This window comes from Ceratotherium simum, chromosome 28 (genome assembly GCF_057802395.1).
Source record: "Ceratotherium simum simum isolate JZ-2026a chromosome 28, ASM5780239v1, whole genome shotgun sequence".
NCBI classification, from domain to species: Eukaryota; Metazoa; Chordata; class Mammalia; order Perissodactyla; family Rhinocerotidae; genus Ceratotherium; species Ceratotherium simum.
The window spans coordinates 26,338,620-26,410,708 of record NC_141927.1 but is presented as its reverse complement, the minus strand read 5'-3'; the positions used below and the strand labels follow the sequence as shown (position 1 = coordinate 26,410,708).

Below are 72,089 nucleotides of genomic sequence, written 5' to 3'. Positions count from 1 at the left end.
GAATATTTTATGATCTTCAGGAAATTTGCCACTAAACACATAGTTCTTATCTCTTATATGATGAACATAATATTCTGCCCAAAATTTAGAGCCAGAGAAGTATTTGTCTCTCTGGGCAAACATGGGTGCTTATTTTTATCAGACAACAAGAACTATATAGCACGTTTCTCCTTTTGCATTGGCCCCTGTGAACCATAAGTTAAATTTAGTGCTAAATTGTTCCAATATCACCCTAGGTTCTTGGATGCCTGCTAACGAGTTCTGATTTCCCTTTTTGTCTTGAACCATCTTGGTGGTGTTTTCTTTTACTTTTTAACTTGGAAGTAGAGTATCCAAAGGAGTGTACAAGACAAAAATGTACAGCACAACAATTATCTCAAGATAAATACCGATCTAACCACTACCCAGGTCAATAAACAGGAATTGCCAGCACCTCGAAAGCCCTCCTCCCAAACCCCATGCGTCCCCTTTCTCCACTACCCCTCTTTTCTTATTCTGACTGCTTTGCTTCTCTTTATAGTCCTACTACCTAAGAGTATATCCCTCAACACTATGGGTCAGTGTTGCATTTTTTCTTTTATCTTTACCCAAATGGAATCACGCACTATGTAGACTTTTGTGACTGGCTAACTTCAGTCAATATTCCACTTAAGTATATACACAATCCATATTAATGTTTATATTTGCAGTTCAGTCATTTTCATGTCTGTATAATATGCCATTATATGTATGACTAGATCACAATTTACTTATCTACACTGTTGATAGACATTGTGCTTTTTTATTTCATTTTCCTTGATTGCTAATGTGGCTGAACATGCTTTCACATGTTTATGGGTTATTTGGAAATCCTCTTTTTGAACCAAGGAAACCAAGCATTCTCCTGTAGAGCCTCCAGAAGGAGCACAGCCCTGCTGACACCCTGAGTTTAGCCCAGCAACACCCAATTTGGACTTCTGACATCCAGAACCATGAGATGATAAATTTACGTTGTTTTAAGCCACTAAGTGTGTGGTAATTTGTTACAGCAGCAATGGGTAATTAATACACAAGGAAAGAGAAGATGTCTGCTTAGATCATTAAAATAGCTTATATTTTAAAAAAGTAAATAATGTAATGATATTTTTGCATTATTAGGGTATTACAGCATTGACCATTTTCCGTATTTAATATCCTATCACTTAAAGTAGAAAAATGATGTTTAAAATTGAAGTATAATTTACATATAATATCACTGTATGCACAGATCTTAAGTGTATAGTTCAATGAGGTTTGACAAACACCTATATCTGTGTAACCAACACGAAAATCAAGTTATAGAACATTTCAACTACTCCAGAAATTCCTCATGTCCCTTCCTAGTCAGCGTCCAGCACCTCCCTGCCCCTGCCACCTGGGCAACCACTGGTCTGACATCTATTCCCACAGGTTAGTTTTGACTATTCTAGAACTTCAGATTAAAAAATCGCAATGTCTACTCTTCTGTGTCTGGTAAGAATGCTGAGTTTGAAGCTAAAACTCCAGTACAAATCCTGTTTCTTCCACTCACCAACTCTGTGAGCTTAGCTAAGCACCAGCCTTTCAGAGGCTAAGTTTCCATTTAGAATATAGACTGCCTACCTCAGAGCTGTTGCAAAGATCACAGGAGATCATATGATAAAACATTTTGCCATTTGTTAAATAGTATACACTTGTAAACACCTATTTCCAACTCAAAACAGAAATTGGATGCTAACAACCTTGGGTAATGGGATAATAAGTGATTTCATATATATATATGAGTTGATAAACACACACACACATATATATCTCAAGTTTGTACATTAACACATATTCCTTTTAAAATAAAAAAAGTCATTTTAAATTAAATTAGCACAGGAGTGTTTATCAACTGCTATTTTATATCACAACTTCATTAGATTTTTATATTTATTTATTTATTTATTTATTTATTTTTATTATTTGTGTGTGTGTGTGTGAGGAAGATCAGCCCTGAGTTAACATGCACGCCAATTCTCCTCTTTTTGCTGAGGAAGACCGGCCCTGAGCTAACATCTATTGCCAATCCTCCTCCTTTTTTTTTTTTCCCTTTTCCCCTCCAAAGCCCCAGTAGATAGTTGTATGTTATAGTTGCACATCCTTCTAGTTGCTGTGTGGGACGCCGCCTCAGCGTGGCCAGACAAGCGGTGCGTCAGTGCGCACCCGGATCAGAACCAGCGGTGCCAGTAGCAGAGCACATGCACTTAACTGGTAAGCCACGGGGCTGGCCCCTAGATTTTTATTTTAATATTCTATTTCACTAAATGATTACAATCTTCAAATATGTATTTGTGCAAATCATGGATAGAGTTTTATTCACCACTACATGAGAAATAGCAGAAAATAAGATAATAAGGATCCTTGATTATTATTTTCTAATTTTATAAATCTGAGAAATGCCTAACAGCATGAAATCCATTGCTGTGATGCTATACTTAAGAACAAGCCACATCATTGAGTACAGCATGTCTGTTCAGATGCAAAATCCAGAGACAAGATCTATTTCCATTTGTATCGCCAAGAGCCTCCACCAGTAGCTAGCACATAGCATAAATGTTTCTGGATAGACCTTTTTTCCATATCAATTATGATGTCACACTTCTAACTTGACCATCCTGTCATCAGGTAGCCCAAAATGTGCATGTTCTGATATACCAGAACTTTACCCAACCTCTATTTCTCTACTTATCAAATACAACTTAGAATTGTTTTCATTGTTGTTGTTTTTTTTGTTTTTGTTTTTGTGAGGAAGATCGGCCCTGAGCTAACATCTGCCAATCCTCCTCTTTTTGCTGAGGAAGACCAGCCCTGGGCTAACACCCATGCCCATCTTCCTCCACTTTATATGGGATGCCGCCACAGCATGGCTTGACAAGCGGTGCCTCGGTGCGCGCCTGGGATCCAAACCAGCAAACCCCGGGCCACTGTGGTGGAGCGCGCTCACTTAACCACTTGCGCCACCGGGCCGGCCCCTAGAATTGTTTTTAGATATGAGTACTAATTATTTTATTTTTATAAAAATCATTTAGTTTCAATAAGTAGCACAAATAACTGAACATTAATGATACCAATCAAATATCAACTATTTTAATAGAACTTTATTCTTCATAATTTACAAAGTTATTTGTAAACCATCCATAATGGACATAGGACTGCTGAATGATAGAAATGACAATGGCTCAACCAGGGGGTGGATTGGGAGGGACGAGGACAGATGTTTAATATTATGAACCAAGAGAGAAAAACTTCCTGGAATTAGTCTGTCTGTATAATCCTTCCCGTTGCCACTGTGAAGAGAGGAAGAAAGCAAAGAAAAAGAGAGACAAAAGCATTGCGAGGAAGTGTAATAGGGAGCAGTAGTTGAAATTCACAGAAATTGCTTCAAAGAACAAGCTTCAACTTTCAGAAGAGCACAGATGAGTGCTAACACGAATGGGGGTCAATACCATAATGGTTAACATTTGTTGAGTGGTTACTATTCTCTAGGCACTATGTTAAGCACTTTTCAACATTAATTCTTTTATTTCTCACTACAACCCTATGAGATCAGGGGTATCATGCCCCTACTTAACAGAAGAAGGCCACTTATTTAGTGTCATCACAGCCCACGCTCTCCATCATTACACTACACTCACTCTCTAACCATGGCTGGAAAATGACTCTGCATTTAAAGTTTGAATTATAAACAATTACAGTCAAAAAGACCAAAAATTCTCATGAATTAGTGCATGAACTTTGAGAAAAAGAAGGGATCCTTCGAACACATACTCGAGGAGAATGTGTAACTACATGGGACACTTAAGAAGATCAAATATATAAACTCAGGACAACAAAGAAGTTGTTGTAGGCAGGATGAAGAGGAAGACATTGCCCCTCATCCTGCTTCTTAAAAGTACCCCCAATTCCCTATGGGAAAGTAATACAGTTAACACCTAATGTCTGTTCTCTCTACTTAAAGTAAGAATTTAGCAAGTAATATGTAGTTCATTCCATAGTCCAAGTTTTGTTACTCTCAATTAATCCTTTCTGCTATCATTTTAAAGTTCTAAGTAGGGGCTGGCCTGTTGGCATAGTGGTTAAGTTCATGTGCTCCACTTCCACGGTCCGGGGTTCGTGGGTTCGGATCCCAGGCATGGACCTATGCACTGCTTATCAAGTCATGCTGTGGCAGGCATCCCACATAAAATAGAGAAAGATGGGCACAGATATTAGCTCAGGGCCAATCTTCCTCACAAAAAAACAAACAGTTCTGAGTAAAGAATCTACTACAAGAATTATTGAAGTTCAGTGTGAGAATCAGATGAACCAGCTTCTTAAAGAATTACACCTTAACAATGTGTATTTCCATCTGAGTGTGCAACGGAGTCACTTTTGTACCATTATCTCTTTGATCTGCACAACAAGAGGACAACAGGAAAGATACTATTACTATCCTCATTTTATAAAGAAGAAATAAAGAGGCCCAGAGATGTGAAGAGATATACCTAAGTTCATGGCTAACAAGTCCTAACCTGAGACTAGAATCCAGGCTTCTCCTTCCTTCTCTAATCCTGACCCATGTTACTGACAATTTCTCAGATTTATTAATAAGCAACACAACTGACTGATTTGGTCTACCCTCTGGTGAGTTATCAGTGAGCAGTGAAATGTTCCAAAAGTGGACTAAGAAGGTAGAGCTTCTAGAACAGACTTAGAAAATGGAATAGTCACATAATAATAAACGCTTTTAGCACTTAGAATATACCAGGCAGTGTGCAAAGTGCTTTAAATATATTGCCTTGTCCAGCCGTAAAACATCCCGTGAGGGATTATATTGTTAGCTCTATTTTACAGATAAAGGAGCTGAAGATTAAACAGGTTAATTTAAACCAAGGTAACAGAATCCTATATGACGGGGAGTTGTGTGTTCAGGTCCAGAACTCATCCCAGCCCAGGGAATCAACAGAGATAGGAACGCCCAGGCTGCCCTCCGCGACAGGGGCAGATGGCCCTGCCCCCAGCTTCCCCTCTCTGTGCTTAGTTTTCCACTCGCCCTCTCATCATACCTGCTGGCTCACAATCACGCGGTGATTTCTCCTCTGAAGCCTTCACTTTGATGCAGGAAATCCCATCAGGCCTCTGGGAGGCTAGTGCTCTTCTGATGTTTTTGTGATCTTCCCCTCCCTCAACTCAGAAGCATCTGAACAAGCCAAAAAGAAATTGTTTACTCCCCTGGTGGGAATGTTTACTGGGACTCATGGTGGGGCACAAAATTTAAGAAAAATAATGCTTAAATGCAATAGTTTTAAGAATAAAAATTAATGCAAAAAAATTCCATTTTAAATAAAGATGGGAGAGCCAACCCTACCCTTGCACCACTCACCTCCCTCCCCTCACCCAGTCCCGGCCCTGTCGGATCCTGTCTGTATTTAAATTCTTGTTCACTATGGACGTTTTTTGCATTAATTTTTATTTTTAAAACATGGCACTAAAACGTTATTTGCCTTGATGACAGTTTTTTTTTTTTTGAGTCCCCTTAACTTTTGCGCCTGAGGCCTCAGTTACCTCACCCCACCCCACTCCTGGACTGGGTACAGAGAAGACGCATCACAGATGGTGGGCGCTGGTTTCCAGTTTACACTTTTCCCGTGTCCTTCCCTCCCTCCTCTGCACACTAGCTGTTCTCCGCATCAGCCCCACTGAATAAGTGACAACCACGTGCACTCAAGTTCAAAGCTGAGCCTTGGGGGAGAAGGAGGGAAGAAAGTCTTCATCACGCCGCACCAGAGCTATAGCAAGAGTTTTGCTGTTTCTTTCTCTTCCTTAAAGGACACTTTTTATACTGTCAGTTGAGTAATTTGCCATGACAGAAATTCATATCTCTGATACCCTCAAAACAGAGTTGACATGTAATTTTAATTACTGAATTCCTATCACTGTTTCTCTAATGCAGTGGTTCTCAACCTTTAAAAAAACTAATCCTATGGGGCTGGCCAGGTGGCAGTGGTTAAGTTCACCTGCTCGGCTTTGGCAGCCCCGGGTTCCCGGGTCCGGATCCCCAGCGCGGACCTACGCACCGCTCATCAAGCCATGTGTGGTGGCGTTCCATATACAAAGTAGAGGAAGATGGGCACTGATGTTAGCTCAGGGCTAATCTTCCTCACCAAAACAACAACAAAAAAACAAAAAAACTAATCCTATGCACAGGCTGCTCCCCAGATCCATTAAATCAGTATCTCCGGAGGCGAGAGCCTGGCATCTGTAATCTTTGAAGCTTCCTAGGTGATTCCAGGGTGAGAATGATTGCTTTAGTGAAAGGCTAGCTTTTTATTTTCCTCCCTCAGATGGTTTTCCCTGTGGTCCTTCCCAGAGGACAATGTCAGTCAGGGCTGCAGAGCCAGAAGGAGCTGGATTCAATTCCTGGCTTTCCCACATGCCGGCTTATTACCTTGGACAAGATACTTGACTTTTGTCTCCTCAACTGTACTATGCACATAATCACAGAGTCTCCCTCTTGGACTTGTTTGGAGGAACCAAGCTGAGGCACTTGAAACACCCGCACAGTGTCCGGGGTGCGTGTGCCTGCATGCACCCATGCTCCCACACACTCAGCACGCGGTACTAGTATCACTAGTTATGAATCCATTCTGCAAACAAAATGACAAAAAGCCCAGTGAGTAAACAGATGAAGGCGGAACCGCCCTGCTGGAAGCCGGGGTGGGGAGAGACTCAGATCCACTCTCCTTTTCCAGGGTGCTCTGCAGAACAATTAGGGGTTCTGGGAAGTACTTCGAAGACCACCAGTATGGGACGTAATGACATTACAGGCCCAATTTTACTCTGTTTGGGGTGGCCTTTTCTGCCTCAGAACTGCTGTGCTCCTTTTCCAGTCTCTTCTAGTGGCAGGTGTCGGGTTGCCTGGGTTCAGGGGCCACTCTGTGGCCACAGGACACAGCAGAGCAGAGCTGCTTGGCCCAAGTGGCCTCTGTGGCCTCAGGCTTATTAGTGGAGTAAACAGCCACTAACTGTGTTCATCGACCCACTGAAGACACTGCTCCAAACTCCCAGTCCCTGGTGGGATGGATGTGTTTGTTTTTTAGGTGTGCGGTGGTGGCGAGGAGGCTCCAAAGTGTTTCCTGTTGCAGAGTAGAAGGGTATTTAAGCGTGCTGTGCAGGAAGACCCCGAGGGCATCCTGGCTTGGCAAGGATTGCTCCCTTTGGGAAAGACTAATTGCCTGTTTTCCCATCTGAGAACAGCTGTGCTCTATTTGTGTCACGGGCAGTGTTGATTGTTTCAACAAAACCGGTCAAAAATCTCAGCCCAGTTCAGAGACCTCTGCCAGCTCCAGGCCAGTTCAGAGAGGGTGAGGCAGAAGGCACAGATTGGGTCAGCGTGACTGAGGTTGGCTCTGCTGTGACACAAAATTGGCCAGAGTTCCTTTTCCCTCAGGGAGGCCCGTCTGAGCCCTGCTTGTTTGTGTGTGGCTTCCATTGCTTCCATTCATTTCTTCCAATCAATACAGTGTCTCTTTCTTTTTTCATAAAGGAGTACTCCTTGTACCAAGTTAATAGCTGAATCAATGACTCCATAGTGAGAGTGTTGTGTTTTTTCCTCCCCTGAGCCCATTTCCAGACTTGTTTGGGAAGAAGGTTGATAGTTCATACCATAGTGTGTTTAAAGTGTCTGCCTGGATTGTTCTTTAGAGAAGCTTTTAGTTAGACTCATAGTAGTTGGGCTCTTTAATCGCAAGTAACAGAAACCAGTTTGTGCTGGCTTTAGCCAGAGAGGGGAATTTATTATAAGAATAAAGGAACATCTCATGGTAGCAAAGCCAGGAGTGTGGTCGGGCTTCAGGAAGGAACTGGGAGCTGGAAGGCTGCCAGGACACCTCTGCCATGCCTCATCTCTGCAGCTTGGCTGTGTGCTGCTTTTCTCTCTCTGCCAATCGGTTTTTACGGGCTCTGTCTACAGGGAGATATGTTGCTGTCACTCAGAAGGCAGCACTCATCACTTCCACTCAAGAGATGTGCTCAAAATGACTAGTGTCTTTCAGCATCGATTCTCAGAGAAAAGAATCTGGTTGGTGAGATTCCATCAGCGATGGTCAATGGACAGAGAGCCCAGTGGCTGTCTTCTCAACCAAGGGTCCCAGGTCTGGCTGATGATTAGGCACTTGTGGGAGATTGTTTTTAAAATACCGACACAGACTCCACCTTAGAATCTCTAGGAGTAGGGCCTGAGACTCTGTATTAAAAATGCCTCAAGCGATTCTGATGATTAATTAGATTTGAGAGCCACTGAAACATAAGTCTTTGGTATCCATTAATCTTTCTACTAAGGTCTAACGAGAGACTGCCTTTTAAGCTTACTACTGTTTGTGGAGGCTATTACTGTAGGGCCAGAGTGAGCAATTCATTTCAGTGCAAATATACGTGAGTGGGCTGGGGAACTCCCTACCCTGCAGAGCACTTGCTGCAGAACCAGTCTAGCAGAAATCTGAGAAGCCAGCTCAGAGCTGGATCTAATAGCATTATTCTTAAAGGGTTCATGGTCAGGACTTTCTAGACAAGATTTCAACAAGCACTCTTACCAGGTGAAATCTGGCTCAGCGTTAGCCAAGCAGATGATGCAGGGCCTGTGGGTCAGTGTGAGAGTCAAGAAGAGGTTTAGAATCTAGGTCTTCATACTGAGGACAAATAGAACTCCATTGGGAAAATACCATTTTAGAGAATCAAGCTGTGTCTTACGTTCCCATGCTTTTATTTCTTGCACATGCTGTTTCTGCTGCTTCTAGAGGTAATAGGTAAACTATTACCTCTTCTCTTTCCAGCATCTATTGGTTTGTTCTTTAGGACTTAACTTGTGTTTCCACTTAGAGGAAGCCTTCTCTGACTCCCTAGTCCATTAATCTTTGCTTCTGCTCCTATAATATCCTCTGTATACCTTGATCACACCATAGATTGTAATCATTTGACGTCTCCATGACCTCCATTTGATAATGGGTGGTTAGCACTGTGGTAACTAAATCAACTTGTATGGGGGTTGGTGTGACCTGTCCTTCTACTGAACTGTTGTAGTGAGTGTCTGCTAATCTGGCCCCTGGCTTCCCTTCTGTCCTTCACATCCCCCTTCTTCCCACAGCCAAAGCCATTTTACTTTTGCCAACAATCTCAATACCATTCCAGGTTCTGGGATCACTCATCTCTTAATCATGGAAAACTTAAGGAGCCCTAGACCCGTAGCCCTGCATCCAGTATGCCTGCTAATCAGGACACCCTTTAGCACCATGACGAATTTTGAAGATGTTTTATTTGTGTTTTACTCTATGATATTCTAGCTAAATCAGCCATAATTCACTAGGCATGATTCAGATATTACTTCACTTAACTCCTACAACAAGCCTACAAAGAAAGCTTTAGAGGGAAATCTGGGAGTCAGAAAGGTTAAGTAACCTGCCTAGGCCACACCAGAGTGTCAAGACCAAGATCGAAACCCAGATCTGACTCCAAACCTTTATGCTTTCAAGCACTAGGCTGCCCTTTAGGCCCCTTTTGAAACTTACCTTACATTGTTAGCTCTCTCTCCCTGGTTATGCCTTATTTTCTCAGTTAGAATGAAATATTCAATAAGTATTTGTTGGTTGAATATAAACAACATACTTATGGATGGTATGAACTAATAAAAAGTGCCTAACCTCCTCTTATCGGTTATCAAGTACAGAATGATTTTCTAGACGTATTTGTTTAAAAGTTTCCAACAGAGGAAGATGGGCACGGATGTTAGCCCAGGGCCAGTCTTCCTCAGCAAAAAAACAAGAGGATTGGCCAATGTTAGCACAGGGCTGATCTCCTCACAAAAAATAAAATAAAATAAAATAAATACATAAATAAAAGTTTCCAAGAGAATGTAAGCCTAGGCCTATTTGCATCTTACCTACTTACCATGACTGAGGAAAAGATTTCTCCACTGTTGTCCTCATTTTCCATAAGACATTCCTGGACTCCAAGGAACCCTACTTCCACTGTGCTTTGTTTTAGGTGTGGTCCCTACATGGTAGGGTCTGAGAATGTGCAAGACACTGTATCAAGACAGGGTGATGGGGCCAGCCTCAGCTCTCAGAGCATTCATAACTGAGTCACAAAAGAGTCACACAAACCAGGCCTGAAGCAGGGCAGTTAGGGGAGGGCACTGCATACACAGGTTCTCAGATACACCATCTCCATATCTGACAGCCCCCGTAAGGAAATATCCATCACTTGTCTTATTTATTTATTTATTTGTGAGGAAGATCAGCCCTGAGCTAACATCCATGCTAATCCTCCTCTTTTTTTTTGCTGAGGAAGACCGGCTCTGAGCTAATATCTATTGCCAATCCTCTTCCTTTTTTTTCCCCCCAAAGCCCCGGTAGATAGTTGTACATCATAGTTGCACATCCTTCTAGTTGCTGTATGTGGGATGCGGCCTCAGCATGGCTGGAGAAGCAGTGCGTCGTTGCGCGCCAGGGATCCAAACCTGGGCCGCCAGCAGCGGAGCACGCGCACTTAACCACTAAGCCACGGTGCCCGCCCCATCACTTGTCTTGAAGGAGGGACCTTTAAGAAGACACAAGAGTTCTAAGGGATATCAGAAATGGTTTGCACCCAGGGGCCAGCCCCATGGCTTAGCGGTTAAGTGCACGCACTCCGCTACTGGCAGCCCGGGTTCGGATCCCAGGCGCGCACCAATGCACCGCTTCTCCGGCCATGCTGAGGCCGCATCTCACATACAGCAACTAGAAGGATGTGCAACTATGACGTACAACTATCTACTGGGGCCTTGGGGCGGGGGGGGAGAAATAAAGGAGGAGGATTGGCAATAGATGTTAGCTCAGAGCCGGTCTTCCTCAAAAAAAAAAAAAAAGAAAGAAATGGTTTGCATCCATTATAAGTGGGAAAGTAGAAAGAAAATTTAAAAACTAAATCAGAATTATGCACCTCCTCCACGCTCAAGCATGGTTCTAAACCTAAAGACATGCACTTAGACATCAGAGTAGAGTCAAACACCACCTATTCCAACAGAAGCAATGAAATGTAGACTGCAAGGAGAGCGTAGCCAAGCCTTTTCTCTCCAGGGGCTACAACAAACTAGTCCAGAACCTTCCAGAGATGACAGATGCACCAGGCAGATATACGACCCTACATTTGGGAGCAAGAGAGGGAAGGGCTGATTCAAGCAGACTCAGGTTTCACCTCCTGAAAGCGTAACACTTTCCTCCAGCTTTGTTAGCAAACTTTTCATTCTAGATGCAAAGGGTAATCACATCTAGGCTTCCTCCCAGGGCAGACAGCCACAGCATGCCTGCAGTGTGACAAATGAAGCATCCCCATAAGCATAAAGAATGGGGAACCAGCAGCTTTGCCACAGATTTTGAATGTGAGTGATGAGCTGGTGACAGAAGTATAGTCTGGGCCGGGGGAGGGGGATGACCACGTGTTTGTTTCTTAACGTATTCACACTAAGATGCTGGTGACACTCATGAAATATCCAGAAAGCTGGTTGAGAAGAACTTCTGGAACTCAAAATAGAGGTCAGGGCAATAGATTTTTGGGACCTTTTGCAGGGAGGTGATGAAACCTTGTGTATCACAGGGAGAAGATAAGGCAAGGTGAAGACCAAGGACGCGAGCCTCGGGAAACATACAGTGGACGAGGTATTCTCGTTATACAGTACCTACGTCCTTCCTCAGCCTTGAGAAATTCCTAATGCTTATCTTGTTCTATTCGCTTCTATCATGAACAGAAGTAGTAAATTTTCTCCCCAAACCTGACAGTTCAATAGAGCCTTGGAATAAATGACTTGACTTAGCAAGGCCATAAAAAATGTTGTAGTAGAGTGTGGACTTTGAATGGATTAATAACTTTTCTCAAGAAAAAGAACTGTGGTACCTAAGACAGCATAAGATTCTTCTTGAGCACCATTAATCCATATATTTGACCCCCAAATCACTTATAAGAATGTTTTAAATTGTTAAGTTGGAACTTGGCCACATCTAATTTTTAAAAGCTCCCCTTCCTTCTCTCCTCCCCAAAAACTAATTGGTAGAACACAAGGAAGTTGCCCGTATAAGGAATGGAAAATTTAATGTAAGCTTTATGACTTCACGTTTATTTACTATATTTTACCTGTCTTTCCAGAATTTCCTGAATCAACATTAAGTTATTGTTTGGAGTTCCCACATTTCTCTAACTGTACACACAGAATGAACAAAAGTCATGGTCATTGTTCCCCGCGTGCTCTTTATACATTTTAAGCAAGCTAGCAGGAGTGCAGGGCAATCGCCGAAACACTCAGCAGAGTAAGTGACTGGGTTTCAGCTGTCTGCACTGAAAACTGTTCCATAACGTTACACCTGGTATGTATGTACTTTCTGCGTGGTTCAGGACTGAATAAGCACTAGACTGAGGGAGGTGGAAGGAATGCTAACCCAGGTGTTCTTGACATTATCAGATAAAGGCAACTGAAAAGGCTCGGTGTTGGCTGGTTGATGGATAAGCTTTATGACATTAATGAGGCAGGGGCAGGTTAGTTTGTTTTACACTTCCCTGACAAAAGATTAACCCAGTTTTCTCAGTGCCCACTACGGAAGTCCTAAATAAGAATTTTTATCAAATGGAACTCAAAAAAAGCACAATATCACTGATGAAAACATTTTAGGAACATACAGGAATAAGGACAGCAATGTTCAACACTGGACCTGAGGTCTTCATATGGGGCATGTCTACTCTATGAGGAGTACCTCAAAACCTTTCAAGGGGTAATTTTAAAGGAATCTTCCTCCACATTCTCACCTTTCATACACACCCTTCCCTCAAACTGAGCGATCTGAAAAACACCAAAACACCACATCCACGATATTTCTCCCATTCTACAAACTAAAGGCGCACCACTCACCTTCCCAACTCACGCTGGGCGGTACTGCCCTCAGGCATTACAGTTTCCTGGGTAAACAAGTAGTCCTTGGGGCTTCCTGACTTTCCTTGTTCCATATTTCTGTTAAGGGAGATTTAGAGACGGGGTATTTGGGAAACTGTTAGGATGTTCAACATTTGGATATGTGGTAAAGTGGGGTACAGTGGAAGTAATGATGATTTTTACTGAACAAATTGGCCACTTCCATCTCCAAATTCCTGCCAAGGAAGAAATGTATCACTCTTGATGGAAGCCCCACCAGCAAAGCAGCAAGTACCTGTAAGAAATATTGAATGCTACAAACAACTTTTCTCATAAGTAATTTTTTCCACTATTTAAAATACCCATCCTTAGAACAATCACTGACTGGAAAGAAAAGTATCTTTGAACAGTCAAAACAAGAGTAGTTTAGGGCCGGCCCTGTGGCTTAGTGGTTAAGTGCTCGTGCTCCGCTGCTGGCGGCCTGGGTTCGGATCCCGGACGCGCACCGCTTCTCCGGCCATGCTGAGGCCGTGTCCCGCATACAGCAACTAGAAGGATGTGCAGCTATGACATACAACTATCTACTGGGGCTTTGGGGGGAAAAGATAAATAAATAAAATCTAAAGACTTTACCCACACTCAACTCCATCCAATTATTAAAAAAAAAAAAAAAAAAAGAGTAGTTTAGCGATGCTGATTATTTTCATTGTAACTTGGAATACTCTCAGGACTACTAGAATTTTCACGATGCACGGAATAAAACCTACAGACAAAACTTTCCAAGGTCAGATCATGAAATACTTATTCCAAATACAGTCAAATCTCTATTTAATCTTATGAAATGATTGCTATTTCCTACTATCTATGAACAGAAAATAAATTAGATTCTACTTGCCACACCAGTTAGTTTTTAGCAGCCTATAATATTCTATAGGAAAAGTCTGATCCTATCTAATAAAATTAATGTTACTTTTTATTTGCTTCCTAATTCTACCAAAAGCCAAACTCTATTTCAATATGTGCACACACCCTTATTGAAAGAATATCTTGCCTTATCAACCTACTTGCTTCCTAAATAACTTATAATGATGACTGTGACTTGTTACAAGTTAAATAATGAGAAATAGTCTATTGATTTATCTTGGTTTTTAAAAAATTATGTTAAATCTATGTGATTTTAAACCTTGACTGTTCTTAGTAATCTCTTACAAGAGGTGTTCTGTGATGTTCTTAATGATTTTTATGATATTCTTCAAAATTCATTACCAGAACATTTGAATTTTCAAGTCAGACATTTTCTGACAGAAAGGAAGTTTGATTTGGTTATTTGATTTAATGATAAGATGGTCGGGCCGGCCCCGTGGCTTAGCGGGTAAGTGCGCGTGCTCCGCTGCTGGCGGCCCGGGTTCGGATCCCAGGCGCGCACTGACGCATCGCTTCTCCGGCCATGCTGAGGCCGTGTCCCACATACAGCAACTAGAAGGATGTGCAGCTATGACATACAACTATCTACTGGGGCTTTGGGGGAAAAAATAAATAAATAAAATTTAAAAAAAAATGATAAGATGGTGGATATTTGATTTGATTTCATTATATAGTGGATATGTACCATAAACTGAATGATTAAATCTGCAGGTCCAAGATTTTGATGAACTATACATTTAATGAAATATATATTATGATGAAAATATATTGAAAGGACTAGTCGTATCAAAAAATATATCTGAAAAGGTGTTTTGAAAATTATTTTCCAGCTGGATTAAACATACTGGATTAAATAATGTTTTTCTAAGTGAAAGAGTAACAGTACAATTGATAATCATTTGATAGTCTTGGTAAAGCCCTTTGGGTTTATATCCCCAAATTGGAGAATGAATAATTCTAAATAACAAACTCTTCTAAAAAGTCAAGTAGCTACTAATTCAGTTTTCAACAAAAAATGAACAATACACTAATCATGATGTCAGATTAAGGATGATTAAAAACATAATGTGATTTTTGGCAGGGAATTTAAAGAATTGAGTAAAATTGTTTTATTAAAGCTACTTCCATTCACATCTTTTTATTTAGGGGCTGTTTTTCAGCATTTACATAGATAGAAATGAAAGATAGAAATAGAGTTGATGCTGAACCCTCTTTCATTCTAGCAATGCCATATTTATCCAAGGATACATAAACTCATCAGAAAAATTAATCTCATTAAAAGAAGACTTCCAAAAATTTTACATTTCATTTAGTAAGTACAGTCATGTGCCACATAATGACGTTTCATTAACGACAGACTGCATATATGATGGTGGTCCCACAAGATTAGTACCGTATAGCCTAGGTGTATAGTAGGCTATAGGTTTGTGTAAGGACACTACGATGTTCACACAAGGAGGAAATCACCTAACGACGCATTTCTCAGAATGTATCCCCTTCATTAAGCAGCACAATGACTGTACCAAATTTTTAAATATATTTATATTTTGATCAATTACGTAAAATAATTTTAACACAACAGAGAAGAAATTTAGCACAGCCTTAAGTTCACAAGAAATTAAAAATTTTAAATGCATAAACTTATTTTTGTTGCAAAGATGTATTATAGCGTGACCAATAAGACTTCTGGGGGTGAAAATAGAGAGTAAAATCCTATAACAACCAACTCCAAGAATATGAAAATCTGATCTAATGGAATTGGCCCCATCCTCCAGCCCAGCTCCCTATTTCCAAACATTCCAAGCTTCTCTGGGGAAGGCATGTGGTGGGGGTTGGCAGTTAGAAAGTGATTGCCTTGTGATCAATGGGGACTTTCTCAGTTTAGTGGTCAGTTTGTACAAGTTTCACTACCTTTACTGTTGTCCTCTGTATGCTAGTACAGACTAAAACATACTTTTTTTCATTATTATCACAATAATATGACCCTTTATGTATTTTCTATATGGTTGATGGTATTAAATTTCTGTGGTATTTGGACTCCACTGGATATATCTGAAACAGTGATGAACATCTCGTTTTAAAATGTCAACATTTACACTATGCTGGAAATTATATCCTTTGTCAATAAACTGGGAACAACTTGAAACGTGCAAAGGAACAAAGTTTCCTTGTAAAACTGTTTTTAAAAAACTACTAGGAGTACTCGTGCACAAAAGTCTGAAAATCCCTGCTCTAGACAGAGGAAAGGTAAGCAATGACCTTCTCAAGGCTAAAGACAGTTGGAGCATATTTTTCAGCAGCAGTGCATAGACTGAACAACTAGGAAGGAGAGCTTAACATTTGTTTGCTCTTCCTGGCACCTAAGAGGGAAAGCCAAGCACAGACAGGGAGTGAACATTTCTGCTGTTGAGTCAGTCTGTAAAAATTAATTTATGGTGCATAGTAACAGGGAAGGGAACAGCTCATATTTATAACTCTGCCCAAGCAGCAACTCCTTTATTAGACAGTAGTCAAGACTGAAGCTCTCTACCTTTTGCAATTTCAGGAAAAGGTACTGATCTCATGGAATATATTTTCCCATCACTATTTTTAACTGAGCCTCCCTTATATGTTAGGTTCTGGGGATACAATATGGAAGAACCTGCACTTGAAGAATTTACAATCTCGTTGGAGAAACAGAAAAAAAACTGAGATAAATATGAATCTTTGTAGCACAAATTAAGGGTATAACAAAAGTGTAAGGAACAGAGGGAGTTACTGCCAAAGGTCAGGGTAGTTTGGGAAGAAGTCTGCCAGCAAAGCAGGTCTTAAAAAACCAGAATCAAGAGAACAAGGCTGATGGCTAATTTGCTGGGGACGGAAGTAGCACGGTGTAGGTGTGATGCAGGTACGCCGGTGAGAGGCGCAGTGATTAGCCCAGAGCAGACGGCTGCTATAGAGGATGGAAGGTAGAAACCAGACTGTGGAGGGTCTTACCTGCCAATGGCGAGCTGTGTTTTATCCTATGAGAAATGCAAAGGTTTCTGAGATCAGTGTGCAACATTTTAGGAACCTTTTTTTATGACAGTAGTATATAGAAGAGACAGCAAGAAAGAAGAGTCAGTTAAATCTTAGCAATAGTCTGGGTAGCTAGGATGGAAGCCAAGTGAGGCAAGGATACCACGACTGGAAAACAATCAAAGGACATTGTGCCAAATGGGGAGGGGGGACCACAAGTAATTCCAAGGTTTCAAGCTTATGTGACTGTGCTAATCATGGTCCCACTGACAACAAGACATCAAAGGGAAAGCAGGTTTTTATGTTCCAAGGAGCAGGGTCAGCAAGCAAGAATGGACATGTGAAGGGGAAGGTTAAGTCTCCGACTCATCTGCCACCACCAACCATACAGAAAATCACATGCTTTCTCTTATTTTGTTCTCTTGCTCAATAGAGGGAAAAAAGGATTCGTATTTATAATCATACTATATGACTCCACAGTGATTTATCAGTATTCACCCTAAAGAGATTTTCCTTGAGAACTAGAGGTACAAATGCAGATCTGGCTTAAAGCCTCAGAATCATCAGCCTCTTAGTCAAGTCTTAATGCAGGATCCATTAAAATAATTACCTCCACCCCTCAGCCCCTCATCAGCCAAGCTTAAGCCCTTTGACCTCTAGGCCTCATTACAGACTCATTACAGTCCTCGGGCCTCGAGAACACGGGGGACAGTTTTAAACATAAATCCTTTTCCTTCCCCACTGACTCCTATCCCCAGTAAGCCTTGTGAGTCTGTTACCTTTGAAGTTAACAGTATGTTGTATGTTTGTTCCATTCAAAAAAGGAACATCAAATTATTTCCTGATACATAACATTTCATACAAGCAGACACTGAAAACATCTAGTTTAAACTGCAGCAGGAAGATGTTCACACTGGGTAGGACAACCAATCTGTTCTTAGAACAGCAAATGAGCTGACGTCTATAAGGCGAGGTGACACAGCAAAGCGGTAATGTGCAGAGGCTCAAGTCACACTGCCTGTTTGAAACTCCTGCTACTTAATATTTTTTTTTTGTGAGGAGATCAGCCCTGTGCTAACATCTGCCAATCCTCCTCTTTTTTTGCTGAGGAAGACTGGCCCTGGGCTAACATCCATGCCCATCTTCCTCCACTTTATATGGGACGCCGCCACAGCATGGCTTGCCAAGCAGTGCGTTGGTGCGCCCCCGGGGTTCCGAACCGGCGAACCCCGGGCCTCCGCAGCGGAGCGCACGCACTTAACCACTTGCGCCACCGGGCCAGCCCCCGCTACTTAAACTTTAGCACGTCAACCTCTTACCTCAATTTGTCCATCTGTAAAATGGAGATGATAATGCCTACTCTGCAGGATTCTTGTTAAACAGTGGATTAAAGTGCTTTCACTGAGTTTAACGTTAGGTGCAATTCTTGTACCTTAATATTCAGCTCTAGGCTATCATGTTACCACAGTTGATTTCTTATTTATTGATGGACCTTTTATATTGCTCCAGATCAAGGAGGTGGGGATAGGCAAAATTTTTCTGCAAAGGGCAAGACAGTAATACTTTCAGCCTTGCTAGCCACATGGTCTCTATTGCAACTACTCAACTCTGCTATTGTAGCAACAAAACAGAGACAACATGCAAACAAATGAGCATGGCAGCTGTGTTCCCATAAAACTTTTATTTATAGAAACAAATTGAATAATCATATAATCTTCACATTAAAAAATATTCTTTTGATTTTTTTCAACCATTTAAAATTGTAAAAACTATACTTAGTTTGTAGGCTATACAAAAATAGGCGGTAGGCAAGATTTGGCCCATGGGTGGTTGTGTGATGACCCCTGCTGTAAATTAACAAGTTCAAGGGCTTTGTAAGCTTTGTGGGGGCAGGAAGATCTGAAATACAGGCATACCTCAGAGATGCTGCGGGTTCGGTTCCAGATCACTGCAATAAAGCGAGTATCACAATAAAGCAAGTCATATGAAATTTTTGGTTTCCCAGTGCTTATAAAAGTTATGTTGGCACTATACTGTAGTCGATTAAGTGTACAATAGCATTATGTCTAAAAAACAATGTATATAACTTAATTAAAAAATACTTTATTGTTAAAAAAGGCTAAGCATCACCTGAGCCTTCAGCAAGTCGTAATCTTTTGGCTGGTGGAGGGTCTTGCCTGGATGTTGATGGCTGCTGACTGATCAGGGTAGTAGTTTCTAAGGTTGGGGTGGCTGTGACAATTTAAAAAATAAGACAACAATGAAGTTTGCCGCACAGAATGACTCTTCCTTTCATGAACGATTTCTCTGCAGCATATGATGCTGTTTGATAGCATTTTACCCACAGTAGAATATCTTTCAAAATTGGAATTAATCCTCTGAAACCCTGCGGCTCCTTTATCAACTCAGTTTACATAATATTCTAAACCCTTTGTTGTCATGTCAACAATCTTCACAGCATCTTCACCAGGAGTAGATGCCATCTCAAGAAACTGCTTTCTTTGTTCATCCATAAGAAGCACCTCCTCATCCGTGAAAGTTTCATCATGAGATTGCAGCAGTTCAGTCACGTCGTCAGGCTCCCCGTCTAACTCTAGTTCTCTTGCTATTTCTACCACATCTGCAGCTACTTCCCCCACTGAAGTCTTGAATCCCTTGAAGTCATCCAGGAGGGTTGGAATCAACTTCTTCCAAACTCCTGTTAAGGTTGATATTTTGACCTCTTCCCATGAATCATGAATGTTCTTAAGGGCATCTAGAATGGTGAATCCTCTCCAGAAGGTTTTCAATTTACTTCACCCAGATCCATCAGAGGATTGCTATCTAAGGCAGCTATGACCTTACGAAATGTATTTCTTAAATCAGAAGGCTTGAAAGTCGAAATTACTCCTTGATCCATGGGCTGCAGAACGGATGTTGTGTTAGCAGGCTTGAGAACAACATTCATGTCATTGTACATCTCCATCATAGCTCCTGGGTGACCAGGTGCATTGTCAATAAGCCGTAATATTTTGAATCTCTGTTTCTGAGCAGTAGGTCTCAACATTGGGCTTAAAATAGTCAGTAAACCATGTTGTAAACAAATGTGCTGTCATCCAGGCTTTGTTGTTCCATTTACAGAGCACAGGCTGAGTAGATTTAGCATAATTCTTATGGGCCCTGGGATTTTCAGAACAGTAAATGAGCTTTGAAGTCACCAGCTGCATGAGCTCCTAACAAGAAAGTCAGCCTGTCCTTTGAAGCCAGGCGTTGACTTCTCTCTAGCTATGAAAGTCCTAGATGGCATCTTCTTCCAATATAAGGCTGTTTTGTCTACCATGAAAACCTGTTGTTTAGTGTGGCCACCTTCATTAATTATCTTAGCTAGGTCTTCTGGATAACTTGCAGCTTCTGCGTTAGCACTTGCTGCCCCACCTTGAACTTTTATGTTCTGGAAGTGGCTTCTTTCCTTAAACCTCATAAACCAACCTCTGCTAGCTTCCAACTTTTCTTCTACAGCTGCCTCACCTCCCTCAGCCTTCACAGAATTGAAGAGAGTTAGTGCCTTGCTCTGGGTTAGGCTTTGGCTTAAGGGAATGTTGTGGCTGGTGTGATCTTCTATTCAGACCACTAAAACTTTCTCCATATCAGCAATAAGGCTGTTTCACTTTCTTAACATTCTTGTGTTCACTGAAGTAGCACTTTTAATTTCCTTCAAGAACCTTTCCTTTGCATTCACAACCTAGCTAACTTCTTGGTGCAAGAGGCCTAGCTTTCAGCCTATCTCGGCTTTCCACATGCTTTCCTCATTCAGCTTAATCATTTCTAGCTTTCGATTTAAAGTGACAGACATGCAACTCTTTCTTTCACTTGAACATTTAAAGGCCATTGTACGGTTATTATTCAGCCTCATTTCAATATTGTTGTCTCTCAGGGAATAGGGAGGTCCGAGGAGAGGGAGAGAAACTGGGGAACAGCCAGTCACTGGAGCAGTCAGAAAACACACAATATTTATTAAGTTTGCCGTCTTATGGGCGTGGTTCGTGGCACCCCAAAACAACTACAATAGTAACATCAAACATCACCGATCACTATAACAAATATAACAATAACGAAAAAGTTTGAAATATTGAGAGAATTACCAAAATGTGACATAGAGACACGGAATGAGCAAATGTTATTGGAAAAATGGTGCTGAAAGATTTGCTTGATGCAGGATTGCCACAAACCTTCGCTTTGTAAAAAACTCACTATCTGTAAAGCGCAATAAAGCGAAGTGCAATAATACAAGTTATGCCTGTACAGGCTCGTGGTACAGAAGAAGGAGAAAACTTCTAAGCATAACAGAAAAAAGATATTTAATGCTGTCGTTCATTTATTAACACTGGACTCAACTACGTGCAGAACATTTTTGGAATGAAAGCTGTAGAAGTCACAGTCCCCACTCTCAAGGAGCTTATAGCTTATACTTCTCCACAGTAGCTCAGAAACTGCAAGTCTTCCTTCAAAATACAACAGTATCCTATCAGGCTTCTATGCGCACACAGGCATCCTCACACGAGACGCAGGTAGTTTCATACAAGACCCCACCTATAGCCTACGCCAGTGCACTACTATCTCGACCATCCTGCTTCCTCCACTTCTCAGTAATTTTACTACCTGCTCTTTCCCTCTCCTCCAAACTATTGTTTTTGCGTGATCATTCTGGGGGTAATATTCATGATGATGTACTAAAGAGAGCAAGTCCACTGGTCCTATCCTTAAAAAATGACCATTTAAACTAGTCTTCAAAGATACCATCTCCCTTTTAACAGGTAACATGTTAGTGACTCCTATAGTTTTTCATTCCAATCCAGGTAGAAACTTGTCCTTGGGAGGTAGGTTAAACTGGTCTATCTTTAGGCAAAAAAGACACATCAGAAAAAGATTTTTTCACAGCAAATGTTTTGAAGTATTTTATCCAAAAGAACAGAAAACAAATAAAACACAGACAAAATACAGTGCTTTGGTATATACCTCAGTTGGTTGTAAATATTGCGGATTTGAAATAATACAGCAGAAACCCAGTATGTCAATGTGTCATAACAACTGAAAAGTAGAAAGCAAAGAAATCAACACAGCTAATGATTAAGAAAAAGCAAAGAGTTCTTTGTAAGTAATAAATAATTATCAATAAATATTAGTGTCATTGTAGTATATAATACATACCACAATATTAATAAAAAATAAAGACGGACAAGTCTAAAATATTACTCATATTGTTAATTTTCTGGAATACTAAATGGCATTCATCTCTTAAGCATTTTCCTTACAAGAATTAGCAGTACTGAATACCTTAAAGACCAGAGAACACAACAAAAATCGAAAAGTAAAAAGAAGTACTCCTGATGTTTAAGATCTTATCAGAACAGGCACAATTAGTCTCACCAAAATCTAAAAAAAGTCCAACTGATACAAGGAATACCAACTGGAGGGGAGGACGGAGACTCAACAGAGCAATTAAAAATGAGTGAGGAGGACGGTGGTATCAGCAAGAAGGAGAGCCAGGAGGTGCCAACCACGTCTCCCCCACAACAAAATCAATAAACAAACAACTCCAAACTGACAAAACTAGGGGAAAAGGTACACTTCCCTAAAACAGGGAAAGCGCTGGACCACAACAAAGCAGCAGCAAAAATCCTGCAGTGTGTGAAGACCAGGGACGGCCGCAGAGAAACGTGTGGGAAGCATTTTACCTATGTCACCCCACTCCCCAGTCCAGAGCAGCTCGGCACCAGGAGGGACGCCTCGGAGGAATCTCACCCCAAGGGGAAGAGAGGAGCAGGAGAACGCCAGCAGGCCTCACTGCTGTGAACGTTTGCAGCCTTTGCTCCTGAGGACCCCACAGTCTTCACCAGCACTGATCCCAGCTGACACTGCTGTCCGGAGTGCCCGCTGCTGTGTCTCCTCGCCAGGGCTGGAACTATCACTGTGGTGAGACCGACCCCAGGGGACCTAGTTGCTGCTGTGCCCCACACTCTGAGATTGGGTTGCCATAGTGCCTTGGCATACACAGGACCAGAGCTGCCACTGCTCTGTGCCTCGCCCCCAGTCCCAGGTCACAACTTTGTCCCACCATTACTGGGTCGTCTGTCACTGCTCTGAGCCTCGCCCCTCCAGGTCCCAGGTTGCGGCTCTGACCCATCATTGTAGGGGCCGAGCTGCCACTGCTCTGCACTTTACCCCTTGGTCCCGACATATGGCTTTAATAGCCTCCACCAGGGATGCGCTGCTGCTATTCTGAGACTGCCCTTTGGGGCCAGAGCTGGAACTCTGACCCACCATCCCCAGGATGTGCTGCTACTGCACTCTGCTGCCCCCTGGGCCCAAGCCACCACTGCATCCTGTCATCTCCCGCCCTCCACCCCGACTGAGTCACTGCACTGAGCCCCAGAGACCCAGACCCTGGTTCCACGGGAGACACACACAGGCCCACAGCTTGGACACCACTGCCACTGACGCTGCAAGTACACCTGTGCCGGAGGACCCAGGCACCGTGGTAGTTCCACACGTGCCTGAGCCTAGGACCCCACTCCACTACCACTCGGGAGTGTCAGCATGCCAGACCACGTGCCAAAAGGGATCCCCTTGGCTAGAATTTCCCCTCGTGGGCAAAAAAGGAGAACAGGAGGACCCTCGCAGCCTTCACCTCTGAGGATTCCAATAGCTCTAGCCACCACTGTCACCTGCAGGACCTCTACAGTCTTGGCCACAGAAGACCCTCTCAGCCTATGCCAACGCTGACCTCAGCTAACAGAGCTGCATGGAGACTACGCCACTGTGCTCTCCCAGGAACCAAAGACGCCGCACCCCACCCAGCCAGTGCCCTCACAGGCACCTTCAGGTGAAAGTCTTTCTCCACCAAAGCCAGGCTGAAAAGGCTGGAAGAGGTGATCGCTCCCTCAAATGAGAAGACATCAATCCAAACCAGCAGAAAGATGAAAAAGCAAAGAAACAGGACACCACCAAAGGAACACCATATTTTTCCAGTAACTGACCCCAAAGAAATAATATCTGTGAGTTACCTGAAAAAGAATTCAAAATAATCATTTCAAGGAAGCTCGGTGAAATGCAAGAGGACAGACAACTCAATGAATTCAGGAAAACAATGCATGAACAAAATGAGAAGTTCAACAAAGAGACAGAAATGAAAAAGAACCAAACAAATTCTGAAGCTGAAGAACACAACGAATGAAATGAAAAATGCAATAGAGAGCTTCAACAATAGGCTCAATTAGATAGAAGAAAGAATCTACAAACTTAAAGATAAATCTCTTAATATTATCCAGTCAGGATAAAAAAAGAAATTAGAATGAAAAAGAGTAAAGAAAGCTTACGTGAATTACAGTAGTCTCCCTTCTCCACAGGGGATACATTCCAAGACTCCCAGTGGATACCTGAAACTATGGATAGTACCAAACCCTATATATACTATGTTTTTTCCTATACATACATATCTATGATAAAGTTTAATTTATAAATTAGGCATAGTAAGACAATAAAAGCAATAATTAATAATAAAATTAAAAAATTATACTAATATACTGTAATAAAAGTTATGTGAATGTGGTCTCTCGGAGTATCTTATTGTACTTACCATCCTTCTTCTTCTTATAATGATGTGAGATGATAAAAGGCCTATGTGATGAGGTGAAAAGAGATGAATGACATAGGCACTGTGATGTAGCATTAGGCTACTACTGACCTTCTGACTATATCAAAGGGAGGATCATCTGCTCCCAGATTGCAGTTGACCGTGAGTAACTGAAACTGCAGAAAGCAAAACTGCAGATAAGGGGTACTACTGTACAGGGCACCGTCAAATAAAATAATATTTGCATTATGGGAGCCCCAGAAGAAGAGAGAAAGAGAAAGAAAACTTATTTAAAGAAATAATGGCTGAAAACTTCCCAAATCTGGGAAGAGATATGGCCATCCAAGTACATGAGGCTCTAAGATCCCCAAACAGACTTGACCCAAAGAGATCTTCACTGAGACACATTATAGTCAAGATCTCAAAAGTCAAAGAAAAGGAGAAAATTCTGAAAGCAGCAAGATAAAAAAAGACTCATCACATACAAGGAAATCCTGATAAGGCTATCAGCAGATTCCTCAACAGAAACCTTGCAGGCCAGGAGACAGTACGATGATATATTCGAAGTGTTCAAACAAAAAACTGTCAACCAAGAATACTTTATCCAGCAAAGTTGTCCTTCAGAAATGAAGGAGAGATATAGACTTCCCAAACAAAAACAGGGAATTTATCACCACTAGACCTGTCTTACAATAAATGCTAAAGGGAGTTCTTCAAGCTGAATTGAAAGGATGCTAATTAGTAACATAAAAACACACTAAAAGTATAAAATTCACTGGTAAAGGTAAATATATACTCCCATTCAAAATACTCTTTTAATACTGCAATGGGGTTGTGTAAATCACTTTGAACTCTAGCATATAGGTTAAAAGACAAAAGTGTTAAAAATAACGACAGCTACAATTATTTTATTAATGGATACACAATATATATAGATGTAAATTGGGACATCAACAACATAACATGTTGGGGGAGGGTAGGTAAATGTGCAGAACTTTTTTATGTAATTAAAGTTAAGTTGTTATGAGCTTGCTTAAAATAGAACATTATAACTCTAAGGTGTACTATGAAAGCCTCACGGTAATCACAAAGCAAAAATCTATAATAGATACACAAACAATAAAGGGAAAGGAATCAAGGATACCACCACAAAAAAATCATCAACTCATGAAAAGTGACAGAAAGAGAGGAGGAAAGGAACAAAGAACTACAAAACAACCAGAAAGCAATTAACAAAACGGAGATAGTAAGTCCTTACCTATCATAATTAGTCTAAATGTAAATGGTTTAAATTCTCCAATTAAAAGACACAGAGTGGCTGAATGGATATAAAAACAAGATCAATAAATGCTGCCTACAAGAGATTTACATTTAAGAACACTCATAAGATGAAAGGGAAGGGATGGAAAAAGATATTCCATGCAAAGGGAAAACGAAAGCACAGGCAGCTGTATTTATATCAGACAAAATAGACTTTAACTCAAAAGCTGTAACGAGACAAAGAAGGTCATTATATGACGATAAAGAGGTCAGTTCATCAAGAGGATATAACAATTGTAAATATATACATACCCAATATTGGAGCACCTAAATATATTACAAAATTATTAACCAATATGAAGGCAAAAATACACAGCAATGCGGTAATAGTAGGGGACTTCAATACCCCATTTTCAACAATGGATTGATCATCCAGACAGAAAATCAGTAAGGAAATAACGGACTTGAATGACACTTTAGACCAGATGGACATAACAGACACACACAGAACATTCCATCCAACATCAGCAGAACACATATTCTTCTCAAGCACACACCGAACATTCTCCAAGACAGGTCATACGCTGGGTCACAAAGTAAGTCTTGACAAATTTAAGAAGATTGAAATCATATCAAGCATCTTTTCCAACCACAACGGTATGAAACTAGAAATCAATAAAAGGAAGAAAGCTGGACAGTGCACAAAGATGTGGAATGAAACAGCATACTCTGAGCAACCAATAGGTCAAAAGAGAAATCAAAAACAATCTTGAAACAACAAAAGTGGTGTATATACATACAATTCAGTATTATTCAGCCATACAAAAGAAGGAAATCCTATCATTTGCAACAATGTGGATGAACCTGGGAGGGCTAAGTGAAATGAGCCAAACGGAGAAAGACAAAATATCGTATGGTACTACTTATATGAGGAATCTTAAAACATAACAAAACAAAACAAAAAAAACCCCAGCTAATTTCATAGAAACAGAGAATAGAATGGTGGTTGTCAAGAGTTGGCCATGGGGGAAATGGGTGATACAGGTCCAAGGGTCCAAATTTGCAGTTATAAGAAGAATAAGTTCTGAGGATCTAATGTATAGCATGGTAACTATAGTTAATAATACGGTATTATACATTTGAACGTTGCTGAGAGTAGACCTTAAGCATTCTCATCATAAAAAAAACATTAACTATAATGAGGTGACTGACGTGTTCAGATCTTGATCATCATTCCACAACGAATTTCAAATCACCACATTTACACTTTAAATATATACAATTATATTTGTCAATTATTCCTCAATAAGGTAAAAAAAAGAAATCAGTTAGGACAGTAAAGCATCACCAGATAAAATATTTGGTTGACCCAAAAGGGTACTGAGAGCTTATAATGTTGAATGTCTTAAAAAGAAATACAAAATAAGCTTGTTGGTACTTGGCTACTTAGCCAAAAAAAAAAAAAATAGGCAAGGAAATTCGCAGATTGACTTAAACAAACAAAACAAAACAGGAGGACAATGTAATATTCCTTTGCCATTCTCAGATTTCCAACTGAAGTTTCAGTTATCGATCAGCAACTCTGGAAGCTAGTGAGAGAGAAGTACAGTTTTGCTATGGCATGAATTGGAATTCTACAGTTAGGTGGCCACATGGAAAAATCACCTAAGGAGTGCGCCTAGTGGACCTCCTGGCATCCACACTTCAAAAGAGATTTGCTATTCTCTACTCCTCTGCCCTGGTCAGTAATTCAGTAAGGATTTGAAGGAAATTCTTTAATTCTTTCAGCAATACCTTATGGTATATTATACGGTACTATATGGGGATCAATTCTTTAATTCTTTCAGCAATACTTTATGGTATATTATACGGTGCTATATGGGGATCATAAAAATCTCAGCATACATTGGTTTCACCCCGAGAGTTTACTGTATAAACCTAAAACATCTAGATTTCCTTGTTTTACTATAATCTGCACGTCTACCCTTGTGTCTTCTGTTATCCACTTGTTCTTCTTTATTATGCTGATTCTACAGCTATGCTCAAAGGCAGAAATTCATTCTTTCAAGTAAGAAACCTACAGCACCGTGCAGAGAATTCTCACACCAAGAAAAACGTCAGGGGCTGGCCCAGTTGCGTAGTGGTTAAGTTCAGGCGCTCCACTTCAGCAGCCTGGGGTTCACAGGTTCAGATCCTGGGTGCGGACCTACACACCACTTATCAAGCCATGCTATGGCAGGCGTCCCACATATAAAGTAGAGGAAGATGGGCATGGATGTTAGCCCAGGGCCAATTTTCCTCAGCAAAAAGAGGAGGATTGGCAACAGATATTAGCTCAGGGCTGATCTTCCTCACCAAAAAAAAAAAAAAAAAAAAGCCTACTTTTCTCCTGTGCATCAGTTGGAAAACCTCTATAAAATTCATTCAATTATAATAGATAAATCATCAAAATAAAGTAGCATCACAATTATTAGAAAGCAAAAGAAAAGAAGCAAACAATGTCAATGAAATTGTTCCATGAAAGCTATAGGGAAAAATTCAATTCTGAAAATATTTTTCAGAATTCTGAAAGTATTTTTAGCTTCTAAATAAGAATTTTACTTTCTCCACTCCATGAATACATTTTTGTTTTTAGAATTAGTTAAAAATTAACTATTCAATATTTAGTTGTCACTCCCTATGTAAAATCAGTTTTTAATAATAAAAACATAAGATATGGTGGAAAGCATTATTTGACTTTATTAACCTCACTCATAATGTTGAATACAAATGCAAAGTTAAGTGGTAATCCTCAATTTTAAGTCTATGTCGAAGCATGGTCTCTTAGATTTAAGTATTAGGGCAGATATGTGTCACAAGAAGGAGGCAAACCAAAAAACCAAGCTCAAAAAACCCCACTGATTTATCTATGTATTATAAAGTGTGAGCTACAGCCCTTATATTCCTTTAAATGGTATTTTCTTCCGACTTTCCAATAATCTCATCAACTGAATTTTTAACCAGACCCTATAATCTATCACAAGTTTCCCAATTATGAATTGAAAAGAAATCTAAGTAGATATGTGTACCAAGTACTTCATGAAATTTACCACACACAGCTGAACTTCACATTTTAACTTCAAAAATTAAAAAGACTATGATATTCTTAAAACCCAAAGGCTAGATTAGGCCCACCTTCCAATCTTTTCTGCATTTTAAGAAATGATTTGATCTAATGATGCTAACATAGAAATACATTATATATCTTAACATCAATAAGATATGACATTCAAGGGGAGAGCCAATAAACCTTTGCATTTTAAAACCAAAAGGAACACATCTTGGACACCTTAAATTACAAAATTCAGTTCTAAGCAGGAACTGTTACTGTGTAACAAATACTGCTCATATCAAAAGTGCTGGTGACAAAGAATTCGATATGCCCTTCCCATAAATCTGTTGATATACATATTAGAGCTATAACTGTAATAAGATTTTAAATGTTTAAGGTGCTTAAATCTTGCACTGCAGGACTAATGCAATAAGTACTCATCTGCTACCTCTCTGTAGCAACTCCAGTTAGAGAGAACAATCCACCGGCAAAAGGACAAAAACGCTGTTATTTCCTAGAATGTGGCATTTGTGGGGCTGGAGTGCCCTCTATTGGTAAGGAAGAAGACACACTCATTAGCTGTCCTGCATGCATCTTCTCATTAATTCGGAGTTCACATCCATCCTGAAGCATTCGAACTGCTATTCGGGCAATGTTCTTAGAATCGTCCAAACCACTGTGAGGCCGCCCATCATAATCCATTCCTAGTTTTTCAAGCATTATTGTCAGTTTGGTTTGGCTTCTAGGAACCTAAAAAATAAACATACAGCTTAGTAAATAATTCCTTAGTATTCTGTAAGTCACTGTAAAGTGGAAAAAATAAGAAACTGAAAATTAACAGTAATAGCTAAATAAAGTTAGGCAAAGGGCAAATACTCCTGGTCAAATAAAGCAAACAACTCGAACCTTTAGAGCTTTAAAAAAAGATCTTAGAGTTTGAGAAGAAAATACATATAAACAGATGGAATCCTTAAGACATCTGAAAAGTTTACAGGTTTGTAGTTTATACATCATTTATGAAAGGCAATGTATTGTTCTGGACATCTAAGTTGAAGCTCTACCTTTTTAACCCAAACAAATTTGCATGGTATTTTTCTGTAATGTATTATTTTACTTGACTGACTGCTTAGAAAGATACACCAAAAAATATTTAGCCTTTCTAGATGACTAAAAATAATGAAGATCAAGAATGAAAGACAATGTCATGGGGTATTTTTCAACCTATTTAAATACCCGCTCCATTTTGATAAATATAAAAATCTCACACAGTCCTCAAATTCCAATATACTCCCCTGCTTTTGAGAACCACTATTCTATCTCCTGTATATCCCTAACAGGAATGAGATCTGTTAAGTTTTACATGCTGTAGTTTGTATAGCTATGGCGCCTATGCATCTTGGAGCCTCAGCTTCTTCATCTGTAAACTGAGAATAATAGCTGTACTGTTTACTCACTGGGTTATTGGGAGAATCACAAAGCAAATGATATAAAACCATCATGAGAAACATCAATAGCTATCCTAAGCTGTAATACTGCAATACATTCTGGGCCTTCCACTCAAAATCACCTAGAAAATGTGCTTCTAAAAATAACTTTTCCAAAACATTGAATAACTTACGTGAAATGAACTATTCCTAGAAATACACAACCTACCAAAACTGAATTGTGAAGAAAACAAAAAACCTGAACAGATATATAAAAGTAAGATAGACTGAGTCAGGAATCAAAAACAACAAAAACCTTCCAACAAAGAAAAGCCCAGGACCAAAATGCTTCACTGGTGAATTCTACCAAACACTTAAAGAATTAGCACCAATCCTTCTCAAATCTTTGCAACAAACTGAAGAGGAGGGAACATTTTCTAACTCACTCAATGAGGCCAGCATTACCATGATATCAGAGCTAGACAAAGACACCACAAGACAAGAAAACTATGGCCAATACCCTTTATGAATACCGATGCAGAAATGCTCAACAATACTAGCAAACTGAATTCAGTAGCACATTCAATGGATTATATACCATGACCAAGTGTGATTTATTCCTAGAAAGAAAGGATGGTTCAACAAACAAAGATCAATGAAGGGAAAAAACACATGATCATCTCAATTGATGCAGAGAGAGCATTTGACAAAACAGAACACTCATTCATGATAAAAACACTCAACAAACTAGGAAAACTAGGAAACTACCTCAAAATAAAAGGGCATACGAAAAACCCACAGCAAATAACATATTCAATGGTAAAAGACTGAAAGCTTTTCCTCTAAGATGCAGAACAAGAAAAGGATGTCCACTTTAACCACTTCCATTCAACATAGTATGGGAAGTTCTAACCAGAACAAGTAAGCAAGAAAAAGAAAGAAAAGGCATCCAAATTAGAAAGGAAGAAGTAAAGTTACCTCTGCTTGCAGATGGCATGATCTTACATGTAGAAACCCTAAAGATGCCACCAAAAAACCTGTTTGAACTAATAATCAAACAGCAAAGTCACAGGATACAAAACCAACACGCAAAAGTCAGTTGCATTTCTATATATAACAATGAACAATCCAAAAAAGAAATTAAGAAAACAATTCCATTTCAATAGCATCAGAAAGAAAAATTACTTAGGAATAAACTTAATCAAGGAGCTGAAAGACTTGTACACTGAAAATTATAAAATACTGCTGAAAGAAATTAAAGACATAACTAAATGGAAAGACATCTGTGTCCATGGACTAAAGGACAATAGTTTTAAGTTATCAATGATAACACCCAAAGCACTCTAAAGACTTAATGCAATCACTAATAAAATCACAATAACGTTTTCTGCAGAAATAGAAAATCCCATCCTAAAATTCACATGGAATATCAAGAGACCCCAAATGGCCAAAATAATCTTGAAAAATAAGTTGGCGGTCTCATACTTCCTGATTTCAAAACTTTCTAACAAAGCTACAGTAAGCAAAATAGTGTGGCACCGGCATAAAGATAGCCATATTGACCAATGGAATATAACAGAAGGCCCAAAAATAAACCCTTGCATATATAGTTAAGTGATTTTTGACAAAGGTGCTGAGACCATTCAATGGGGAAAAGACAGTCTTTTCAATAAATGGTGTTGGGAAAACTGGATCTCCACATGCAAAAGAATGAAGTTGGACCTTACCTTATACCTTATATAAACATTAACTCAAAACGGATGAAAGACCTAAACCTAAGAGCTAAAACTATAAAACTTTTAGAAGAAAATACAGGGGAAAAGTTACATGACACGGGATTTGGCAATAATTTATTGGCTATGACACCAAAAACACAGGAAACAAAAGAAAAAATAGATAAATTGGACTCCATTAAAATTTAAAACTTTTACATATCAAAGGATACTATTAACAGAGTGAAAAGGCAGCCCACAGAATGGGAGAAAATACTTGCAAATCATATATCTGAAAAAGGATTAATATCCAGAATATATAAAGAATTCCTGAAACTCAACAATAAAAAAACATACAACCTGATTAAAAAACGGACAAAGGATTTGACATTTCTCCAAAGAAGATAGACAAATGGCCAATAAGTACATGAAAAGATGCTCAACATCACTAATCATTCCGGAAATACAAATCAAAACCACAATGAGATACCACCTTGTACCGTTAGATGGCCATTATTAAAAAAAAAAAAAGGAAACAGAAAATAACAAGTGTTGGCAAGGATGTGAAGAAATTGGAACCCTTGTGCACTGCTGATGAGAATGTAAAATGGTGCAGCCACCGTGGAAAACAGTATGGGAGTTCCTAAAAAAATTAAACACAGAATTATCATACGATCCAGCAATTCCACTTCTGGGTACACCTAGAGTGAAAGAATTGAAAGCAGGGACACAAACACATATTTGCACATCCGTGTGCATTGTAGCATTATTCACGAGGGCCAAAGGGTAGAAGCAATCCAAGTGTCCATCAACAGTTGAAAGAATAAACAAAATACGGTATACATACATACAATGGAATATTACTTGGCCTTAAAAAGGTAGGAAATTCTGGGGCCGGTCCGGTGGCATAGTGGATAAGTTCACTCGCTGCACTTCAGCAGCCCAGGGTTAGCAGATTCAGATCCCCAGCATGGACCTAGCACTGCTTATCAAGCCACGCTGTGGCAGGCATCCCACGTATAAAGCAGAGGAAGATGAGCACAGATGCTAGTCCAAGGCCAATCTTCCTCAGCAAAAAAGAGGAGGACTGGTAACAGATGTTAGCTCAGGGCTAATCTTCCTCGCAAAAGAAAAAAAAAAGTCAGAAATCCTCAAACAATGGAATATATTTAGCCTTACAAAGGAAAGAAATTCTGACATATGCTACAACATGTATGAACCTTGAAGACATTAGGGTAAGTGAAATAAGTCAGTCACAAAAGGACAAATATCGTATGATTCCACTTTCATGAGATACCTAGAGTAGTCAAATTCATAGATACAGAAAGTAGGGTGGTAGTTGCCAGGGGTTAAAGGAAGGGGGAATAGGGAGTTATTGTTTAAAAGGTAGAGAGCTTCAGTTTTGGAAGATGAAAAAGTTCTGTAGATGGATGGTGGTGATCACTACATGACAATATGAATGGTCTTGATGACAATGAACTGTACACTTAAAAATGGTTAAAATAATAACATGTCTACTCAGCAAGGGAAACAAAAGAAAAAATAAACAAATGGGACTGCATAAGACTAAAAATCTTCTGCAAAGCAAAGGCAACCATAAACAAAGCAAAAAGACAACCCGCCAACTGGGAGAAAATACTTGCAAATCATATATTCGACAATGGGTTAATGTCCAAAATACATAAAGAACTCACACAATCCAACAAAAAAACAAACAATCTGATCAAAAAATGGGCAGAGGATATGAACATTTTTCCAAAGAAGATACACAGATGGCCAACAGGCACATGAAAACACCTTCAACATCACTAATTATTAGGGAAATGCAAATCCAAACTACAAGATATCACCTTACACCTGTCAGAATGGCTATAATAACAAGACAAAAAATAACAAACGCTGGAAAGGATGTGGAGAAAAAGGAACCCTCATACACTGCTGGCGGGAATGCAAACTGGTGCAGCCCCTATGGAAAATAGTATGGAGATTTCCCAAAAAATTAAAAATAGAAATGCCATACAATCCACCTATCCACTACTGAATATTTATCCAGAGAACATGAAATCAACAATTCAAAGAGATTTATGCACCCCTATGTTCATCGCAGCATTATTCACAATAGCCAACACGTGGAAGCAACCCAAGTGCCCATCAATTGATGAATGGATAAAGAAGATGGAGTATATATATACAATGGAATACTACTCAGCCATAAAAAAAGACAAAATTATGCCATTTGCAACAACATGGATGGACCTTGAGGGTATTACATTAAGCTAAATGAGCCAGACAAAGACAAACACTGTATGATTTCACTCATTTGTGGAAGATAAACACAGGGATAAGGAGAACACATTAGTGGTTACCAGAGGGGAAGGGGGTGTGGTAGGAAGGGGGAAACAGGTAAACGGTCACATATGTATGGTGACAAAAACTAGACTACTGGGGGTGAACACAATGCAGTCTACACAGAAACTGATATATATTAATGCACACCTGAAATTACACAATGTTATAAACCAACATGATCTCAATAAAATAACGTTTTTTATTTATTTTTTGGTGAGGAAGATTTGTTCTGAGCTAACATCTGTGCCAATCTTCCCCTATTTTGTATGTGGGTTGCCGCCACAGTGTGGCTTGACAAGTGGTATAGGTCTACACCAGGGATCTGAACCTGTGAACTCAGGCCCCTGAAGTGAAGCATGCCGGACTTAACCACTACACCATGGAGCCGGCCCCTAAAATAATTTTTTTTTAAATGATTAAAATGGTAAATTTTATGTTATGTACATTTTACCACAATAAAAAAAAAATCTCAGAGATAAAATGAAAAGTCCTGGATAGCACCAGAAAAATGGTTAACTCTATTAAACAAAGGCTACTTCATTCAATCATGTTTAAAATTTAAACTGTGTGAAAACTTGGATAAAGAACACATAAGCTTCATGCTTCCTCTGGCCTCGCAAGGAAAAGTTCTCAGCAGGTGTCTGACCAGAAAGGTGAGTGGTAGGAAACTAGGAGGGCAGATTTTGCTGAGTGGTTTGAAGAAGAGCTGCAAAAACTAGCCTACTTAGCAGACACGTTCATCACATAAGCCAACTGAAGAAGTCCCTATAAGACCCTGGAGAAATCATTTAACTTCAAGTGACAAGCCTCTTGGATTTCAAAGGAAACTGAGTCTTTGGAAATACCATAGTGCAAAAGGAAATCTTAAATATTCATGCTTTTGCATGGGCTTGATAGTGAGGAAAGCTATTAGCAAGTCTGAAGACTTATTGAAAGCCACCTGGAAAACTGTAGGAAATTAGTGTTTTTCCTCCCTTTCAACACCAGAGTATGATTAAGGGAAGGACCCTTTCTCTGAATCCTCTGCTCAGCCTGAGAATTTGACTTTGAGAAGAGAGCTTTGTAAGGTACAGTCTGATGGTACACTGGAGATGAGGCTGACTGATCTGCCTCTAGCAAAGTTGTGGCTATCTGCAAAAGAGGAGGGTCCTGTCATTCACAGGAAGGCAATGAACATTTGCAAAGTGCAACTTCATTGCACTTTGCAACTTCTTATATGTGTAAGCAAGCTTTTTCTTGTTTAACAAGAAAGCAAGAACAGAAGGAGTCTAATTTCAGCAGAAAATGAAATTCATGTGAGCTTATCTCAAATTTATCCCAAAATTGAGTACCTGTACAGGAAAAAAACAAAAGAACAAAAACAAACACAAGTATCACCTTCAAGAGGTATATTTAATTCTTTACTCTTCCTTCAAAAACAACATTTTAATTCATATATAGAACTATAAAACTATAAAAGAAGTAAAGAAACTAACACATTTGTATATTTTTGTAAATGCTAAACCTACATTTGAGTCTGATCACGCCATACAGAAAGAAAAATTTTATTTTCTAAAATCTTGTATAAAATTGTGTCTTAGGCTGTATTTTTATTCATATTGTTTCAGACTACCTATACAAAAAATCGAACCTCATTTTAAGTTTAAGCTAGTTATTTAACAGAAATGCATTACACTTCCCTTATAAGTTTTTAAAATTTATGAAAAGGAAATAAAAACATTAATTTCAAGTTTAATTATCCATCTCCACCCTCCACTCTCAAGAAAGGTTGGGTAAAAAGTCACTTTTAGTTTTAAAAAGAAGAAAAGAATACTTTGTACATATCATATACCAAAGACCATACCTTGTCAGCATCATATACAGTACAAATTTGTGATAAGACTTTCAGGCCTACTTGGATAAAGCAAACCAAAAAAAAAGAAGAAAAAATTTTAAAAAAGAAAACATAAGTTTCCTCAATTTACACTACTAATTGGCATTATAGTTGATATCTACCATGAAGAGGAGAAAACCATGCAGGAAATTGGTCAACATAAACAGATCCACAGAAAAATATTATTCTCCACTTCAAAGAGCACTGGCAATTTTACTGCCTTAATATCCCCACAACTTTCTGATCACTCTGAGGCACTGGGAGCTGTAGATGTTTTTACATAGACCTGAAAATTATTTTATGGTTTTATTATTAATAATTATCCTTAGAATAAATAAATTATTCCTCTAAGTTAAAGGTTTGAGAAAGACGCCCTAATATAAGAATGCATTACCACTTGGGAGTTGCAGCCAAAAAAAAAAACCCTAAAGATGATCTAGCCCCTACAAATTTATATGAAATACAGAGGAGAGAGGCACATTTGAAACCAAATCACAGGATACAATGAGCAAAATCTAGACTATGGGAAACTCTACAGGACAAATGGCTCAGTTTCTTTAAAAAAAAAATGCTAGAGGGAAAAAGGAGGTAGAAGAGCAGCCAGCTTCTAGATTAAAAAACTTCAGAGACACGTCAACCAGTTGCAAGTGTGTGGACCTTACTCCGATCCTGATTCAACACACAAAAGGTAAAAGAAAACAAAATATTTATGATAATTTGATGACATTAAGGAATTAATTTTTTTAGGTGTGATAATGGTATGGTAGTTATGTTTCTTAAGAGTCTTTATCTTTCGGAGTTAAATCATGAAATGTTTACAGATCAAATGAAATAACGTTTGAGATCTGCTTTAAAAGAATAAGGAAAAGGGAAAGTAGGCGGGGATACAGATGAAACAAAGTTGCCCATGAGTTTCTAACTGTTAAAATGGGGTCACCAGGGTTCATTATACCTGTCTACTTTTGTACATGGTTATAATTTTTTATAACAAACTTTTTTTAAGAAATCACAAAATGAGTGAAAAGATATATCCATAAGAAAGGAAAAAATATTTATCTAATATAATCAAGAGAACAATATCCAAAATAAGGATCTAGAAACCAATAACAAAAGGAGAGACTACCCAATTTGTAAAAAATGGGTCGATTTAAGCAGGGACTTCACAAAAGAAGAAATCCAAATGGCTAATAATCATGGGAAAAGAAGCCCAGGCTCATAAGTAATTAAGCAAATGCAAATTAAAACCTCAATGAGATGGCATCACACACGCACCAGATTTACATTCAAAACATGTGGCATAGCAGATTCTGGCAAAGACAAGGAGCAACTGTCAATTCACACACTCTTCTGGTGAGAGTGTGAACTGGTACAGTCTCTTTGGAAAGCTCTTTTTGCATTATCTAGTAATGTCAATGATGCATACATCCTATGACCCAGCAGTTCCACTCCTAGATTTATACCCTGGAGAAATAAGTGCACAAAGGCAGCAGAAGACAGGGACAAGAATGTTTATAGCAGCACTGTTCATAAAACCCCAAACTGAAAACCACCCAAACGGCCAGACAAAGCAGAACAGACAAACTCTGGTATATTCACACAATGGAATTCTACACAGCAATCAAATAAATAAACTACAGCTACACACATGACATGGATGAATCTCAAACATAATTTTGAGAAAAAAAAACAAAATAAACAACACAGCCAGTATGATGCCTATTATATCATGTTCAACAACAGGCAAAACTAAACTGTATGGTAAAAGGATAAAAAATATTTATATTTAACATAAATATTAAAGCTCTAAGGAAAAACAATGAAATGATTCCCATGAAAGCCTGGACCACCAGAGCTCTGGGAGAAAGGAAGGGAGTTAAGTGGGTAGAAGTTACAAGGGATTTCTCTTCAAAACAAACTGTTACATTCCACTTTTCTGTATGCATAGCTCTCTATTGTAAAAATGTTAAAACCACAAAAAAATGTTTTTAAGAAAAAGCACCTTTTCTCATGAACCTACTTTGGGACGTGCTTCACCAAAATGAGGTTGTAAACGGATAAAGAATATTACACAAGATCTAACACATGACAGAGAAGCAAAGGAAATCTCCTAGATGATTTCAGAAGAAGCCTGAAGAACAAATAGTTTAGATTACAACAGGATTAAAGGTTCAGGAAGTTAGCTGCCAAGGAAAAAAGGAAAACGAGAAACTGACAGACCACCTAAGTGCTTTGAGTACAGAGAAGTGATTTACAGTTTGACTGGAGAGTAACGGGATAAGAAAACAACTAAAGAAGTTAATTATTAAATCCGGGGAAAAGCTGTGAACCCTCTCCAGCGTCATAGGAATGTCAATACAGAATAATGATTTGATATAAAGGTAATGTCACTATATCAGAAGGATGCAGGGAGGGGAAGGTCATGCAGGTACGGTGGCTTTTAAATAGAGCTAAATCTTCATTTTGCATTGCAGGAAGTTAATAGATTGCTCAAATTGAAAATTCAAAAAATAGGGGCCGGCCCGGTGGCTTAGTGGTTAAGTGCGAGCGCTCCGCTACTGGCAGCCCCGGTTCGGGTCCCGGGCGAGCACTGACGCACCGCTTCTCCGGCCATGCTGAGGCCGCGTCCCACATACAGCAACTAGAAGGATGTGCAACTGTGACATACAACTATCTACTGGGGCTTTGGGGGGAAAAAAAAGGAGGAGGATTGGCAATAGATGTTAGCTCAGAGCCGGTCTTCCTCAGCAAAAAGAGGAGGATTAGCACGGATGTTAGCTCAGGGCTGATCTTCCTCACAAAAAAATACGCTGCAGCGGCCCGGGATTCACCGGTTCGGATCCTGGGCGAGCACCGACGTACCGCTTGTCGAGCCATGCTGTGGCGGTGTCCCATATAAAGTGGAGGAAGATGGGCATGGATGTTAGCCCAAGGCCAGTCTTCCTCAGCAAAAAGAGGAGGATTAGCAGATGTTAGCTCAGGGCCAATCCTCCTCACAATAAATAAATAAATTAATTAATTAAAAAATAAAAAAAGAAAATTCAAAAAATAGCATAAACACATAATTTAGAAATATGAAAGTTACTATTAGAAAAAATAACTTTAAAAAGCTGAAAGCAGGGCCGGCCCTGTGGCTTAGCGGTTAAGTGCGCGTGCTCCGCTACTGGCGGCCCGGGTTCAGATCCCGGGCGCGCACCAACGCACCGCTTCTCTGGCCATGCTGAGGCTGCGTCCCACATACAGCAGCTAGAAGGATGTGCAGCTATGACATACAACTATCTACTGGGGCTTGGGGGGAAAAATAAATAAATAAAAATTAAAAAAAAAAATAAAAAGCTGAAAGCATTTGCCTCAGGAGATTAGGAACTGGTGAGGGCCGTGATGGAAGACTGTCATTTGTTACAAGCTTTGCAATACTATTTAGAAAATTTACACTACATATATATATTAACTTTGATAAAATTAAAATTCAGTAGGGAGCACCTGTTCCACAAACAATCCACATATCGAATACCCCTATGGTTTCAAACCTCTGTTACTGAAGATTATGCGTATATACTTAACCTATTAAGTAACAGGTTGAATAAGAAAAGTAGCTTATCTTTATTTCTAAACTCAGAAGAACATAAATTTGGAATCTGAAAAGTAACAACTAATTATATGCCTTCTGTGAAAAGCACTTAGTAAATCACAACTTAATATACAATATAAAATACAAACTTATAATAAAGAGCAGTATAATCAATAAAACATAGAAATTTTACCTTGTAAAAGTTTCCATATGACTTTCGAATATTGATCCACTTTTTAGCAAAAGGAGGGTATTTGAGCCTGCTTAGCCGGCACTGAATGTTCAGGAACTTACTCATATCCCATGAACTCACGAATCAAAAAACAGGAAGAAAAATGGATAAAATAAATGCTATACTATTCTTATAAGTGAGTATTTTAAGTCATTCTATTTGGTTTTTATTTACACGTCACCTTTCTTTCTTATATTCACACATAACATCAAGCTTAGAAAATTAACCTCTCTTCCCCCAAAATACTAATAGAAAAATAAACTTTCAAAAAACAAAGAAAAGTAGAAGTGAGGTGTATTAAATTTTTTTCACAAACTGACTAATTCTTATTAGGCTCATCTTGATCATTTTTGTGGTTCTGATTACCTAAGCAGATCTCTATCTTGTCGACTATTTTTTCGTAATTCTAAAATAACTCTGCTAAGCTTACTTTTAATGCCAGGTTTATATTAGGAAGTTCTTTGAGGGCGTGCTTTAAAATAAAACAAAAAACAAAAACAAATGAACAAAATACTTGAAAGAAACAAAAGTAGTTGGTATTGAGTAGTTAGAATACAATTTGCTCTGCTCTATGGTGTAAGTTTCTACAACGCTCATTAACCTACAGAGCTAGGAGAACATTGACTGTGTAGTGTGGAAATCGTGTTGGTTCATACATGGCTTTTCCTAGGCAAAGGGAGTCAGAATAAGAGCAGTAGGAATTATTATAACCTTCAGCAGGAAAGAAAACGGCTCTCAACTCAGCTGCTGCACTGGCAACAGGAGTACTTTCAGAAAATTAAAAACAAGTGCCTGTCCCCAGAATCCTATTGCTTCTGCGCATTTGCAATATCCTTGGAGGCAACTTCCACCTAACCTGAGCTGCTGGCCTGGGTTGTCCAAATTATTTCTAGAGGTATCCATTATTGTTTTTTAGTGCTCTGGTTACAAAATTGCATATGTTTTGAATGATCTGTCCCAAAATGTTAGGTTTTTACAGAATCACACATACTGTGTTATGACAGAAAGACCTGTATACTTTAACAGGAACACTCCTCATTCATGTTTAAAATCAATAATAGATTTCTAAAGAGGTCCGTCAACATTTTCCCAAACTTTTATTTTTATTTTTTTATTTTTGTGAGGAAGATCAGCCCTGAGCTAACATCCATGCCAATCCTCCTGTTTTTTTTGCCGAGGAAGACTGGCCCTGAGCTAACATCCATGCCCATCTTCCTCCACTTTATGTGAGACGCCGCCACAGCGTGGCCTGACAAGCGGTGTGTTGGTGCAAGCCTGGGATTCGAACCCAGGCCACCAGCAATGGAGCGCGTGCACTTAACCGCTACGCCATGGGGCTGGCCCCTCAAACTTTTATTTTATTTATTTATTTATTTTTTTTGTGAGGAGATCAGCCCTGTGCTAACATCTGCCAATCCTCCTCTTTTTTTGCTGAGGAAGACTGGCCCTGGGCTAACATCCATGCCCATCTTCTTCTACTTTATATGGGATGCCGCCACAGCGTGGCTTGTCAAGCAGTGCGTTGGTGTGCGCCCGGGATCCGAACCGGCAAACCCTGCCCGGGCTGCTGCCGCAGCGGAGCGCGCGCACTTAACCGCTTGCGCCACCGGGCCGGCCCCTCAAACTTTTATTTTTAAACACAATTATGTCGTGATTAAATTCAATGCTCTTTCCTGTTGTATGGGAGGGTCTCTAAACTCTTTATGTAGGTGACATTCAGCTTTAGTGTACAACCTGTCCACAGTTTGAAACAGAAGTTCTTTAGGACTTTCTTCCTCAATCTTAATAGCATTATGGGTATAGGAGCTGCCTTGACACAATGCCGTAATGCTTGTACTCATCTCTCTCATCTATCTGCCCACTAGGCTTGTCATTTAACAAATGCTTTCTGAGCACACATTTTGAGCTCAGCACTACAGTAAGCATTATGGAAGACTATTATACTTAAGTAGCACAAGTCTATACTCTAAAAGGATTTTTCATCTCCTTGCAAACATAAGTCTTACATAAAGTTTAGATATCAGAATATTTAGTCAGATGGCAACATGAATGGTATATATCAGAGTGGCTACAAGACTGCAAGAACGAAAAAGAGAGTTGCAGTGTTGGAGTAAACACAAGGCGGGCTGAGAATAAGGGTAAAGAGATAGTGAAGGAAGACAGCCTTCTGGTAGAGAGGAAGGCAGGAATAAGCACAGAGAAACGACAAACCCTGTGATTCCTGGGCCAGCCTGCCCAGAGAAAAAGAGAATAATGGCAGGTAGAGCAGGCTACACGGGGAGGGTGGGATGAGATGAGAGGACCCTGAAAGCCAGACTGAAGAGTCTGGACTTTTTTGAGGGAGAAGGTGTTCTCACAAAAACAGAGTTTCAGTAAAGTCATTTTAGTTTTACATATTAATATTTATACATTAATATTAATATATATTAATGTATAAATATTAATATTAATATTTATCTTTCTCTAGTCCTGGATTAGACTGTTATCACTGCTTTCCCTTCTCTCTTTGATCCCTAGAATTCAAAATTTAACCCTTCTCTCTTTGATCCCTAGAATTCAAAATTTAACTAGGAAAAAGAATGTGAAAGGAAAATACCATCTCCTGTGGGGGACTCTAGGACCTTTACTAAATAATATTTTTTGTGGTTATTCTAAAAGTTAAAGTTACATTAAATTTAAAAGTAAATAAGGAAATCGTTAGTCTTAAAAAGCAGATAAAAAAGATAATTTTCCTAAATACTTACCCATCTGTTAATATGGAATATTTATACTTTGTTCCTAATTCCTTCAATTTCATCCAGTCAACTACTTTTTTGAGTACCTGAGGGAAGGTATCAGCTCTGTCTACCTGATCCTGAGGATATAAAAGTAAAATATATAAAAATCAAGGTAGCCACAGGTAGTCCTACAAAATACCCAGACACAAACAATGGAGGGAAAGGAACAGTAAGAGAAAGTCTTCTCTGTGACGTTTTAAACTCTTCATGATTTCCTTGGCTGAGATCCACCTAACATTTCACTTTTAGGTCAATTAAAAATTGTTTACAGCCAAGTATGAGAGACTGCTCTCAAGTGAAGTATATAATCCTCCCAAAATTAAGATTTAAGATCATCCCTAGTGGTTCTTTTTTAAGGCCTCAACCTGGTGGCTTACTGATTCTCCACAGTGGAGAAAAGGGAAATCTCAACTGAAAGCCACAGCCCTCCCTCTAAAGGAGTCTCCCTATCTCAAAGCTCATATCTTCCCACAACATACTGCACACCGCTGCCAGACTGACCTCGCTAAAATGTAAATCTGATCCATCACAACCCTTTCATACTTAAAATCCTCCGAACGCTCCCCAAGGCCTTCAGGATAAAAAGACACACAAGCCTCTTCATGACCTGGCTTGCCTCTGCCCACCACTTTGGCTTTATTTGTGACCTTGTTCTTGCTAGGCCATACACATTTGAACCACCCCGAACTACTTACAATGCTGCTGTTCACACCTGAAATGCCCAGTTGTTCTTTTCTGCCTATTTACCTATCACGATTGAGCCCAAGTTCAGCAACTTGAGGAAGTTGTTCCCAGGGCAGCCCTCCACTCCCTCTGTCACAGGAAGCGCTTTTTATAGATGCCCATAATACCCTAATGGAACACTGACTTACTTGTCAAGTCTTCCTAATCACATTGTGACCACTGGTTTAATCTGTCTGTCCTCCTGATTAGAGATCGTTAAGTGAGCTGAGGAGAAAGGGACTTGAACATCTTTGTACCCCTAGTACCTTGGCAAATATTATAGTAGGCCCTCAAATACTTGTTGAGTGAATGAATGAATGAATAAAAGAACTAAGTAAATGAACATAGGGCCTACCACGTTAGATAACAACCAAAAATCAGAGACCTAAGAAAACCTGAGCTACATATAAAGTCAGGCTGTAAACAGGGACACTTTAAAACTTGATCTCCAAGTGCAGCAGGGTAGCACTTCCTTTACTAACGCTCCCAACAAATGAAACCTTTAGATTCATCACTACAACTCCTTACAAGAAAAGGCTGAGAAAGACTTTACCAGGTATAAAATTTGCTTTTCTATTTTTTAAATATTAGAATATGAAAGATCTTTACCAAGCAAGGAAAGTATCACATTAATTTAAACTGTTTACAATAATAATTTTGAAAAACTATGAAATAAATCCCTAACTTCAAAATTTCTCTCAAACTCTAGAAAAAGGAACATAGAATTATAACCTGAGTAATTCCAGTTAGATTGATGCAGAAATCAGAAAGCTGTGTGTTAATCTCTGGTCTCACATACTGCTGAAACGTATCTTCCTACAAGGGAAGGACAGCAAAGTTAAAGTATTTTCTATGACAGAACATACATGACACATAATACATGACAAATTCAGCCACACGACCTTGTAATTTTATAGGTGCTCATGACATAGATCTTTCTAGTTTTAACAACTTAAGGAAAACTTCCTATTCCCAAAGCACTCTAATTTTTTAATTAAAAAATTGTTTCACAGTTTAAAAAATTTTAAGATAAAGCGTCTGAAACCAAGCCATCAAACCAAAATTTAAATAAACATTTTCTTGAGGAGCAAAATGTTGACAATTTTGTTTGTAGTTATTTTGAAACTGTAAAGCCTATTAATGCAACCTCTACTTCAGATACTAAGAGCTTTTTAAATAATAAATCCTTTTGAAGAAATGCCAGTCTTCAGTTATAATAAATTAGCTCCAGATTACTGCTCTCTCGTTTACTCCTGAACGGTCCTTGTTTTTATGTTAAGATTCCATTAAACTGAATTCTGAATACTCAAAGTCTGACTATATGATATGTGGTAGTCTAAACGGTGATAATACTATATTTTTTAGCAATTTTTAACCTCCTCAAGCAGCTTTCATGCTCGCCTTCTTATCTTATGCTCACAACATCTCTGAGAACTCAGTACGGCCAGCGTTGTTATCACCAGGCTCAGATCACTAAGTGCTTTCTCCTCTAACCCAATACTGCCTCCCTAAACCAGGTCACACTAAGTCATGTGTTAAAAATTAAGGACAACTTCAAAGCCTGAAAATTGACATTGATGAGTGATTTTAGTGGAGTGACAGGATTGAATACATAACTTAGCAGCAACTGTTAATATTACGTAGATATGGAGAAAAAGACAAAGAATATTCCTTGCAGTAGAAGATGAAAAAACTAAGAAAAATAAATGTTTATATTTCCTAAGAATAAATTATTTTTACACACTAGTGTATTAAGCAGCTGAATTATATAAGTAGTTACTAACAATTGTAAAACAGCAAAATTAAAGAACAGCAAAGAACACCTGAACTTCAAAAGTAGATGCTCTTTACTTACCAGACATGTTGCAAAAGCAAAAATTCTACTTAACTGAATGTCATAGATAAAGTCTATATTCTTTTAAGTTTCAAAATTTTGTTTCGTAATTTTAAATGAAAATCTTTCAAAAAATATGCAGCAACCTCCCTTACCATTACAAGGTAGGTAAGGAGGTAACACTAAGCATAACATTAATAACATTTTATTTACTATTTAATACTTCTAACAGAATGCTATAGAAAACTATGCATTCATTGACCAAATATTTAATAATCACTTAAATAAATCACTTAAATAAATTACATAGTAAGTTAAAAAATAAAGTAGAGTAGGTAAGAGGGATCAGAAACATGGCGTGTGGGGGGCGGGTATTACACTATTAAACTGGCAACCAGTTAGGCTTTATTTAGAAGATGAGAGTTTAAGGAGGACTGGAAGGAAGTGAGCGTGAGAGAGAGGGAATTAGCAGCAAGACCTCCGCAGGAAAGGAATGAGAGCTACAGCCCCGGAAGGTGAGGGGGTGGAGCATGCCTGGCATTTCTGAGCAACAGCAAGTGGGTCGATATGGTGCAATCAATCTAACAAGAGGCCGATCATATAAGGAATATGACTTTCACTCTAACTGGGGAGCACTGAACGGTTTTGAGCAGAGGAGTGAAATGATCTGACATTTTTTAACATGGATCACTCTGGTCACTATGTTGAGAACTGGCTGTGGGGGACAAGGATAGAAACAGAGATCGGTTAGATGGTGAATGCAATAAATCCAGACAAGAAAGTATCGGGGCTCAGACTAGTCACAGCAGTGCAAGTTACGTAGCTGGGTTCTGGAGATATTTTTAAGGCAGAGCAAACAGGAGTCGCTGATGGACTGAATGTGTGATGTGAGACAAACAGTGGAGTCAAGAATGACTCCAAGGTTTCTGAACTGAGCAATTAGAAAGAGTTGCCATCACTCAAGCTAGGAAAGGCGGAAGATAAAACAGGGTGAGGGTATATTCACTTCGGGACATGTTAACAAATCCGTTTAGATGTCCAGTAGAGATGTTAAGTAAGCTGGATTTGGGACAGAGGTCCAGGTTGGAGATATGTATTTGGAAGTCATCAGCATACAGTTTCTAAAAGCCATGGATCTAGATGATAGATGAGATCACTAAGGGAGAGGATCTATACAGAGAAGAGGACCTAGGATTGAAGCCAGGGCATCTGATATTAGGAAGTTGGGAAGAAAAGGAGGAACCAGCAAAGGAGGCTGGAGAAAAATCAAGATAACGAGGTGTACTGGTAGTCACCTGAAGAAAGTGTTTCAAGGAGAGAGTGATCAATTTTACCAGGATTTAGATCAAGGTCAAGATGACACTGTTGAGTGATAGGATTTAATACATAACCTGTAGTGGTGTGGGTTTAAGAGAGAATGGGAGGAAATAGAGACAGAGGTATACACAACTTTTTCAAAGAAATTTGCCATAGAGGAACAAAGAAATGGGGTAGCTGGTAGGGAAGTGGGATCAAGTGAAGGCTTTTTATGGTGTGAAAACTTACATGTTTGTATGTGATGGGAACAATATAGTAGAAAGCAATAAATCATTAATGTCTAAATGAGGGAAGAGAAGTGCTAGAGCAATGACCTATAGTAAGAGAGAGGAAGTGAATTATGCAAGATTATCTGCCTTCATAGCTGTCATTTTTCCTTTTAATTTACTGACCTTTAACCTGCTTTGGACAACAAAATAATGTAAATAGGCGGATCGAGAAGATAACTAAAAGAGGCTTTGAACAATACTAAGAAAAAAATCTATGCGTTTTAATGCACAAAGCCTTTTTATACTTACTCCCAGTGTGTTGGTGGCAACTGGGGACACCACAGAAGTATCCTCTGGATACATGAGATGCTATGATATACCCTCACTCAGATTTTACAAGGCAAACAATATTATTTTTGAGAATTCCTGCCGACTTCCTGAACTAACAATGCTCTGACAAGTATCTAAAGCACATATATTGTATGGCTTAAAAGCCAAGGTTATGTGAGTCCTTTTCCCCATAAACTTTTCACCAGAAAGATGGCCAATTCAAAGTTGAAAAGTGATGTCTGTAAATCATCATTTTTTTTTTTTATTATTTTTATTTTTCCCCCAAAGCCCCAGTAGATAGTTGTATGTCATAGTTGCACATCCTTCCAGTTGCTGTATGTGGGACACGGCCTCAGCATGGCCAGAGAAGCGGTGCATCAGTGCGTGCCCGGGATCCAAAGCCGGGCCGCCCGCAGCAGAGCGCACGCACCCAACCGCTAAGCCACGGGGCCGGCCCCTGTAAATCATCGTTTTTAGAGATCAGAGTATACATTAGTCTGCAGCAGTAGTTCTCAACCCTGACTGCAAATCAACTGAGAAGCTTTAAAAAAAAATGCTGATATCAGGGGTCCCACCGCAGAACAACTAAACCAGAATCTCTGAGAAGAGGGCCAGGTATCAGTATTTTTTTTTTTTAACTCCCCAGGAGATTCTGATGTCCAGCCAGATATATGTTCTAAACAAATGCAAAAAACACCGTAATTTTAGCTACTGGAAAAGAAGAGAAGTAGACTCTGAAATTATTTTATTATAGCTCTTCTATTAATCAAGCTGATACAAAGTACACAGCAAAAGCAAAAAGCCCACTTTAGAATTCTAATTCTAGCTAAAACAGCAAATGAGATCCTTTGCCTTACTAGTGAATGCCAGAACAGGTGCTAAAATAAAATTAAAATATAACAATTCACTTACGATTTCTAAGGTATGAGTATTCAGTAAAACAACAGGAAATTCAATTATTTCATGGATGAACTCAGGTGGGTTGCCCTCCTCACAAGTGGCTTCAAAGTCAATGATACAAATGTAGTCATAGTAACTGTCAGCACAACTGCTCTCCTTCAACATCAGCTTCTGCTTCTTGTAATAGTTTTTCAGCCTCTTCTTCAGTACATCCTTTACTCCCCTAAGAAAACGAGAATAAAATTAACTCTGTGGTGACTCTTACAGTCAAGAATACGAACTCTTACCTGCTGGCACTGGGTTGAACAGACAGTCACAGCATAATTTAGCAATTGTCAGCTAAAATAAATATAAAGAAAGCAAGACTCAAAGCTAAGTTAGCAAAGAACTAATTAAAATGTTTAATACAGCATCAATATTTTCCTTAGCAAGTAATTTCACTTTTGTAGTCTATAAGAGCATTTTCTCCAATAAATACTGATATTTCAAACCATAAGCATTATCAGCATACACCACCTACATAGCCATATTGCCTTATATACAGCATACACCACCTACATAGCCATATTGCCTTATATACTAAGATGACATACATGACACAAAAGCTCAAATTAATACTGAATTATTCTACTGACCAAATACAAATTTCAGAATATGAAAATTCAATTGAATTGAACATATTGTGCCATCTCTTTCCTTTCTTTTGGCTTTTGTAGGTTAGACAACTAAAAAAATCCATATGAATATAAAAGCATTATGAGCCTACTATATAAAGTTGAATGTCTGTTAGCTATTTAACTGGGAAAACTAATTTAGAAGATATGTAGAGTGAACTGTGTCCAGAGTAACACTGTCATATTCAGTAGGTTCTTAACTGGAAGCAGATTTCTTAATTTACCATAAATGTAGGGGTGAGGAAAGGGTTGTTCTAAATAAATAACAATGATTGTAATGGTGGTCACGTTCTTCAAACAGTACATATTTCTTCAAAAAATTAAAAGTCACAATCAGTGCTCAGACTTCCTTTAGCGTTACTTGGCTGAGTCCTATAATGGCTCGCAAATACAGAACGGTAGTAAAAATAAGAGGATCTAAATTATAATTAAAGTGTATTGACAAGTAAGACATTTTGGTCATATCGCCCATGAGTGACTATTAGAAAAAATTGTTTTAACTTTTTGTTTTCCTTTCTAAACTACCACTGACAAGGTATCCTATCCATGAAAATACTAATAATTAACCAGATAGTTGTTTTACAACAAAGTGCCTTAATATATTTATTTGCTTGAGATTTTCCAAATTACCAAAACCTAGGAAGGAAGCCCCTTAACTCCTTTCATATTAAGGTACTGTGAGTGACCCTTGTGCCATGTGACAGCTTCGGATGACTTTGTCTTAATTTCTTTCTTTCTTTTTTGGAGAAACTATATTTTACAAAAGGGTTGCCTGCAAACCTCATGGCAACACAAACATATCACCAGTTGCTCCAGAGAGAAACCTGCATCTTTAACAGCTCCTTTGCCCCTCCACACCCAAATAATCACCATTTTTGCCAATTCCAACTCAGAAAAACATTCAGAATCTGGTTCTCCTTAATTCTCTCCAGGACGGCTACCATTAGCTTGTTGGACCATGGCAAATGCTTCCACTATCACAACTCTCCTATTCCCTCTTCACCTTACTTGAGAACTAAGCACTAATGCCAGTTTCCTGCTGAAATACCTTCAGTGGCTCCCTTCTGCTTACAAGGCAAAATGCAGACTTGAGCACAGAGTTCTTTCACAACTTGGCTATGACCCATCATTTCAGTATCACCTTCAGACGCTCCCCCTCCCCACGGTACATCGCATACTGCAGACAAAACATGCTACAAGTCATTGCCTGAATACGCGGTACGCTTTTATGTTCTATAACTCCGGTTGTACAATAATTGAAGAAAAAGAAACATCATGTAGCAGAAAACATACAAACAGAAATTAGGAGTTCTGAGTTCTTTTTGCCCGAAATACCCTCCTTCTCTTTCTGTTTGGCACATCAATTCAAATGTCACCCTTGAATTCTTGAGACAGACTCTCTTCTGTATTCCCATGCTGTGCTTGGGGCACTGGTCACTCTGTATTAGTGTGTTTTTCCAAGACTGTGAGCTTTACGTGTTTTACCTTTATAACTTTAACGCCTAGTGTAGTGCTTAGAATTCAGTAAGAGCTTGTTGAATAAATGTATAAACATATATCTAGATCTCTAGCTCCCATACAAGTCAGGAGTAAGCAACTGATCTTCACACCTGGGAAAGACCAAAATTTTGCCCAGAAAATCTTCCACAGGCTACAGACTATATCTTCATAATAGAAAGAGTCAAGGGGAAATGAGGTAAAAATTTTCTTCAAAAATTATGATGTAGACAGTCTAGAAGTGTAAAGAATGTATGTCTGCTCTTTTGAAAAGGAGTGAAGCTCTATTTTGAAGCAAAGAGGAGGATTACTGCTTATCAGACAGCAAGGATTCAGGGATACCCAGAAACAAGAACAGTTTTCATCTACTACACATAGTTAGTTTTTTTCTTGATGCCTGGCAGTTCTACTCTCTATCAAAAATCTGTATGTTTTTCCGCATTCCAAAGGTCATTCCTGCCCCATGCCCTAAGTCAAAATAAAGTACTTTGTTTTGCAAAAAATTATTAAAAACTTAAGCATGTATACATCATTAAAATACACACACAGCTGGCTGAGCTGCAAGGTTTTCTCATTCAACATACAGTTAAACATAATGCATACTATCATTCTGCATAGTTTTAGAAACTAAAACAGAAAAAAATATTTCTTGGTAGGTGAATGATTTTTTTAAATTACCTGGTTTCAAAGAAACTCTCTTTATAAAAATAATACAAATGGACAAAAGGGAAACATTTGATCTCATTAATAAAATAAGATACCATCAACCAAATGAGCAAATAAAAAAATTTACAACATACTTGGTATAATAAGGTAGAAACTCCTACACACTGCTGGTAGATTGTCAAAAATATTCATAGACTTTGACTCAGTAATCTTTATCATCTAAAAGACTGACAGAAACAGAGTTGCACACAAAGATTCGCATACAAGAATGTAAATTAATGTTATCTGAATTGTTAATAATGGTTATCTTTTTATATAGGATTAGAGATGATTTTTAATTTTTCAGCGTTTTCAAGATTTTCTAGGATAAGCATGTACTACTTTCATAATTTTAAAAAGTCATTTTTAATTACCTGGTTTCAAGCTTGAATTCTGAAAGTTTAGCTCTGAGTTCTTCCTTACTCATTCTGTTAATGCATCCATTCGTAATGGCAATCTCTTTGTAAACTGGGTCACTGAAATCACTTGAATTGGAGGTAATGAACTTAGATCCTTTTGTTTCTTGGCCATCAAATCTACATCGTTGCTTTTTCTACAAAAAGAAAAAGAAGGTATAGTTGATAACTAGTACAAACATCTTAAAGATTCAAATTTCTGAGGTCTCTCTGTGCTACATGTTCAACGAAAAGCACCTATCTCGGCTACTGGAGGGAAGACAGAATAGGAAGAGGAAAGATGTGTTTCTAACACAACTTACCTCGCTCTCTTCTGAGTCATGAGGTTCCTTACAGGTAAGCTAAGTAAAAAGAGCACTGGGTGCTGGAGTCAGAGCCCCCTCAGCAGAGCCCCAGCAGACCATTAACTAGCAGCATGACCGTGGGTAGTTACTTATTAGCCTCTCATCTTTAGTTTCCTTATCTATAAAATAGAGCATAATAGTAATTGTCTTAAATGGCGGTTGGTGTTTGGTAATGGTAAGGGTAAATAGTATTTATGCAAGATTATTATAAGGATTAAATGAGATTATGTATATCAGGCTCCTAACACCATACGCACCGTGGCTATTAATAAATGGTAACTTTACTTATTACTACTACAGACTGTAGAACAGACCTTTTCAAAGACAATATTCTAAAATTTACAAAAGAATCAATTTTTAAATTAATCTTTGCAAAATTATGCATGTCTAAGTCAATAACTTTCTGAGAATTTTTTAACCTGACTTCATTTCACAAAGTGAACAGAAATTCCCAAATATAAAAACAAAATGAACTAGAAATGTAGTTCAAAACTTTCTAGTACCCAAGGCAAAGAAGGAGATGTATTCAGTTTCAAAACACACAATTTCCAAAAGTTACAGGTATACCAGTTATTCAGAAAACCTAGTTATTACTATATTGTAAACCTTTTCTCTTTTCTTAAATCAAAATCTGTGTTAAGAAAAAACATGATTCAATTCTAGTCACTCCACAAGTAGGCCCAAATTACTAACATGGTAAGTTTCAAAGATTCGTTTAAAAGTTAATTATTTTGCACATGCAATGTTACAAACATTAGGTGTCCCAGGATTTTCAAAAATACATTGGTCCTTACTATTAATCCATATTAAAGCTTGTTAACTTAGTCATAATTTACCGCATTATCCCCATGAACTTTAATTACACATTAAGGAGGGATGACCATGGATAGGCCACAGTCCCAGGCTTAGAACTAATCCTGATGGTTCAGGAACTATTTCTCACTCTAAACTCTCAATTTAATGTTAAACATATTTACGGAAATGCAGTGCTAGGTACTGCGCCAGAGTACTCGAGAACTGCTCACTCTCATCTCCTCTGAGGAAGAGGTCAACAATTCCAATGTGTGGATTGCCCATAAACTGAAGAATAACTATATTGAAGTTCCTTGTTGACAAATGTGTGAAGAACTTTATTACACTAATCTTTGACTGAAGAAAATAATTACCTTTCAATAATATATTAAATTTACAATACCTGCTTACTTTGTCATTAGAATTTAATCAGGATAATTTGTCCTTTGTCTTTAAATTTACATGGAATTTTAAATATCATCTTCAGGCAAGTTAAAATTTAGGTCAACACTGAGTAACAGTTTGCCTACCAAAACACGTCTCAGTTAATTTAACGAAATTTTCTCTAGGCTAAACTCTCTCTCTGATTCACTTGCTTAATCCTTATCTAAAATTGTAGCTACAAAAATTACCCACAAGTAACACTGAGGCCTCTTCTAGATATGCTATAAAGCATGATTTCTATAAAGAAAGGTCAGCTTCCTCTCCTCGGTCCAACTCTAGTGCTCTTCCTTCAGTGAAGTTCAGGGGATAGCCAAGGTCCAGCTCTCAGCATCTCCTCCCAAACTTCCGGTCTACACTACCGGTTTCCAAAGAAAGATGCTTATTTAAGTCAATTGCTAAGGAGCAGACAGAAAATATTAAAAAGCCTACAATGTATTATTAATCTAGAAAAACACAAAGGTAGTTTACTAAAGAACATAAACATTGACAATGGCATCCTCCCCAACGTCTATGTCCATCTGTCACATTTCACATACAGTACTGGCCATATAATGAGGAAGTGGGACAGATTCCACAGAAAGGAACATTCACCTTCTCGGTACTGTGACATTTTACAATTTTCATGTGTCTGAGTAAGCGGTGGTATGGTTTATACTATCCCAAATAAGAGAATTTGTGCATTATGGAGAGGGACTAGGAAACTCTTTTATACCAAACAGGGGCTTACCGACTATACTGTGGCAAAGTACTTGAGTGTCGTTGAATGTAAAGATCAGTTACATATTTTCTTTTACAAAAAGATAGGTATTCCAAAATTGTTGTCTTTTTCTGTGATGAGAAAAGGATTAATAGCTTGAAACCTAGAAGTTTTTTTTAATGAACATAATTTGTTGTTTCAAGATGAAAGAAAATATGTTCTAACACTAAGTTAGATAATAACTGCTTATCAAAGCTTTTCTGTGGCAAGAACATTTTGAAAATAAAAGTTTTGGAAAGGTTTCCATTATTGCCAAAAAAACTGTGCATTACCTATTTAAAAAACAACAACAACAACTCTGCATCTGCACACTATAAAAAAACTCAAGAGGCAGAATTTAACTTGATGAAAATTCTTCCACAGGAAGAATTCTGAATGAAATTTGAACCTACTTGTTAAAAATATAAAAGTTCAACATCTATTAGTTTATGAAACAATTGACATTAGGGATAATGGAAATTCAGTTAGCTGAGTTCCAACAAAAACTTTGCTTAATTGAGATGGAAAAAAACCTCTCTCGTCATTTTTTTTTCCCCCCAAAGCCCCAGTAGATAGTTGTATGTCATAGCTGCACATCCTTCTAGTTGCTGTACGTGGGACGCGGCCTCAGCATGGCGGGAGAAGCGGTGCGTCGGTGCGCGCCCGGGATCCGAACCGGGGCCGCCAGCAGTGGAGCGCGCGCACTTAACCCGCTAAGCCACGGGGCCGGCCCATCTCATCATTTATTAAGAATACCCAACAACAGGTTCTTAACAAAAATGACAGTTAAAATCAATTTGGAACATAGGCTCAGGCCTTAAGTCATCATATCTCAGTTTTAAGGCTTTCAAATATAATGAAGCATATTCAATCACACTTATTAACAATAAACTTTAAAAACTTATTTTTAAAGTGACCTACATGATGGTGTTAGTAACAGTATCTCAGATTGAAGAGGGAGATGAGGTGAAAGAGTGGGTCTTTAGAGAGAAGGGACAAGGAAGACCTCTTTGAAAAGTAATACCTTAAGGAGAATGAGATAACTATGCCAAGACCCCGAGGAAGAGCAGGCAGGACAAAGGCAGCATACAAAGACCCAAAAGAGAAAGACTTGCCACCATAAAAGAACGCGAGGGAGCCAGGCGCACTGGGAGCGAAAGGGAAGCACTGTGTGCGATGCAGTTAGCAACGGAGGCAGGAGCCAGGTCCTGCGGGGCAGCACACTGAAGACGAAGGAGGAACCCAGTCAGACTCATGTTATTGACAGACCATTCTCGCTGCTATGTGAAGATCTGGCTGTGGATGGAGAGCAAGAGCTAGGCAGCCTCTTGCCAGCACCCACTCTATGAGGTGCTCAACATTTGTTTATTGACAGAAAAGGACCAATTTTATCTGCAGCGCTGGTCAAAATAATTATATTCGCTATATAAGATGAGACAATAAGTTGTAAGACCGTTTTTACAATTTTGCCACTGCAACTAGAAACTACTGGTAACTGTCAAAATCATTAAGAATATCAGTCATATACTATGTCTATATGAGATAGTATTAAATGGGCAAAAACCGGGGACGAAGCTCCAACTAATAAACACAATGACCTTAAGACTGAGAGGAGATGGGCTTCAAAATTTTAAAAGGTCACATATCTACAGCACATGGCGCGGTTTTTTAAAAAACAGCCTACCAACTACCGATCAGGACTAGACATAAGGACCCTAGCAACAGCGTGCACAGAATGCTGACAGCGGAATTCCCACTCAGAACTTTACAACCACAGTTCACGTGCTTCTCGTCTCGACTATTCACTCTCACCCAGCAGGTAATTCGGCCCCGACGGGACTCAGTGACAAGCGCCCCGAGTAAAGGCTCCCGGGGCTGGGGTCGAGGGGCGCGCGGGCTGCGGTTCCCACGGAGCACCCTAGAAGAACGGGGCGCGGGCGTCGGGCGGGGCGGGCGCGGCGGCGCGGGCCGGCTCTCACCTCGGGATTCGGATGCCGCGGCTCCTCCCCCCGCGCGGGAGCCACGGCCTCGCCGCCGGGCTCTTTGCTCTGCTCCTCCTCCATGCCGGGGGTCACGTAAGAAGAAAGCCGCTGGAGCCCGGCACTCGCTCCCTCTCACTGGCCAAGCCCGAAAGCCTCGCCTTTCTCCGTTGAAAAATTACCGGGCTCGCGTTCCCGCGGCGGCGGCCACACAAACTCGGGCGGACACCTCCCACTTCCGGGAGCGTGTGGCGTCCATACGCCGCGCAGGCGCAGTGAGCGGACGCGCGCGGAACGCGAGCGCATCTGCCGACAGGGGAGGGAGAAGGAAAGGAGAGAGGCGCGCGCACGAGATAAAGGGGTTAGAGGTCCCCGTGCGCACGCAGCGCGTGTGCTGTGAGGGTACGCAGGAGTCTAGACTGTGGTGACCGGGGGACACCCCCAGAGTAAATGCTCCCATCACCTTTTCCTGAGAAGAAAAACGAGAGGTACCATAGAGGTCAATTTAAACCATCGCGAATATTTACAAAACTATTTGCATTGTGCATAAGGAGTTTAAGACGTCCACCCTGGACAAGAAGAGGAAATGGGTCTGGACCTATTAGGAAACTGAACAGAGCACGGCAAACAAGTGTTTTCAGACGTTAGACAAGAGGTGGTTCTGGACTGTTACACCTCTGCGAGAAAAGAAACAAACAACATGAACTTTACCACCCTGGCTAATTTCCAGTTAGGGGTGCAGGGAAGGGGAACTCAGAGACCTAGGGTGCCTCTGAGAAGACAGGGATTCGAGTTGAGGGGCTTTGGGGAGGCCAGGTTGGTTGGAATTTATGGAGTGAAGTTCATGGAGAAAGAGCTTCAGAAATCTGCACAGGAGGAATCTTGGATCTTTAGCTGAATAAACATCAGTGAATATGTCATGTGAAACTCCGGAAGGCCGGGAAAGAACAATTATTGGGGAGTCAGCCAAACAATTCTCAGAGTTCACCCAGGACTAGGAATCACTTGAGTTCCCCGCAGCTGGAGTGGAGAGACTTTGTTGAATACGTGAAATATGCTGTAGAGACCTCAGAGGTGTCTGCCTTAGTAGTGAGGTAAACTAGCCCTAGACTCTAGGGCCTAGAGTAAAAGCTATTGTAGACCCTTCAAAAGATTGAAATCAAGCCCCGAGAGGATCAAACTGCTATTAGCTAACCTGTCTGCCAGAACAAAGTCTAATTCTCTCTAAAAGACTGCAATAAAATCCACGACTCAACAACATTAAATTCAAAATATCAGGCATCTAGTCAAAAATTAATAGACATGCCAAGGAGTAGGAAAATATGTCATACAGTCAGGCAATTGAAACATGTCCAGAAATAATAAAAATGATGTCATTAACAGACAAGGACTTTAAACACGTATTATAAATGTGCTGAATATGCTCCAGGATTTAAAAGAAAAGATGACAGGAGAGAAACTGAAGAGATTAAAAAAAGAAGCAGCAAATAGAATTTCTGGAGATGAAAAATGTGATATCTGAAATTTTAAAAAATCTCTGAGTGGGGCGGATAGTACATTAGTCACTGCAGGGAAAAAAAAAGTAATGATTTTGAGGACATAGCAATAGAAACAATCCAAAATGACACACACAGAAAAAATAGACTGAAAAAAAATGAACAGAGTCTCCATGACAATATAAAAAGGCCTGATATATATGTAATTGCAGCCCCAGAAAGAGAATGGGAGTGGAGAAAAAAATATTTGAGGAAATAATGGACAAAAATGTTCCAAATTTGATGAAACCTATAAACCACAGATCCAAGAAGGTGGAAAAGGCCCAAGTAGGAGAAATATAAAGAAAACTCCCCCAAGGCATATAGTAACCACATTGGTGAAAAATAGTGATAAAGAGAAATCTTAAAAGCAGCTAGAGAAGAAAATGATATTACATACAGATGAGCAAAAATAATTTTCATAGACTTCTCATTAGAAACTATAAAAGCCAAGAGAAAATGAAATGACAACTTTAAAGTGCAAGAACGAAACAAAACTGTCAACTTGGAATTCTATACTCACCAGGGTGAGACAAAGAATTTTTCAGACAAACAAGCCCAGGAAAGCCACATCCTGAAGTAGAGGTATCCCAGTTGACTTGCAGACCTGTGAGGAAGAAAAATGAACGCTTATTGTAAGCCACTGGGCTGAGCTGTTATTCAGCATTATTATTAAAATAATTAACGAATACAGGATCACTTCAAGTCACGTGGCAATGAGTGAGGACATGTAACTCCTTAATAGACAAAGGGACACAATTGGAAATCTACTACAAATGTTTTACTTCTCATATCACCAGTTTCTTCCTAAGTGGACTGTATTTTTTCCCTCATAACTGCAGACTTCCCTTTGTGTTTATAAACTAAGGTTTACAGGCTCAGAAATCACTAAGATTTTTAAGGTACAACTCCAGAACTGATCAACTCTTTTTGCCAGGATTTATTCATTTTCTCTTCAGATAATGACTTTGAATCCTGATGTGCTACAACAGAGAAATTAATGAGAATTGCTAACGTCATCTATCTTTCCCCCAGAAGATATCTTTTCTCTCAAAGAATTAAAAATGACCCAGTGAACCCTATCAGGATCCACATTACATGAACATTAATAAGCATGAGTTAACGAACTGTTCCACTTGAACTTTTTGATTTGGTACATGTGTCTCAACTGTTAAGGAAAGAAGATTCACTGTCAAGGACTGATAATTTATCTACAGTGCAAATGATGGGCTTATACCTTAGTACTGTTGCCTGTATCTATGGGAATGCTAAGATACTATAACCGCTTATTCATTCAACAGATATTCATTGAACACCTTCTGTGTGCCGGGAATTAGCATTCAACAAAATGACAAAAACTCTTTGCCCTAGTGGAGTTTACATTCAAGAAGTGGAATACAGAGAGTAAACAAAACAAATAAGTAAAATGTTTACAATATGGAGAAAAAATAAGCAGGTAAAGGGAAGGGGGGGGATGCCCACATGGGGAGGGGTGCAATTTTAAATAGAGTGGTTATGGAAGATCTCTCTGATGATGTGCTATTTGAGCAAAGACCTGAAGGAGGTGAAGAAGCAAACTGTGAGGATATCTGGGGGAGGAGAATTTCAGGCAGAGCAAGCAACACATGAAAGGGTCCTGAGCTGAGAATGTGCCTGGAATGTTCAAGAAATACCAGTGTCCCCTCCTTTCATTTGATGGTGTGATATCAGCATACAGGAGACCCAAATGTTACTAAACGTTGACTCTGCTGTTACTTTCCACATACCACCAAGGGAGAAATCCCGATGATGCTTGTGCCTCCTGCACATGAGAAATATGTGCCCTAGTTGGACAGCTAAGGGAGAAAGCCTCCCTAAATGCTTCAGGTATGGCACAAGCTGAAAAGAGAGGTTTGGGAATTGGTTACTTTCTTATTAACCCCAGTGAAAAATGTACCTGCCTTTCATTTAACTACGATGTCCCTGGATTAATCTGCTGTCAGTGATAGATCCGTGTATTGTTAGATACCAGGGTTTGTAAATTGTTCTAGGCTGAACTAAATATGTGGAGTTCAATGCTATTTGTGGAATACAATGCTATTTGTTTCTAAGTTGTTTACCGTTGCTGCCTGGTGTCACATTTGTATATTTAGTTCTATATGTTTAGGTCTGTATCTGAGCACCTTGCTCTGTTCTATTGGTCTATGGTGTCTTTTCTTATACTCTTCCTACACTGTTTTTATTGCTTGGCTCTGCAATATGTCTTAATATCTTATAAAACAAGTTCCTCCTCTTTATTCTTCTTTTTCAAGGCTGACTCAGCTATTTATGGATTTTTTGGTCTTTCACATACATTTTAGGACAAATTTATTGGTCCTCAAAAAATCCAACAAAAATTTTGATTAAAATTGAATTCGCTAGATTAATTTGGGGAAAACTAACATTAATATTAAATTATCCTATTGAAAAATATTTCAGTTTATTCAGATCATCTTTTATATCTTTAAAATTTTATGATTTTGTCCGTAAAGGTCTTGTACGTTCTTGGTTAGTTAATTCCTAGATAGATGATGATTTTTGTTGCCATTTTGAGTGGTATATTATTTTGTACTATTTTGAATGGTATATATATATTTTTAATTTAGGTTGGTTATTTATGGTGAGAAGAATGCTATTGGTTTTTATAATTCCTAACCTTTCTTATGAATTTTAACAGTTTTTTTATTCTGTTGGTTTTTTTCTAAGATGGATGGTAATATTTCTGCAAATGATGTTTTAGTTTTATCTTTCCTACCCTTAGACCCCTTTTATCTTTTTCTTCTCTTATCACATTGGCCAGAAGCCTTGGTAATATGATAATAGTAATGGTAGTAGTGCTAATTTCATGGGAATTGTATATAAAACTTCTCTTTATTATAATGTTTTCTACAGGTTCCAAGATTTTTTTCTTTAATACTTTAAAAATATTACTTTATTTTCTTCTTGTATCTAATGTTGCTTTGAAAGTCTGATGTCATTATGATTCTTGCTGCTTTATAGATAATCTGTTCTTTCTGGAAACTTTGCATATTTTATTTTTGTCATTGATGTTCTTAAATTTCACTTTAATGAATCTAGGTAAGGATTTTCCTTTTTTGTCCCTGTTTGGTTTTCTGTGACTCCTTTCAATCTGAGGTCTTTCATTTTTCTTTAATTTAGGGAAATTTACTTTCATTACTTCTTTAAATGTATCTTCTCCAATTTTTTTCTCTTTTCTATCTCAAACCCGTAATATCTAGGTATGGGCATTGTGCTTCTACCCTCCATACCCTTCATATTTATCTTTCCTCTTGTATTTTCCATATCTTTATTTTTTCCTTCTGCCTCCTGGGAAAGCTCCTCAATCTGATTTTACAAATCTCTAACTTATTCTTAGCTGTATCCTCCCTGTCATTTTTCCCATTCATTGTATTTTCCCTCCAGCTAATTTATTTAGTCAAAGAATAACTCAGGGACATTTAGTTAATTTGCTTCAGGAATTTAGTCACATGAGGAAGGCAGTCATTAGACTATTGTTAAGAAACAAACACAAAAACAGGATTTGAAAGACAAAGAAGAGAGGAAAAAGGCCACGCTCTGGAAACAGTGATTGGTGTGCACATTTTTGGGTTAGCCAGCAGCTTGAATGAGCAAATAGGGGTATCAGAGAAAACAATTTCAGTAGTTTGTGGATTTTTTGAAAACTGTGAGAATTTAGCTAGGGAGCCATTGTACCGGGCTGTCTGTCATGGCTGCCAGTGTCTTTGCAGCGGGACTTCCACCTTGTTGAAGCTGCATCTGCACCATTTCCTCACTCGGAATGTCTCATTTTCATAACTCATATTTCCACTTTTTGATGATTTATTTTTGTTCATATTGCTAATATCTTCATTTATGTCCTTAAGTATATTCATTATGCATATTTTAAACCCTGAGTTCATCTGTTCTAATAATTCTGATTCAGTTGGTATGGGCGATTCAATGTGTTGTCTGCATTTCATGGTCTCTTTGCTCCTCCAGAGGTGCTGGGTTATTTTGGCCTGTGAGCTCGAGTGGCTGGTAATGTGAATTGGGGAGGAGGCGTGTATGATCCTCCAGATGAATTTAAGAAGGAAGCCAATGAGCCCCAGTCACCACAGAATTAGTGCTAATCATTCCCATTTGTTGTCACTCTACCAGGCAACTAAGTTCAGGATTTCACCTTTAATCTCTTAGGAAGAAGTAGTTTTGAGAGGCAGACTCCCCAGTTCATAATCCACTAGCCCTGGGATTTGGAGGGGGAGAGGCAAAGAAGTCAACGCCAGGGAATCTGGTCAGCCTATTCTTGTTTCCATCAACTGCTCTCCGCTACCATGTGCCCTAATGCTTCTACCTTGATATAAGACGTGGGCAGGCTAGGGATGTTGCTGCTGATTTCTGCTTTCCTGCAGGCTTTCTCATGGTTGCTTCTGGTTGCCCCATACCCCAGGCCGAGCACCACCAGCCCCAAGTAAACACATGTACCTCCTACACCATTTCAAAACTGCCTTCAGATTCCCAAGGAGTTTCTTGTTTTGTTGTTGTTGTTGCTGCTATTCATTTCTCAAATCCGTGATTTTTTTCTTAATTCTAGAATTTCTCCAGGGTTCATGGAAGAGAGAGGCTAATGAGTTATGAAGCTACATTATTATTTCTACAATATTAAGATATATGGTATATTAGTTTGCTAGAGCCGCCATAACAAAGTACCTCCGATTGGGTGGCTTAAGGAAAAGAAATTTATTTTCTCACAATTCTGAAGGCTAGAAGTCCATGATCAAAGTGTCTACAAGATTGGTTTCTCCAAAGGCCTCTCTCCTGGGCTTGTACATGGCCATCTTCTCCCTTCACATGGTCTTCACATGGTCTTCCCTCTGTAATTATCTGCATCCAAATTTCCTCTTCTTATAAGGACATCAATCATATTGGATGAGGGCCCACCCTAATGACCTCCTTTTAATTTAATTACCTCTTTAAAGACTCCTGTCTCCTTATACAGTCACATTTGGAAGTACTGGGGGTTAGGACTTCAACATATGAATTTTGACGTTAACATATGGCATTTACATTCTATTTTGGAGCTGTAATTTTACATTTGATTTAGCTTATTTCTCATGTTTTGACTTCCTCCCTCACCAGCTAAAGTTCTATGGTCCATTTTCATAACTAAATCTCTTGCCAATGTCCTAAATTTCTTTCCCTAACTAAACCCCCATGGTGACAAATCTGTCTACCTTCTCTATGCTTGCTCCAAGTTCTGAGAGATGCCTTAGAGATCACACAACAGGTAGATCAGTGCTGTGATAAATGATCACCACTTCCCCTGAGCACTGATCCTCCTTGGCAACCCTACCACATTTCTCTCCTCATCTTGCCTTACCTCTCCACAACTTGTACAGACTTTCTGTGCCCTCACTTCCAACCTCCAATCTGCTTCCCCCCTTACACTCACGAGATGACCTCACCTTGTGCTTCATAAAGAAAATAGAAACCTTCTGCAGAAAATTATTTTAGCTTTCCACCACCAAATCTTTACTGACCAATAACCAATCTTGTCTTTGTTTAAAATTTTGAAATTTTGTTCATGATAGATTTTTTGCATTAATTTTGATTTATTAAGAGATTGCACTGAAGGGTTGGCCTCAGTGGTGTAGTGGTTAGGTTCGCATGCTCCACTTCGGGGGCCCAGGGTTCATGGGTTCAGATCCCAGGCATGGACCTATGCACCGCTCATCAGGCCATGCTGTGGCAGGCATACCACATAAAATAGAGGAAGATGGGCACAGATGTTAGCTCAGTGACAATCTTCCTCAGCAAAAAGAGGATTGGCAAGAGATGTTGGCTCAGGGCTAATCTTCCTCACCAAAAAAAAAAAAGAGAGAGAGAGATTGCACTGAAATATTTTTAGTGTTTATCTTAATTACTGAGTTTTTTTTGGTGCCTGCTTAAATTGTGTGCCCCAGGTGAGTGCCTCATTTGCTTCACCCTAGTCCCGGCCCTGCTCCATCCCGCCATTCCTCCTTCCCTCTTTCACTTTCTGCTGAATACACCACATGTTCTCTGAATTCCCCTCCTCTCCTACCTTCCCAGGAACCTTGAGTTTTGCACTATCCACTCTCTTTTCTGTATTTTCAACCTTTTCTTTGCAAATGGACATTTCCCTTCTGTATTTAAATGGGCTCAACTCAAAATTTTCCAACTTTGGTGGCGCAAGCAGTTAAGTGCGCATGCTCCGCTTCTGCGGCCCGGGGTTTGCAAGTTTGGATCCCAGGTGCACACTGATGCACTGCTTGTCAGGCCATGCTGTGGCAGTGTCCCATATAAAGTAGAGGAAGATGGGCACAGATGTTAGCTCAGGGCTGATCTTCCTCACAAAAAAATAAATAAATAATTTAAGAAAAGTTTTCCAACTTAAAAAGCCAAACCAAACAAAACACCTCCCTCAACCTCAGAACCCCTGCAGCTGCTGCACTCTCTCTTTTTTCATTCCAAGCTAAACCTATTGAAAGAAGGGTCTCTTTCTCTACATCATCATTCACTATACAACCTACTCTAATCTGGGTTTCACCCCCACAGTCCAGGGCATTTACTTCTCCATTGAGGTCACCAATTATCTCCATGTGGTTAAACCCAGTAGGCTCTTGTCCGAGTTCATCCCATATGACCTTTCAACAGCATCCAGCATTGTTGGCCATTCTTTATTTACTGAAACACTTTCTTATTTTGGTCTCCATGACAACACACTTGCCTGGCTTCCTCCCTTTCTCTCTGGCCATTCCTTCTCAATCTCCCTGGTCAGTTCCACCTCTTATATTCAATCCTTTAAGACAAGATTCTTTCAGGGCTGGATCCTAGACCCTCTTCTCTTATATTCTTTTCTCAGTATAGACTTTCATCCTAGGTGTTCTTATCCATTCTTATAGCTTTATTTACCATCCACTTGCCAATAACTCCGAGACTTATATTTCCATCCAAGATCTTTTTTTTTTGTCCCCCCAAAGCCTCAGTAGATAGTTGTATGTCATAGCTGCACATCCTTCTAGTTGCTGTACGTGGGACACGGCCTCAGCATGGCCAGAGAAGCGGTGCGTCGGTGCGTGCCTGGGATCCGAACCCAGGCCGCCAGTAGCGGAGCGTGCGCACTTAACGGCTAAGCCATGGGGCCGGCCCTCCATCCAAGATCTTAATTCTGAGCACCAAATCCAGATAACTAATTGCCTGCTCACCACACCTCACCACATTTCCAAAAGTGAGTTCATCATCTTCCCACCAAAACCTCCCACTTCTCTGTCATTTCTTTTCTTTTTTTTTTTTTTAGTATTTTTTTTATGAGGAAGATCAGCCCTGCGCTAACATCCGTGCTAATCCTCCTCTTTTTGCTGAGGAAGACTAGCCCTGAGCCAACATCCATCGCCAATCCTCCTCCCCTTTCTCTCTCTCCCCAAAGGCCCAGTAGACAGTTGCATGTCACAGCTGCACATCCTTCCAGTTGCTGCATGTGGGATGCGGCCTCAGCATGGCCGGAGAAGCGGTGCATCAGTGCGCGCCCGGGACCTGAACCCGGGCCGCCAGCAGCAGAGCACGCGCACTAAACCGCTAAGCCACGGGCCCGGCCCCTGTCATTTCTTTTCTCAGTAAATGGTTCTAGAATCCACACAGTTGATCAGGCCGGAAATATGGGATTCACTTGTGACTTTTCATCTTCTTCACCTTCCTTAATCAAGATGGCTACAAGGCTCAGAATGATGCCTAAATATGCTTATTTCTCCAGGTTTAGCATGAAATACCTTCTGCTTTTCCAAACTTCACTTCTTTCAGCACCTAAATATCCTATGCTAGTCTCATCTCAAGGCTTTTCCAGGCTAATTTCTCTCATTCTTTAGGTCAGAAATTAAACTTCACTTCTCCAGAATGTTTCCCCCAGATCCCCAGATTTTGTTAGATTCTGCCCTTTATGAGATCTGCTTCCTTCCTTGGCATGTTTTTTTCAGAATAAATATTTGACTGTGTAATAAAAAGACCTTAAATATCAGTAGCTAAAATGACATAGAAGTTTATTTCTCTCAGAAGTGAAAGCTTAGCTCTGTAATGCAAAGGTGTCAAGGGCCCAGGGTCCTGCTATCTTGTCGCTCCACCATTCCTAGCATGTTGTCCTCATCCTCATGTTCCAGACAGCTCGGCATTCTCTGTGCGTTCCAGCTAGTAGAAAGAGGGAGAAATTGAAAGGGAGATTGTGCATTTCCTTTTAAGGTCACACCCAGAAGTCATGCACGTTTTTTATGCTTATATCCCATCTATTGGACTTAGTCACATAATCACACACTAGTTGCAGAAAAGGCTGGGGCAAATGTTGTTTTGGTTCTGTGAACAGTTAGCTGTGAACAGTTGAAAGTCTATTGTTGTTGAAAAAGGAAAGATCAAATATTCGGACAACTAACAGTCTTTCCCACAGTCCTGATGAACATGCATATCCATGCACACCCTTCTTCCTGCAAATACAGCACACTCATCCCTTCCCCAGTGGGGACAACCCCAGATCCTATCAAGCTAGTACATCCAGCTCAATGTCTATGATCTCTGGGTGACGTGCAGTCCTCTCCATCAGGCTGAGAAGGGGCTCTTCTTGTTCCAGCCCCTTATAAACCAAAAGACAAGTTATCTGCTCTGACTGTACCCAATACAAAACAGTAGGAGCAGAGGCAGGATAATTAGAATAAGAATGCTTATTTGGAAAAAAGAATAGTAAGAAGAAGAATGGAAAACAGACAGTCAATGGGCCACAGAAATGACCAATTCCTGCTGACCAGGAACTGGAAAGACTCTGGGCCCAGATTGGTTCAACTCATGCAGCAAACACTGTCTCTGCTCTCAGCAGAATGGGGACGGGAGGGGAGTATCTCGCCCATCTCTATATTCTGTGGCTCCTATCTGATAGTATCCATTTCTCTTATATTTGATTGGCATGACTCCTTTGTATAACATTTGGAAGTTTAAGTAATTTTATTCAGTTTAAATATCAATATATATGTGTATATATTTTGTGAGTTATATATATAATATGAGAGATATATATAATTTGTGAGTTAAATCATCCCTTGTTCTGATAGTTTCTCTTCTTGTATGGTATTAAAAACATATGTGAGACCTGGTACAAATCACGTCCTATCTCATCTTGAACACAAAACAAACGGAGTCCTCTGCTCCACCCACAGCATGGGGATGTGTAGGCTTGCTGACAAGCATGACAACCCAGTGACAGGAGAGGTGTGTACAGATGACCCTTTCATTAAATAGATGATGTAAAAAAGTTTATTTTGCACAGTTTTATATGTGTTTGTTTAAATAAACATGCTTAAACCTGCATATTAGGGGCAAGCCCCATGGTGTAGTGGTTAAGTTCATGTGCTCCACTTCAGCGGCCTGGGGTTCTCTGGTTTGGATCCCGGGCATAGGCCTACACACTGCTTGTCAAACCATGCTGTGGCGGCATCCCACATACAAAATAGAGGAAGATTGGCACAGATGTTAGCTCAGGGACAATCTTCCTCAAACAAAAAGAAGATTGGCAACAGATATTAGCTCAGGGCCAATCTTCCTCACCAAAAAAAAAAAAAACCTGCATAGTAAAGATTTCAGATTTATTTTGAAATTGAGCAGAAGAAATTCAATTTGTGTTTTTGATACATAAAATAAAATGGATTTTCTATTATAAAAAACTTCAGATATTTATTTACCCTTTGAATTATAAATGATTCATTTGAAAATTATCTTAATTCAACTGAGTTGGATTGAGAAATAAGAGAAACAAAGTAAACATTAGAAATAGATTGTATTTTAATAACACATAATTTCTATTTGTAATTTTGTTCGGCTTCCTCATGTCCTTATATTGTATCAGAAACTCAGCAAATTATTTTTAAAATTATAGATTTTCTCTGATTACAGAAGTCATGCACGTTCAATTAGGAAAATAGGTGCATTCCTTTGAGATTTTAACAGCAGTAACACCAGATATCCTCTACTTGATGACCCACAGGCTGTACAAGAAGTTAGTTTCTTGAAATGCCACCAGAGGGCGATCAATCCAAAAATTGCACTATCTGATGTATAAACAGGCTTCTGCGCTGTGGAGGTGCCAACAGATTTTCAGTTTTAGTTTAGGAAGACAACAAAAAAGAGGAATTAAAAATTTTTAGTCAGTAGAAAATTTATCTGAATAAGTGTTCAATTTTTGAAAAGTTTCATCACTATGCTTTTTGGAACCTGATTAAACATTCTTGAATATAGCAAACATTTATTGAGTGCTTACTGTTAATTGTGATAGGTGCTGTTGATAAAACTTGGTCCTGACACTTTAGGATTAATATTTTCTCTGGGGAAAGAGGCATATATAAACAAATGGATTGGGGTCCGATTTGTTGTGTATCCCATTAAGAATCTTTGAAAGCAGTGAAGCACAGAGTTAATTCTGCTGAAGGCAAATGAGTCAGAAGAATGCTTCACAGAAGAACCGGACCTTACAGAGTCAGTGGACATGTGAACTTCCAAGTTAAAGTGGTGGCTTGAAAATGTGCATTTCATTTTCCTCCCTCTTGAACAAACATAAAATAGGAAGTGTTTTAAGTCCTAAACCAGCAAAGATTAGAAGAGGAGAGGAGACAACAGCAACAAAATTTTGGAAGCTGAAAAACTGATGGTTCAGTGGTAAGTGATTTAACAGACCTAAGGAAACAAAATTCCAAGCTGTCAGTGGGAAAGCTGAGACCCAACCACATTTACACAGCAAAATCTTCAAAGGGCACAATTCCTGGGCTCTTTAAGTTATGACCGTGAGTCTAGGGCTGGAGGTAAAAAGGAGAGAAGAGCTAATATAAGGAGGACCAGAGTATAAGCTGCCTGAGAAGAAATCAGAGACCTAGACCCTCCTCACCATGGCAGAAGTCTGGATGTTTATTCTCGTTGAGGGGGATTAAGAGATTCTCATTGAGGGGGATTAGGACCCTCACCCCAAACCTCTTCTCCGACTTGGTCCCCAGAATGCACCAGCTACTTTCAGGTGGGAGATTAGAAGACTCTTCGCTGGGGAATCTGGCCATCCAAAAAGAAAATGCTTAAAGAAACTGACATCAAGGTTTCCCCAACAACCTGCTCACCAACATCACCCTATAGTGAAACTCATAAGCTCAGAGTTTCTAATCATTTTTTAAATTTCCTCCTCTTAATTTTGAGCAGACCACCAAGGATTATCAGACATCCAATGGAACCCTATAATACAGAAGATAGAGACCAAAACAAACAAGCACAAACAGAAGAAGCATCTTGGAGGAAACAGAAACAAAATTTGAAAGCAACAGCTACAATCATATCCTCAGAGAGATAAGAGGGGATATTTTATCCATTAAATAAGAACCAGGGCTATGGAAAGGGAAGATTTAGAAAAAAAAAAAAAACTAAAAAGAGCTCTTAGAAATTAAAAACATGGTATCAGAAAACAAACACTGTGTGGTCTCATGTGGCAACCACTAGCCACTATATTTAAATTTAAATTACTTAAGATTAATAAAATTAAAAATCCAACTTCTTATTTGCACTAGGTGCATTTCAAATGCTCAAAAGCTGCATGTGGCTAGTGGCTAAATATTGAAAAGCTCAGTTAGAGAACATTTCCATCATTGCAGAAAGTTCCGTCGACAGCACCTGAGAAGGTAAGTTTGAGGACTTCTCTCATCAAGTAGAAAAGGACAAAGAGAAAGGATGAAAAAAATCACAGTACCATCCAGGAGATCAAACCATTGAATAATGAAAGTTCCAGAAGGAAAGCAGAAAGCAAATGGAAGGAAGAAAATACTCAAAGAAAATATTCAAGAAAATTTCCTGGAACTGAAGGCTATAAGTTGCCAGATTGAAAGAGCCCAACAAGTGCTTAGCCTAATAGATCCATTCTGAGGCATATTCTTGTGAAATATTAGAACACTAGGGGTAAAAAGAAGATATTATACATTTCCAGACAGGAAAATGTAGTAGGACACCTAGTATTAGGAAATAGAGAGGCTTCTGACTTCTTAGTAGTAACATTGGAAGCAAGAAAACACTGGAGCAATATCTTCAAAATCTGAAAGAAAATTATTTGCAATTTAGAATTCTATACCTAATCAACTGTTCATAAAGCATGAGAGTAGGACAAAGCTATATTCAGACTACAAGGTCTCAAAATCTTATCTTCTATGCATCCTTTCTCAAGGTTCTACTGAGGATATCCTCCACAAAATGTGAGAGTCAGCCAAGAAAGAGGAAGAACATAGTACTCAGAAAACAGATCTAACACGGGACAGAGGCAAAGGGAATCCCCAGGTTGGTGGAAAAGGAAGATCTGAGCACGACAGGTGTGCTCCCGCAAGGGGCACCAGTGAGGGTCAGAGCAGTGCAACTCAACAGACAGGCATGTGGAGTGCCATTATCCCCCAGGTCCTTGAAGCTAGTGCATACACTAGTTATCAGGTGCTCAGAAAGTCCAGCGAACCTGGCCAGATTTTTATCTGTACTTGCTTTGTCTTGACGAAGGACTGATGAAGTTATTACTTTGTCCTCCAAGTCCTACTGCCAAGTTAATTTAAGATATTCATTTCACTCCACAGAAACGTTCTGCTTTGAACTACTTGAGAGCTGGAAGTAGAACATGGTAAGCTAAAAGGGAGAAAATACAATGCAACTCACTGTTCCTCACCATATTCCCTCTGGATGTCCTGTACTCCATTCCACAGTTCTGTCAGATGCCCTAAGGCCCGACGTTTCCAGGACTCATTTACAACTTTGCCCACTGACTTCCAAAGGGTTCCTGTGAACAACCAGGGAAGATGAAGCCAGACCATGACTCAGAAACTGTTCAGATTATCTAGGAGTCTTCACCAAATAGGAAAAATTCTGTCTTTCTTCACACAGCTAAATTTGAGTTTTCCTCTTAATTTTTTAACGCTAAACAATATGATAGCTAGGTATGTACCCCTAGATGGAAAATCTATTTTTAAAAGGCCATAAAGGAGAGGGACAAAGGGGGCTTCTGATGTACATGTGTTTGTTTTTATTTTTATTTTGTTTACTGAGGAAGATTAACCCTGAGCTAACATTTGTGCCAGACTTTCTCTATTTTAGATGTGGGTCATTGCCACAGCATGGCTGATGAGTGGTGTAGGTCGGTGCCTGGGATCCAAGCCCATGAACTTGGGCCACCAAAGTGGAGCGCGCCGAACTTTAACTACTAGGCCATGGGGCTGGCCCCCACTTCTAATGTACTTTTAAGTTCTATTTCTCAACCTGGGTGGTGGGTACACAAGCCTTGTATTACTATTATTTTTAAGTCTTTTGTGTGTATGATATATTTCACAATTAAAAAAAAACACAGAAGAGAAAAATATAATTTGCAAAAAAATGTAAACATCTACTTGCTTTTAAACAATATAAATAATTATAAATTTGTATATTTTATTAAGCCATGACCAAAATAATAATGAGGAGGGATTTTCCAAGCAAAGGAGACAAGAGTACATTTCGTGGGACATGCAGAACAGTATGAAGAAAGGTGAGGAGGCTTGAAGGCAAAGTATTCACCAGACTAATAGTCAAAGATGCAGTCGAAGGAAATTAGCCTATTCTGAAAAACACTCTTAGTATTACAGTATATTAGGATTATACATTCTTACTAGTACAACAGGCATGATCAATGGCACATCTTGGCTATTTTTTTAATTAAAAGGATAAAAGATTATAGAAGCATCCAGGCAGAAAATTAACACTAGAAGTCTAAAAACAGAACAAAAATTAGGCTGTCCTCAGATTTCTCTGAAATATTAAATTCCAGAAGTCAATTGACAATATCTACAGCATTTTTAGGACAAGAGTTTACACCCCAAGAATTTTGTACTTAACCAAACTTTCTGTCATGTGTGATGTAAACAGAAATTCTCAGGTACGCAAGGACCCATAAAAAAATACTTGAGGGGCCGACCCAGTGGCCTAGTGGTTGAGTTGGGCACGTTCTGCTTCAGCAGCCCGGATTCAGTTCCTGGGCGCGGACCTACACCACTCGTCAATGTCCATACTGTGGCGGTGACCCACATACGAAATAGAGGAATATTGGCAGTGGATGTTAGCTCAGAGTGAATCTTCCTCAGCAAAAAAAAAAAAACCACTTGAATAAGTATTCCAAGCAATTGAAAAATAATTAGATTTAAAATGAGGATTTCATGATTTAATTTTGTTTGTCTTAAAGGCATTTCTTTGGTCATCATCAAAATTACCAAGCTCAACACCACAGAAACCATGTGACAATAGCTTTTAAATCTTAGTGTGCATAAAAATCACCCAAGGAGCTTGGTAATAATGTAGATTCCTGGTCCTCATTCCAATTTTTTGACTTCACAGATCTGGGGAGCCTCAGCATCTTCACTTTTGCCTAACACTTAAGAGATTTTGAGTAGGTATTAACACTGACCATGTGTTGTAGTGGAATTAAGCCAAGAATAAACTACCAAGTTTCAGACTTGGTTACAAAACAACTGATAGTAAGATAAGGGATAGGGGGCCAGTGCGGTGGCACAGCGGTTAAGTGCGTGCGCTCTGCTTCGGAGGCCCGGGGTTGGCAAGTTCGGATCCTGGGCATGCGTGGATACACTGCTTGTCAAGCCATGCTGTGGTGGCATCCCATATAAAGTAGAGGAAGATGGGCACGGATGTTAGCCCAGGGCCAGTCTTCCTCAGCAAAAAGAGGAGGATTGGCATCGAATGTTAGCTCAGGGCTGGTCTTCCTCACACACACACAAAAAAGGATAAGGGATAGAAATTTAAATAATATTTAAAATCTGTAATCCAAGGGGC

General features: G+C 39.3%; 1 protein-coding gene across 1 annotated transcript; it reads right to left on the bottom strand.

Annotated features, from left to right (window-relative positions):
- Positions 1-28,463: 28,463 nt before the first annotated feature.
- Positions 28,464-55,888, bottom strand: ERI1 (exoribonuclease 1). Its single transcript, XM_004428810.3, has 7 exons — positions 55,669-55,888; positions 51,332-51,510; positions 48,094-48,304; positions 44,224-44,307; positions 42,736-42,845; positions 39,953-40,067; positions 28,464-29,583 (listed from the first exon to the last, which is right to left on the bottom strand). The coding sequence occupies exons 1-7, from the start codon at positions 55,750-55,752 to the stop codon at positions 29,341-29,343; spliced, it is 1,026 nt and encodes a 341-aa protein (XP_004428867.2). The 5' UTR covers positions 55,753-55,888; the 3' UTR covers positions 28,464-29,340.
- Positions 55,889-72,089: the final 16,201 nt, after the last annotated feature.

Excerpts from the sequence above, each read along its gene's own strand:
- ERI1 (XM_004428810.3), bottom strand. The coding sequence starts at position 55,752 with ATGGAGGAGGAGCAGAGCAAAGAGCCCGGCGGCGAGGCCGTGGCTCCC. Across the intron at positions 51,511-55,668 it reads CGCGGCATCCGAATCCCGAG|AAAAAGCAACGATGTAGATT; the intron begins GTGAGAGCCGGC and ends TTCTTTTTGTAG. Across the intron at positions 29,584-39,952 it reads CATATGGAAACTTTTACAAG|GTTCCTAGAAGCCAAACCAA; the intron begins GTAAAATTTCTA and ends TTTATTTTTTAG.